Source organism: Oncorhynchus masou, chromosome 23 (genome assembly GCF_036934945.1).
Source record: "Oncorhynchus masou masou isolate Uvic2021 chromosome 23, UVic_Omas_1.1, whole genome shotgun sequence".
In the NCBI taxonomy this organism is placed as follows: Eukaryota; Metazoa; Chordata; class Actinopteri; order Salmoniformes; family Salmonidae; genus Oncorhynchus; species Oncorhynchus masou.
Genome location: NC_088234.1, coordinates 47,725,466 through 47,779,960, shown reverse-complemented (window position 1 = coordinate 47,779,960; position 54,495 = coordinate 47,725,466). Strand labels below are relative to the sequence as shown.

The window sequence follows — 54,495 nt, the reverse complement described above, 5'->3', positions numbered from 1 at the left end:
TGAGTGTTCTGCCAAGAATTTAATCAATAGTGCTCAATATGTCCAAAGATGATATACTACCTTGTCTCTTTGACAACCAAGCTGACAAGCCAAGCATGACTCAGGAACATTTACACTTGGTGAAACGTCCCGTTGTACTCTTTATCACAGACCCTACCTTTCAGAAAGTGAGGATGATGCCTTCATCAACATCAAGCTCAGTGCGATCCGTCAAGCATTTGAAGTAAGCAATCCCCTGACTAGTCATTTGTCAGCCAGAGACACATACAGCTGAACAGAGCGTCGCTCATCCATGTCTGTTTCCTGTACCAAAGCTCATTCTCAGAGACCCGGAGGCCAAACACTTCCTGAAGGAGACAGGAAAGAGCCTGATAGGAGGGCTACTATCTTTAGCAGGGAAGGTATGTAGCTTGTAATATATCCACCACACCCTCTGGAAATTTACTGAACAAAAATATAAATGCAACAATTTCAACGAGTTACAGTTCATTTAAGGAAATCAGTTAATTGAAATAAATTCAATGGGCCCTAATCTCTGGATTTCACATGACTGGGCAGGGGCGCAGCTATGGGTGGGCCTGGGAGGGCATAGGCCCACCCACTTTGGAGCCAGGCCTAACCAGTCAGAATAAGTTTTTCCCCACAAACAGGCTTTATTACAGACAGAAGTACTCCTCGGTTTCATCAGCTGGCCAAGTGGCTGGTCTCAGACGATCCCGCTGGTGAAGAAGCCGGATGTGGAGGTCCTGGGCTGGTGTGGTTACACATGGTCTGTGGTTTTGAGGCCTGTTGGACGTACTGCCAAATTCTCTAAAATGACGTTGGAGGCGGTTTATGATAGAGAAATTAACATTAAATTATCTGGCAACAGCTCTGGTGGACATTCCTGCAGTCAGCATGCCAATTGTGCGCTACCTCAAAACTTAACCCATCTGTGTCATTGTGTTGTGTGACAAAACAGCACATTTTAGAGTGGCCTTTTATTGTCCCTAGCACAAGGGGCACCTATGTAATGATCATGCTGTTTAATCAGCTTCTTGATATGCCACACCTGTCAGGTGGATGGATTATCTTGGCAAAGGAGAAATGTTCACCAATAGGGATATAAACTAATTTGTGCACAATCGTTTAGAGAGAAGCTTTTTGTGAATATCTAAAAATTTATGGGATATTTTATTTCAGCTCATGAAACAAACACTTGTTGTGTTTACATGTGGAGTTTATATTTTTGTTCAGTATAGATGTTCCGCGAGAATAAATGCTTCAGTAGGTATTCAATACTTGCATCCATTATATTAGCTGCCTTCTACTGTAAGAGCTTGGCATTTATCGAGACAAGCCCTGCAGTGTTTGAACAGTAGTTGTAACTCTCCCTGCTATGTGACCTTGTGGGTTTAATAGGCCTGTATGTCTCTCAGTGGGTTTGTTCATAATTCTCTATGCATCGCACATTTGTTCCAGAATTCTTCTGGAGGTGGACATTGGAAAACAGCCTATTTTCCTCAGAAACCCCACACAGTGAATATCAGATCTGTCCCATGTTGGAATCGTGCCATTAGAAGCCTCTGAATGTTTGTTTGTTTGGTTGTGTGTTGATCTCTGTAGAGCTCGGAGGGCTTTGGTCTGGTATGGGAAAAGCTCATGGCATTCACTGAAAATCCAACAAACTGGCCAGACATCGTTGACGAGTGCCAGGAGGCAGGGGTGAGCTGCTGCCATGGAGACGCATTATATTAGTACCACCCAAGCTCTCACTTCTATAGGACCATATGCTATTTTAATCATGTTATAACATGAATACCCACTTTCAATTCTTCTCTTTTTAATATTACTGTTAAGTTCTATTTTGTTGTCCATCCCCCACATAGCAATACATCTGGCTGTATATGTCTGTTAAATATTGTTCATCACAGCACCATGTGAACTAATACTAAAGTTATTAGACCTACTTGTACTGTTGAGTCTGTGGAAACCTGATTTAGACGTGAAGGGAACAGTACGGTTTTCCCTGCTGTACATCATCCATACCAGAGAAAATGTCCCTCCATATTTCACTGTACAATGGCTCTGCTCCCTGCTTGCTATCTCTAGATGCACACCGTTGGTTTTTATGACATATTTTACGAGTCCATTGTGCTGAAGGTGCTGGAATGCCAGGAGTACATTCCAGCCATCTTAAAGCCAACTCTATGCACCCCGTGGATCTCAGAGGGCACTAAGAAAACAGTACGCTTTTTTTATTCTCATAATCAATAGCATATAAATGTTGTAAATGATACGTGCACTCAGCATTGATTTATAATGAGATTACTAAAGACAATTTAACATCCTATCACAATGATATACCGTATGTGTGAAGGTGAAACCTTTATGTTCACGTTCAACATGCAATAAGGTGAACCCACCCCTACAGTCACTGTCTGTTTTAAAATGTCTTCACAGACTGTGATGTTCTATGCCTGGTCACAAATTAAGAAGAAGAGGGAGTGTTTAATGGTAGGATGGGGAAAAAAACTGTTGCATGGCTGTTGTCTGTATTTTTATTATCAACACCGGAAAGGTGTGGGCAAAAATACATTCAAGTAGTATTAATATTTTTCATTTATCGTACATGCATTACCACATATTACCAGGAGATGTCATCTTGGTTCTGATGTAATGTATCCATGTGTGTCTGTAGAGGCCTGATGCGCTGTACCACCATCTGTATGAGGTGTTTGACTACACAGACCCAGTGATCCTGTGGGCAGCCTATGGACCACAGAGCAAGACCAAAGAATTCTACATCCTTCTTAGGGTATGTGACTTGTCATTTGGTATTTTATTAGGATCCCCATTAGCTATTGCGAAAGCAGCAGCTACTATGGAGTCCACACAGAACAAGACATAATACAGGACAGTAACAGATCAGAACAGCTCAAGGACAGAACGACATACATTTAAAATAAGAATATAGAAATAAAAAAAGGTCCTGTACTGACAAAATACTGAGAAAACCGAGAGATCCTATTGGACAGTGGTTCCCAAACTTGTTATAGTCCCGTACCCCTTCAAACATTCAACCTCCAGCTGCATACCCCCTCTAGCACCAGGGTCAGCGCAATCTCAAATGTTGTTTTTTTGCCATCATTGTAAGCTTGCGACACACACACTAGGCAATACATGTATTAAACATAAGAATGAGTGTGAGTTTTTGTCACAACCCTGCTAATCTGAAGTGACAAAGAGCTCTTATAGGACCAGGGCACAAATAATAATATAATAACAATCAATCATTTTGCTTTTTTATTTAACCATCTTACATGTAAAACCTTATATGTTCATCGAAAATTGTGATTAACTTACCGCAGGTTAATTAGAAGGGTGTGCTTGAAAGGATGCACATACCTTTGCAATGTTGGGTTGTATTGGAAAGAGTCTCAGTCTTAAATTATTTTCCACATAGTCTGTGCCTGTATTTAGTTTTCATGCTAGTGATGGCCGAGAATCCACTCTCACATAGATACGTGGTTGCAAAGGGCATCAGTGTCTTAACAGCGTGATTTTCCAAGGCAGATACTCTGAGCGCAGCCCAATCCAGAAATCTGGCAGTGGCTTCTGATTCAGTAAAATTTTCACAAAACCGCGAGTTGCAACTTCGATGAGGCTCTCTTGTTCAGATATCGGTAAGTGGACTGGAGGCAGGGCGTGAAAGGGATAACAAATCCCGTTGTTTGTGTCATCTGTTTCGGGAAAGTACCTGTGTAATTGTGTACCCAACTCACTCAAGTGCTTCGCTATGTCTCACTTTTTCCATTGTTCGTAAGCTTGAGTTCATTTGCACACACAAAATCATACAATGATGGAAAGACCTGTGTGTTGTCCTTGTTATTGCAGACAGAGAAGAGCTCCAACTTCTTAATCATAGCCTCAATATTGTCACGCACATTGAGTATAGTTGCGGAGAGTCCCTGTAATCCTAGATTCAGACATTCAGGCGAGAAAAAACATCACCCAGATAGGCCAGTCGTGTGAGAAACTCGTCATCATGCAAGCAGTCAGACAAGTCAAAATTATGGTCAGTAAAGAAATCTTTAAGCTCGTCTCTCAATTTAAAAAACATGTAAATACTTTGCCCCTTGATAACCAGCGCACTGGTTATGTGTGCTGGTTATCAAGGGGCAAATGTTGTAAAAGCGTTACATGGTCGATGTCCATATCATTGCATAGTGCAGAAAATACACGAGCGTTCAGGGGCCTTGCTTTAACCATTTTCACTGTAGTTTCCAAAACGTCCAAGCTACGTTTCACTGTAGTTTCCAAAACGTCCAAAATGTCTTTCTTGCGTTCAGGCGCATGCTCCTCCACCTTTCTGTGGATACTGCAGTTTACCCAAGTGGCATCATGAGCAACTGCTTGCATGTTCGTTACCACTCCACTATGTCTCCCTGTCATGGCTTTCGCGCCATCAGTACAGAGGCCAACATGAGCAGCAGCTACGTTTGGCTACATACTGACCATCAGTGGAATTCTCGTGAGACAGTAACGCTTAATGTGATTGGATGTTAATTATTTGACTAGACTATCTGTATTTCACATTTGTGTTGTTATTTCGCTGAACACGAGATGGTTTAATTTTATTTTTGTCAGTGAAACGAGGCTCCTTGGGCGGGGAAAAAAACCTCACCCAAATGTAAAGCCCCGTGAAAATGTGAAGGAATTTTTATTAACAAAAATGTGAATCACATTTTTATTTGGCGTACCCCAGTTTGGGAATACCTGGTATAGGCCTGTTTGTTGTTGTCCTTCTCTCAGCTGTGAGCGAGTGAGCTTGTTTTGCTCTGTATGTTGTAGTCATTTAATATTGTACAGTATCCTTTGATACAGACCTGCTTTACCATGATGTGGCGATCAATGAGTTTCCCTTCATCTTCCCTATAGTGACAGATACCCTTTTGTGTTTCCAGGGTCAGATTCTGTCTTTTATCCAACAAATGTTCAGCCTGGACAGAAAGAAGTATGAATCTCCTGAGTCACTGGCTGTGAAGGTCTTCTCTAATTGGAAAAGGCTGGTCCGCTTCCTGCAGTTCTTCCTGGATGAGAATAAGTATTCATTACTTATTAGTATGAATCATAAAGAGAGGGGAATCTCTGTCTAAGCACACACAGTTGAGTGTATCTTTCCACTTATTTGCAAGATCAGCTAGTTTCTACTGAGGTAGTGCTCTTTACATCCTTCTCTCTATAAGAAACATGATTTGCTTCATATCCTGTGAGGGGTCAGTGAGGGATTTAAAATGAACTAAAAGCACAGAAGCACAGCATACATTTCATGTCTTAGGAAATGTCAACTTTATTTTGAAAAATAACTTTGAATAATGATGCAATATGCATATTGAGATTTTTCATCCATTGCAGTAAATTGTACAATATACAATATACAGATATCACTATATTTTGTCTTTAGTTACCAGCCCGACAAATGTATTATACATATTGACAGCCTTTACTGCCTCTCAGTTGCAACACATTTATATTCTACTTGATTAGAGTATTTAGAGGTACATGAATTCAGTATGATACAGTTAGAGAATGAGTACATTATTATTTTAATAGGACTACATGATGACGTTATGTAGAACTCATTAGTGTTGTACTACACTCTAGTTCACGTTGCTGAAGTGCATACTGGATAACTAACTATTGTTTGCGTTCGTTCTGTGGGATTAGTGTCTTGTCAAATTGGATTAACTCCATTCCTGTCATTTACACAATGGACAGTTTTGAGCAGTTGAAATTAGCTGCTGCTGTTTTTCAGGTAGGTGTCAAGGCTTTAAAGCCAATTTAATAATCCTTTCCAAAGTTTTTGTGTGAAACTTACCTTCTCTAGTTGCCCAGTGAGATTTCCAAAGCACTGTGGCACTTGTTTCGCCTGTCTGTTATCAAATAACCTCATAGTGGTGTAACAGTGGTGTAGAAAAGCTAAATCACTGTTAGCTAGTCAAACCAGACTTGCATGTCCCGACCAAAAACAATATATATCTTCAAGATGAACAAGAGCAACAGCAGACTCTGGTAAATCACATCTTGTAGTCATATCAATTGATATTAAAAAAATGGACTGTTTTTTTAACAAGTGTTTGACAGGAACATTAAAATACCTTAGGGCAATGCATCACAAATGTCATTGTAACATCTGACAGCAGTTTTTTATATATTTTTTATCTTTAGGGATCTTGAACCTCTCTCCAATAATGATAACTTTCCATCATATAGACATAGGAATTTACAGACTCCCTTCCTGTACAATCATACTGACTGTACACACACTACATGAACATGTGTTATGTACAGCACAATCACACAACATATAAACCACAATCTGTCATCCATGTATGGTCCATATTGCAAACACCTAGCCTATATAGGCCTACACTCAAAACAAGAAGATAAATCACACTAAATATGTTGTATAGATTCTGAAAGTACAATTCTGAAATATGTACGATATGTGTACGATATGTGTATGTTTCACATTTGTTCATGGGAGCATGACTTGTCTTACTGTAGACTTCTCTCTCACATAATGGATCACGAGACATTTGTAAATAATGTTATTATGCAGCAGCCATGTTCAATTGGGAGCAGACTTTACCATAGACGAAAGCAAGATACAACAAGCAGCCTTTTCCAATGTACTCTATCTAATCATTGTCAATGATAATCCAAGTCTTTATTTCCACCCCCAGAATATTGTCTATTTCTTCGATGAAACTACCATATCAAAGAGTTATTGTTTGCTCCATCAACACACAGTATTGAAATGTCAGCCTGAATGAATAACATACATTTAGAGAAGACATTAAGCTACCATATGAATTGTATAGAAAACGAGTATAGTACAAGATTAAATCATTTATATCGTTTTCATGTACGTTGTGGAGTAAATGCATCTCTATTCTCATATACATACCAATGTTCCCTTATTTGAAACATTAAAATCCCTTATTTTAGAATTGTGTCGCAAGAGAGAGAGATGTCTATGACCATCCCATGTTTTTCTTTCCTTTTCACTCCTCACTCAAATTTTGTCATCCATCACAAGTGTTCTTTCTCTCATCCCTCCTTTCACACTCATCATATCCCAGTCCAGTCAAGAATCTGTTCAACTTCACTTTGTCCTCCTCTTCAGGGTTGTCTCTTCCCACTTTGGGCCATCTGTTTCGTATCTAGGTAGAAAACAAAGACGTTCAGTGTTTAAAAAGTGTTGCCTCTTCACCTCTATGGATAGCTTTAAGATACGCTGGCCATTAATCATATGATAGCTGCTAAATTAGTTGTGCTTGTACATTCACAGCATGCTTCCAACATGTTTCACTACACGTTAGCAATATTTTGATTGTTTCAGAACTTTGTGTACCTTCTTTGTTATTGGGGCCACTGGAAGTCCAGTTTGTTCTAATGGCCCAAGGCGACCATGGAGTTCCTGTTTCTTCCTGGCAGTTCCACTGGTCCCAGGTCAGGGCTGTATGGAAATTGGGCATTGTTATTGGTGTGCACCAATGCTGTTACAATGAGCTATGCACAATGCTTGAGACCAGGATGTTTTTTTCCACATGCATTTATTTCCAAGAGAGGGTCTCCCTTTAGATAAATTATGCATTGCATCTCTATATCTCATTGGACCACTGTGAAATACATTGGGAATTCTCCAACTCCTCCCAGCATACCTCAAACCTGACACGGCAACCCCTCCGCTAATCGTCTGTGTCCATGCCAAGCTCCCACCCTCTGTCTGAGGAGTACCCCATCCAGCATGTGGAATAGGTTGAAGGGCCAAAGAAATAGCTGTTCTTTCCTCAAGCCCTGCAACTCCCACCAAATTCCTGTGTTCTACAACCTTCAAACAACAGAATACCACAATTCTTCCACTGACTCGCATTAATAAAAAATATATCTGGAATGATTTGCCAAGAACCTGTCATATAGTTTTGGTGCTTCCGACATTTTCTAACCGAAAATATCCACATCTTTTTTTAAATATCTACTCCCATTATGTTGACGTAGATTCCTGTGTGTTAAAAAAAAAAAGCTGACACATGAATTCAGTATGATACAGTTAGAGAATGAGTACATTATTATTTTAATTTATTTTTTTAACCCCTTTTTCTCCCCAATTTCATGGTATCCAATCGTTAGTAGTTACTGTCTTGTCTCACCGCTACAACTCCCGTACGGGCTCGGGAGATACGAAGGTCGAAAGTCATGCGTCCTCCGAATCACAACCCAACCAAGCCGCACTGCTTCTTAACACAGTGCGCATCCAACCCGGAAGCCAGCCGCACCAATGTGTCTTAGGAAACACCGTACACCGAGCGAGCTGGTCAGCGTGCACTGCGCCCGCCACAGGAGTCGCTAGTGCGCGATGATACAAGGATATCCCTACCGGCCAAACCCTCCCTAACCCGGATGACGATAGGCCAATTGTGCGTCGCCCCATGGACCTCCCGGTTTGCGGCTGGCTGCGACAGAGCCTGGGCTCAAACCCAGAGTAGACCACTGCGCCACATTATTATTTTAATAGGACTACATGATGACATTATGTAGAACTCATTAGTGTTGTAGTACATTGTGTTTTGTTCAACAAATGAGGTAGGTTGGAGCCACATTGGTATTTATCTGATTTAAATAGCCATATTAAAGTAATTTTATTTAAAGATGCACTATGCTGAAATCGCTCCACCATTTCCCAACCTGGTCTCAGAGCATTTTGCATTATTCTCTACGTAAATCCGAGACACTCCATTTAGTACGATATGCTAAGTTTCGTATAGTACAGTGCCTTGCGAAAGTATTCGGCCCCCTTGAACTTTGCGACCTTTTGCCACATTTCAGGCTTCAAACATAAAGATATAAAACTGTATTTTTTGTGAAGAATCAACAAGTGGGACACAATCATGAAGTGGAACGACATTTATTGGATATTTCAAACTTTTTTAACAAGTCAAAAACTGAAAAATTGGGCGTGCAAAATTATTCAGCCCCCTTAAGTTAATACTTTGTAGCGCCACCTTTTGCTGCGATTACAGCTGTAAGTCGCTTGGGGTATGTCTCTATCAGTTTTGCACATCGAGAGACTGAAATTTTTTCCCATTCCTCCTTGCAAAACAGCTCGAGCTCAGTGAGGTTGGATGGAGAGCATTTGTGAACAGCAGTTTTCAGTTCTTTCCACAGATTCTCGATTGGATTCAGGTCTGGACATTGACTTGGCCATTCTAACACCTGGATATGTTTATTTTTGAACCATTCCATTTTAGATTTTGCTTTATGTTTTGGATCATTGTCTTGTCAAATCTCCGTCCCAGTCTCAGGTCTTTTGCAGACTCCATCAGGTTTTCTTCCAGAATGGTCCTGTATTTGGCTCCATCCATCTTCCCAACAATTTTAACCATCTTCCCTGTCCCTGCTGAAGAAAAACAGGCCCAAACCATGATGCTGCCACCACCATGTTTGACAGTGGGGATGGTGTGTTCAGGGTGATGAGCTGTGTTGCTTTTACGCCAAACATAACGTTTTGCATTGTTGCCAAAAAGTTCAATTTTGGTTTCATCTGACCAGAGCACCTTCTTCCACATGTTTGGTGTGGCTCCCAGGTGGCTTGTGGAAAACTTTAAACGACACTTTTTATGGATATCTTTAAGAAATGGCTTTCTTCTTGCCACTCTTCCATAAAGGCCAGATTTGTGCAATATACGACTGATTGTTATCCTATGGACAGAGTCTCCCACCTCAGCTGTAGATCTCTGCAGTTCATCCAGAGTTATCATGGGCCTCTTGGCTGCATCTCTGATCAGTCTTCTCCTTGTATGAGTTGAAAGTTTAGAGGGACGGCCAGGTCTTGGTAGATTTGCAGTGGTCTGATACTCCTTCCATTTCAATATTATCGCTTGCACAGTGCTCCTTGGGATGTTTAAAGCTTAGGAAATCTTTTTGTATCCAAATCCGGCTTTAAACTTCTTCACAACAGTATCTCGGACCTGCCTGGTGTGTTCCTTGTTCTTCATGATGCTCTCTGCGCATTTAACGGACCTCTGAGACTATCACAGTGCAGGTGCATTTATACGGAGACTTGATTACACACAGGTGGATTGTATTTATCATCATTAGTCATTTAGGTCAACATTGGATCATTCAGAGATCCTCACTGAACTTCTAGAGAGAGTTTGCTGCACTGAAAGTAAAGGGGCTGAATAATTTTGCACGCCCAATTTTTCAGTTTTTTATTTGTTAAAAAAGTTTGAAATTTCAAATAAATGTCGTTCCACTTCATGACTGTGTCCCACTTGTTGTTGATTCTTCACAAAACAAACAGTTTTATATCTTTATGTTTGAAGCCTGAAATGTGGCAAAAGGTCGCAAAGTTCAAGGGGGCCGAATACTTTCGCAAGGCACTGTATGTATTAATTTGTGGCTGTCCATCACCCATTTAGTATGAAATATTACGAATTACAATTTCTGTTAGTTTTGCAAAATGTACAATCGGTTACGAATTTGCTAAACTTTTGATATGTTACGAAATCTACCTAGGTGGGTAGGAGTCTAACATTAGCTAGGCTAGGGGTCAGAGTTCTTTTAAAGGGTTAGGGTTATGGGAAGATATAACTAACATGCAAAGTAGCTAAAAAGTAGTAAGTAGTTGAAAAGTTTCAAATTAGCTAAAATGCTAAAGTTGTCTGAGATGAGATTTGAACTCACGATCTTTGAGTTGCAAGACATTCAAATTATACGACAACCTATCCACCCCGTAAGACCACCCTCCTTTCGTTCTTGCCTTAAGTAACCATCTGTCTTATGTAACCATACCAAACATGGATTTACTTACAGAATAATACGAAATGCTCTGAGACCAGGTTGCATTTCCTGGTTGCTAAAATTGTAATAGTTTGCCTAATTTTCATTTATGTGACAAAACAAGCAATTATAGTTTAGAGAATTGTTGTACCATCAAAACCGCGGTGAAATATATTTTCCATAAGCAAAAATATTGTATTTTGTACAGAAACGAAAGTAAAAGATGCAAAAACGAAACTTAAAAACAGGCAGCATAGGAATAGCACACACAGAACAGATATACAACTTCATAGACTTGCTTTCAATGAGAATGACAGATATACAGTACCAGTCAAAACTTTGGTGCATGCCTACTCATTCCAGGGTTTTTCTTTATTTGTACTATTTTCTACATTGTAGAATAATAGTGAAGACATCAAAACTATGAAATAACACATATGGAATCATATAGTAACCAAAAAAGTGTTAAACAAATCAAAATATATTTTATAATTTGAGTATCCACCCTCTGCCTTGATGACAGCTTTCCACACGCTTGGCATTCTCTCAACCAGCTTCACCTGGAATGCTTTCCAACAGTCTTGAAGGAGTTCCCACATATGCTGAGCACCTGTTAGGTGCTTTTCCTTCACTCTGCTGTCCAACTCATCCCAAACCATCTCAATTGGGTTGAGGTCGGGTGATTGTGGAGGCCAGGTCACGTGATGCAGCACCATCACTCTCCTTCTTGGTGAAATAGCCCATACACAGCCTGGAGGTATGTCATTGTCTTGTTGAAAAGCATATGATACTCCCACAAAGTGCAAACCAGATGGGATGGCGTATCCTGCAGAGTGCTGTGGTAGCCATGCTGGTTAAGTGTGCCTTGAATTTGGAATGGTTGGAACCAAAAATCTCAAATATGGACTCATCAGACCAAAAGACAGATTTCCACTGGTCTAAATGTCCATTGCTCGTGTTTCTTGACCCAAGCAAGTCTCTTATTCATATTGGTGTCCTTTAGTAGTGGTTTCTTTGCAGCAATTCGACCATGAAGGCCTGATTCACACAGTCTCCTCTGAACAGTTGATGTTGAGATATGTCTGTTAATTGAACTCTGTGAAGCATTTATTTGGGCTGCAATTTCTGAGGCTGGCAACTCTAATGAACTTATCCTCTGCAGGTAACTCTGGGTCTTCCTTTCCTGTGGCGGCCCTCATGAGAGCCAGTTTCATCACAGTGCTTGATGTTTTTTGCGAGGGCACTTAAAGAAACTTTCAAACTCCTTTAAATTTTCTGTATTGACTAACCTTCATGTCTTAAAGTAATGATCGACTGTCGTTTCTCTTTGCTTATTTGAGCTGTTGTTGCCATAATATGGACTTGGTCTTTTACCAAATAGGGCTATCTCCTGTATACCAACCGTCTTACCTTGTCACAACACAACTGATTGGCTCAAACGGATTAAAAAGGAAAGAAATTCCAAATTAACAAGGCACACCTGTTAGTTAAAATGCATTCCAGGTGACTACCTCATGAAGCTGGTTGAGAGAATGCCAAGAGTGTTCAAAGCTGTCATCAAGGCAAAGGGTGGCTACTTAGAAGAATCTCAAATATAAAATATATTTTGATTTATTTAGCACTTATTTTGGTTATGTATTTCATAGCTTTGATGTCTTCACTATTATTCTACAATGTAGAAAATAGTACAAATAAAGAAACCCTGGAATGAGTAAGTGTGTCTAAACTGGTACTGTATACCTCACGTTCGATGCGAATTTTGCCCAATATTGTAGCTTTAAGTAATTATCTTTAAATGGTAAGATGATATCAGTTGGTCGGACATTTTCAGTATTTTCAGTGTTTTTCTTTCTAGAAAGCAGGAGTTGAGTCATTCTATAAACACAACCTATGACCTACTGCCAATGACAGTCTGAACTCCTCTTTCTACAAAGACTAAAGGATTTAAAAGTTAGTAGGTGCACACACCCACAAAAGATGATGAAACTAAAGAGAGCTGTGATTAATTACAACTTGACCTCTCTGTTCTTGTATCATGATCAGTTCAAGATGTTCACACAACTTTGAAGGACCAACAAGCTCCAATTGTTATCTTTAGTGACCTTTTTTTAGTTTCTTCAGCTAGAACAGACAATCTCAAATGGCTGACAAGTTGAGACAACAGCCAAGTCCTGATTGTTATGTTGTGTGGACATTTCCAATGTGGTATTCATATTTTTTCTTTGTGTGTTTGTTAAGAAATACTGTACTGTAAATACTGTAGTAAGAAATACAGTATTTTTTAGAAAAGACTTTAGAGTTTAGAGTTTCTTGAGAGGTCCTCACCAGTAGAGCTGTGGACAGGATCTCTTCAGGGAGGTGGATGTCTGTCCCAGTCTGCTCTGGTTTCTCAGCTTGGTCTTCTTCACCAGATCCTTCACTCTGCCCCATGTGTAGTTCTCACTCAGCTACACAACCAAACACACATATCTCAGCATGAACAAATATGTTCTTTCCCCACTGTTTGATCAGGACAGTGTGTTTTTAAATCTACTGTAACATTGTGTTGCGCAGATGTACATATTTAGACCGCAAACAGGGGTTGAGGCTGTTGTGCACAGCCCAGTGAGTCAGAGGAGGAATGTTTGTGACTCACCCGTCTGTGTGGGGCAGAGAGACCCTCTGTACTGTCAAAGAGATAGGAGCGTGTCTCTCCCTCTGTGTAGCTCCTCCGATTCAGGCCCCTCCTACAAAGGGTCACCAGGGGCTGGTTATTACGTTGGTCACTCTCTATAGAGAGAAGGAGAGAGAGATATGATATGAATTAGTGTCATGAGGGCTGGAACCACTCACTACTCATAGTGGGGGAAAACTATTATGACACATGGTGATGTGAATCAGCTGTCCCAGAGGACCCCCTGTTTTCGCCCTGCCACCACTTCCCACTCAACCTCCCCACCCCCTCAATCTGTTATCACAGTACAGGGAGGACCATTTGCCATCCCCCTACTTCCCAGTTCCAGTTTCCAGAATCCTGCCTATTGGAGGAGCAAGAAATTCCTAAATCCATGTTACGTTAAATGTTCCTTCCATATGCAGAATGCCAGGAATTTCCCTCTCCTGCTCAAGTAATAATTTAGCGATCTCCTCTGGACCACGTTACTGTCACCTGCCCACCTGCGGGAATGTGACCTGCACGAAAACAGGAGGGTAAAAACATTTGGCGAAATGACTCTGTTGCTGGGTGACTAGCATTCCTTGGAATGTTATGTGAGATGATAAGGCGAAAACACACCTTGGGTGTCACCCGGTCACGTTTTGAAACCTAAGATTCACTCATAATGTTTTAATAAACACATTAGATCTGTTTCAGGAAAATGTTGGGGAAACGTGTATTTTAATTCGGTCTTATGTCGTTGTGTGTGACTGAATGAGGCCCGCAGGAGCAGGTTATTAACTGCTAATCTACCTGCCAATGAAATAATACACTGGTTTTCTGAGGGAAAAGGTTGCGTAGAAAACATCTGATGAAATGACTGTCAAACTGCACCAAAAACACTTTGAGAATGTATGGCATATTCATTGGATTTTGAGTGACGAGAGTTGACTGGATGTTGATTATGGGTTGTTATCATGTTATTAAGCAGTTAACTGACCTCTCATGGCTGTGAGTCCTGTGTGACGTGTGACCTCAGGGATGGTGGAGAGGTCAGAGAGGGTGCCACTCATGGATGTGGTCAGGAACTCACTCCTGGAGTGTCTTTTCTGTTCCTGAAAGGCCAGGCCGGCCGTTCCACAGCTACAGTGCTGCAGGAAGAAGTCCTGGGGGACAGACAGGAAGAGAGGGTACAGGACTGTGAGTAGGAGGGACAAACCACCACATCAAAACAATGAGAAAACACTGCATATTAAATGTATTTTGCAATCAGAATCTAGTTTGACTGTTTTTCTCGCCCGTGGGGGTCAAGGGTCCTCCGACAGTACTTACTTGACTCAGACAGCAACCACCTGTTACAAAGAGTGAAAATGTGCTTTGGCCATCACAATCTTTCATTTTTAGGCCTTCTCTGCTGCCAAAATGTTATGTGATATCTGAGTTTGTTTGACTATTTTAAACTTACTTTAATGTAATAACCTGATTTGTTGTTTTCATGCATAGAGTGTGTATTTTCCTATTTCTTTTCAAGATTGAGTTGGATTTATGACAACCTAACCTAAACAAAATGTACTTCAAAACTCTACATCCACTCATCCATAGCAGGCCTAGCTATTTTCTTCTCATAAGCCTACAACATATGCGCTATGCAGTTACATGTATGGTAGTTCATAGAAAAATCAGAGAGACTTTCCGAGTCATTGTTTAGAGTTGGAACAAGTTCCCATCCGTTTATCCCAGCTGAGGAAACTCTGGACGTCACATCCACGCTAACGTAAAATCCTGTTGAAGTTCAAACCACGCAGATGCCCAGCAGTAGCATCAATGGAATGAGATGAAAGCCTGGAGACGAGAGTGTTTTTTCCTGCTTCATTGTTAACAATCAAACTTGCAGTGTCACTTTTACAGTAGGGGGATTTTTCATCACGTGAATGTTACACACTCGCCACCTGCACAACTTCAGAACCCAGAGCTGTAACCCAAGTGACTCATTAGGTGAAGTCATTTCCTAATCTTGTGCAAAATAATTTCATTCTCCGCACTGAAGTTAACTCTATCCTGGACACATGGTGAAAACTCTACACTAAAATAACAATCTCTGGACAGTGCTCTCTCCCGGAAATCCTTATTTGAACTCTGAATGGCCTGTTATGCAACCACTAGACGTTTATACCGAAACATGGGTAAGCATGGCATGATGAATGACCACTGAAGTCCTGCTCCACTGCTTTGTTTTAGTTTTTACTGAACTTTGACCACAGTCTGATATCCCCGCTGGACCCACAACCACACTCTCCCCTCTGTGAAGACACCCTCTCTACTGAGAAGGGGTGGTCTTTGCCCTCTCCAAGGACCACCCCATCTGTGTGTACTTAGCCCTTAGAAGGAGGCAGCTCCCACCTTTGGGGACTCAGAGGGCCGCCCACACCAGGCATTTGACCTCTGACCAAAAGAAGAGGATTAAACTGTTGGAGGCATTATGTCTCTGTGCACTCAGGGGAAAAGGGAAGGTCCAGAACACTCCGGCTCTGGAATGTTCCCTTCATCACATCCCGTTTCTCAATAACCCAGGGACAGCCTTCGGATGGCTCCTTTGTCTGAGGTAGTACTTATTTTAGAATAAGGAAAAGGGGAGCTTGAGGCCTGACAAGTGAGCTCACATTCATTGCTCACATTAGAAACTTGATTAAAGTTTTCTTCCATTCTGGTATTGATTCTAGATATGTTTGTGTGTCTCAGTTCATCTGTCTGACTGATCGTAAGAAACCCCAAATCACCCTGGTCGTGGTAGGTTGGTTCTAATGCAATTGTCTGGGTCTCTGGTCTCTATAATGAGCTCAGCAATGACCCTGGTGCTGATGTGAAAGGTTGGGTAGATGGGCCTAGGCACAGGGAACCATAAGTGTCAGCACCACCATTCATGGGGCTTAGATGTGCTCCAGCTGACTTGCTCATCCTTTTGATGTGTCATCTACATGTTTCAGGTTGTGGCCTAAACATAGAAACACTCACAGCAGGGGAAATTATTACTAAACGCTTGGGAGGACAGCTGGTGTGGTCCTCAAAACCATCTGAAAATCATGTGCACATCTTTCAAGACCGGATTGGGCCCAGAGAGAATGGCATCCACATTATGTCCGTGTATCTTACATTTGAATGGAAAGTTAGAATTATCGAGGTAAAAATCATATCCGAATTTGGTGACCTTAAAGAATTGTAAGTCCTGCTAAGATTGTTGAAGAGGGTTTTTAGTTAGAGAGCATGTGGTTGTTTTTGAAAGAGCACTTTTTGGGATCCCTCTCACTGTCCCTCTCTCAATGCCCCTTTCTCACTGTCCCTCTCACTGTCCCTCTCTCACTGTCTCTCTCTCTCTCTCTCTTTGAAGACTTTGAAGTGTAGGCTCCTGCTGGGCTCACCCTTTGCTTCAGTGGAAAGCTTTTCCGGCCCCCAGGCCCAAACTGACAGAGCTAGTTTGGAACAAGCTCTCTGAAACCCCCTGAACATAGCCGCTCCGTTATTGTGCCAAAGTCTCAAAAGGAAAGCGAGACATCCACACAATGCCAAAGTACTTTTCTTTAGAAGCACAGGCAAATGTCACAAGAGAGGGGGCAAAGTTGAATACAATGCAATAAGGTGTCACCCAAATCTAGTGCCTGGGTTGTTGTTTTTCAAATCCAAGTTGAGTTTTTTTTCTTGTGTTGAGCTGATTCCGAAAGACTAACTATGAACACTTGTTGAGTTGGGTTCAACCGATACTGAAACATAAAATTGAGGTAGTGTAAGGACTCTAAACTATACATTCCTCATTTTCTATTCAATGAATGTTTTATTCATTTTCACCCATGTTCCCATGTTATTACCATACAGATTTTTTTAAACAACAGCACAACTTTTTTTTAAATTCATAAATAACCAATGGTATTTTCTCTCTCTGGCGTTGCTAAGATTACATTCAGAGCCAATTTATTCATCTTGTTTGGGAACGGAAAGCAAGAGTGAGGAGAGCTGGCCTTGGGATTTTATAGGTTATACATTGTTAACTGAGAAGATTTTTAGCTATTTTATGAGAGTTTACTGGAATGCTACTGGTGCTTGCTACAGAGAAACAAAAAACACGTAAATTGCCCTATTTTAATGCTGACGTTGGCCTTGCCTTTGTGCATTTTCATAGCCACATTTGTTTGAACCTTTACCTATATCTAATTTTGAATAGCTGTGAGACAGTGATATTACAGCTACATAATATGATTAGCTAACATGGACGTCATTTCAGATATAAACTGATTATTATTTTTATTTTTTTTCAATTCCGGTAAATCATCTTGTTTGTATGATGTTGCTGGGGTTCAGATGTTGATTTTTCAGGTAGTCTAGTTATCAACAGGAATGATGCACCATTGTCCCAGCCACAAACCCTAACTCCTCTGCTCTCTCTAAACAGGTGTCAGGAAAAGCCCCTGGTGCTTGTTATTAATTACTTTGATATAACATAAAGGTGTCTCTTTGCCATGCTATAAGGACTTTCCTAAGTGTGTGCCTCATATGTTTAAAGACTGCTGGACCAAGCTGTTCTATTTATTAAATACACTTTCATCCACGCTCATCCTACTGCCATTCTGGAAACCGCTAAATGTACACTGGGACAGCATGAGTGAGCAAGGACGTACTGAGACCAGAAATCGTCCGTGGCATGTCTAACACAGCACAATTTTTTCCCCCTTGAGGCCCCCATACCGGACCATTATTTTTGTCTCGAGGCCCCCACATCGGCCAATTCATTTTCCTTGATGCCCCCATTTATAGGCCCAATAATTATCATTCTGCACTAAAATCCCAATTTAAAGAGGCCCGCTGGGCTAAAGACGGACCAAATTTGGCCAGTCCGTCCCTGTGGGTCATAATCGCTAACTTCAAAGCATGTATAGCTATCTCTGCACCACCTGAACAGCAGTCAACTGCAAATCAAAGATCGATGTTCTTGGGTCTGTCCTACACTACCTACAGCGGCCTTTTACAACATTTTTGCAACAGTTTTAGGAGCTTCGTAAATTAGATAAATCATAATACCCTAACGTTAAGAACATTCACATTGTTAACTCATTGAGAGCGATGGTTTGGCCATAAACTAGCTTTATCTCAGTGCTTCCTCTCTTCGCCCCCTCTCTGATCTGACAAGACTGGATATGTTATGTAAAAGCAATATGGCGGAGGCTTATTTTTGATAAGAAGCAAAAAACAAAAATGTAATAAGACAATACACCCAATCCAGATGCTTTAACCTAATGTAAATTTGACTCCAAAGACAGGACTGTATGAGTATGCTGATGGTGATAGTTTATAGTACAGTCTGTACAGTATGTGACTCACCTCTTTGTTCTTGGCCATCTTTCCATCCTTCTGCAGACCACAGATCTGCTTCTGCAGCCTGAGGTTGTGCTCCTGCAGCTGACCAATCTTCTCGATGAGCTGGCAGATGTGCTCCAGGTAGCCCAGTCCGGAGCCCAGGGGGTTGGAGCTGGCCTGCTGGACCTGAGGAATCAAAGAGAGGAGGGTTTGGTGAGCTTAGTGAGGTCATAGGTCTCTGTAGGGCTGCTAATTTAACTTTTGCGGTTGAGAACTAGATGTGAAATGTACAGATTTTGTTTCAAGACACTACCACATGTTCTCTGAGGAAAGGTTTAAGAATGTGTTGTTTGTATAGTTCCTTATCTTTACAATGGGTAACCAGTAAGCAATGGGATTTACTGGGCTACTGCTTGTAGGTAATTCAACTGATTGTTTTTATGAGGGGAAGAGAGAGAGAGAGCTGTAATCTATTGTTGAGGTAAACGGTCAAATGATTTCAGTGGTTTATATCGCTCTGTCATTCCTTTGTCATGCCTAATAAAAGGCTAAACCATTGACTGGTCCCTAATCCACCAAAAAGTTAATGTGTGATTAAAAAAAAAACATTAGGTCCTCTGAAATTCTTGGGTCCAGTCATAACATCACCTTAAAGGTGCCGCATCACATGTCTAAAAGGATCCGTGGATTTAACAAAAGGGTGATGTTAGATGATGTAACCTGCTGGGGAGGGTATCCATCCTCTCTGGTATTCAACACATTTTATTTCATTACATTTTTATCTAAACAGGAATGTTCCTATGGGATATTTTACGACCTGTTACATGTTAACCATATCGGTTGAGTTTGTTTCACTACTAAATGCATTCCCCTGCTGCCGTGGGCCACTAAGTCCTTCCCTAGCTTCATGTCAACATTGACCAGGAGGAGTCGACTCTGGAAGGGATTATACGACCCATATGAATTTATGTTAGGGTCTAGCCTCATCCTGACTGTATTGCATAATCTCTCGTCATACCATAGTGGCACGGCATACGTTTGTAGTCGTTTGATTGATGGCAGTGGTGGCTGGATGTTCATCTTAAACATGGTGATGTCAACGTATTGCTTTATGAGGCCAAATGGAAAAAGGTAAGTAAAAGGCCTGGGAAAACAGACAGTGCCTTTTTTAGAGGGTCGGAGCAGAAGTTCAGTGATTGACGATTTTGTTCAAACTTATGACCGCACTGGTGTGGGAACACAAAGACATGGCTGTGTGCCATTGTTTGTATGTTTGTTTTATGGTGTGACCGTTAGCCCGAGAGGCGCAGATGTTCACATTTGCAGAAATATGAAAAGGACATTTTGAGCAAATATTTATACAATCGTCCACATTTCACACAGTGTCCCAACAAAAGCAGGAAGTAAGCTCAGTTCGAAGCCTTTCTCCCCCCCCCCCCCCCCCAGAAGGCTTTTCCGTGCAACTTCTGTGAAACCCCTGTAAGGGACCTGTCCACTAATGGAAACGCAGGCCAAATAATGGGACACAAATTCATAACAGTCAGGAGAAGTGAAATCACTCCTTTCCACTGACAGAAAAAGGAACCTTCAGCCCATTACACACAGTCTTGCCCGGCTACTCATTTCCCAGATAGTGGTTTTGAAACATTTGTCAATGACTCATGGAGATGTCCAGTACTGTCCTGGCTCTCCCCTTATCTCCCCAGACATGCAGGTGGTGTCTGACCAGGGCCTCAGCGATGATCAGTCGGGTGGACAGTGATCAGGTGCCTGTTTCTTTAGTCTAGCCTGTAGCCTGGCCATCCCAGCTCTGTTTTACGGGGGCTCGTTAAGATAAGGAGGAGATTCCTCCTCACACACAGTAAGTCATGGGCCAAGGATATGAGACCGGTAGCAGTCTTCAAATCCATTTTTATTTGTCACATGCTTTGTCAACAATAGGTGTAGAATAACAGTGAATTGCTTACTTACAGGTCCTTTTTTAACAATGCAGAGTTAAAGAAAAAAAAAAGAATTGAAATAGTGGCGTGAGGAATAAATGTACAGCGAATAATGAAAAACAATGATGAGTAAAAATAACATGGCTATATACAGGGAGTGCCAGGACCGAGTCAATGTGCAGGGTTAAGGGGTAATAACATGGCTATATACAGGGAGTACCAGGACCGAGTCAATGTGCAGGGTTACGGGGTAATAACATGGCTATATACAGGGAGAACTAGTACCAGGTCGATGTACAGGGTTACGAGGTAATAACATGGGAGCACCAGTACCAGGTCGATGTGCAGGGTTACGAGGTAATAACATGGCTATATACAGGGAGAACTAGTACCAGGTCGATGTGCAGGGTTACGAGGTAATAACATGGGAGCACCAGTACCAGGTCGATGTGCAGGGTTACGAGGTAATAACATGGCTATATACAGGGAGCACCAGTACCAGGTCGATGTGCAGGGTTACGGGGTAATAACATGGCTATATACAGGGAGAACTAGTACCAGGTCGATGTGCAGGGTTACAAGGTAATAACATGGGAGCACCAGTACCAGGTCGATGTGCAGGGTTACGAGGTAATAACATGGCTATATACAGGGAGCACCAGTACCAGGTCGATGTGCAGGGTTACGGGGTAATAACATGGCTATATACAGGGAGTACCAGTACCAGGTCGATGTGCAGGGTTACGGGGTAATAACATGGCTATATACAGGGAGCACCAGTACCAGGTCGATGTGCAGGGTTACGGGGTAATAACATGGCTATATACAGGGAGAACTAGTACCAGGTCGATGTGCAGGGTTACAAGGTAATAACATGGGAGCACCAGTACCAGGTCGATGTGCAGGGTTACGAGGTAATAACATGGCTATATACAGGGAGCACCAGTACCAGGTCGATGTGCAGGGTTACGGGGTAATAACATGGCTATATACAGGGAGTACCAGTACCAGGTCGATGTGCAGGGTTACGGGGTAATAACATGGCTATATACAGGGAGAACTAGTACCAGGTCGATGTGCAGGGTTACAAGGTAATAACATGGGAGCACCAGTACCAGGTCGATGTGCAGGGTTACGAGGTAATAACATGGGAGTACCAGTACCAGGTCGATGTGCAGGGTTACGAGGTAATAATATGGCTATATACAGGGAGCACCAGTACCAGGTCGATGTGCATGGTTACGGGGTAATAACATGGCTACATACAGGGAGTACCAGTACCAGGTCGATATGCAGGGTTACGAGGTAATAACATGGCTCTATACAGGGAGTACCAGTACCAGGTCGATGTGCAGGGTTACGAGGTAATAACATGGCTATATACAGGGAGAACTAGTACCAGGTCGATGTACAGGGTTACGAGGTAATAACATGGGAGCACCAGTACCAGGTCGATGTGCAGGGTTACGAGGTAATAACATGGCTATATACAGGGAGAACTAGTATCAGGTTCATGTGCAGGGTTACGAGGTAATAATATGGCTATATACAGGGAGCACCAGTACCAGGTCGATGTGCATGGTTACGGGGTAATAACATGGCTATATACAGGGAGTACCAGTACCAGGTCGATATGCAGGGGTACGAGGTAATAACATGGCTATATACAGGGAGTACCAGTACCAGGTCGATGTGCAGGGTTACAAGGTAATAACATGGGAGCACCAGTACCAGGTCGATGTGCAGGGGTACGAGGTAATAACATGGCTATATACAGGGAGCACCAGTACCAGGTCGATGTGCAGGGTTACGAGGTAATAACATGGGAGTACCAGTACCAGGTCGATGTGCAGGGTTACGAGGTAATAACATGGCTATATACAGGGAGAACTAGTACCAGTTTGATGTGCAGGGTTACGAGGTAATAATATGGCTATATACAGGGAGCACCAGTACCAGGTCGATGTGCATGGTTACGGGGTAATAACATGGCTACATACAGGGAGTACCAGTACCAGGTCGATATACAGGGTTACGAGGTAATAACATGGCTCTATACAGGGAGTACCAGTACCAGGTCGATGTGCAGGGTTACGAGGTAATAACATGGCTATATACAGGGAGAACTAGTACCAGGTCGATGTACAGGGTTACGAGGTAATAACATGGGAGCACCAGTACCAGGTCGATGTGCAGGGTTACGAGGTAATAACATGGCTATATACAGGGAGAACTAGTATCAGGTTCATGTGCAGGGTTACGAGGTAATAATATGGCTATATACAGGGAGCACCAGTACCAGGTCGATGTGCATGGTTACGGGGTAATAACATGGCTATATACAGGGAGTACCAGTACCAGGTCGATATGCAGGGGTACGAGGTAATAACATGGCTATATACAGGGAGTACCAGTACCAGGTCGATGTGCAGGGTTACAAGGTAATAACATGGGAGCACCAGTACCAGGTCGATGTGCAGGGGTACGAGGTAATAACATGGCTATATACAGGGAGTACCAGTACCGAGCCAATGTGCAGGGTTACGAGGTGATAACATGGCTATATACAGGGAGTACCAGTACCAGGTCGATGTGCAGGGGTACGAGGTAATAACATGGCTATATACAGGGAGTACCAGTACCGAGCCAATGTGCAGGGTTACAAGGTAATAACATGGCTATATACAGGGAGTACCAGTACCAGGTCGATGTGCAGGGGTACGAGGTAATAACATGGCTATATACAGGGAGTACCAGTACCGAGCCAATGTGCAGGGTTACAAGGTAATAACATGGCTATATACAGGGAGTGCCAGTACCAGGTCGATGTGCAGGGTTACAAGGTAATAACATGGCTATATACAGGGAGTACCAGTACCAGGTCGATGTGCAGGGTTACGAGGTAATTGAGGTAGCTATGTGTATATATAGGTAGGGTTAAAGTGACTAGGCAACAGGATATATAATAGACAGTAGCACCAGTGGGTAGAGATTTGATTAGCTATTTAGGAGTCTTGTTTAGCAGTCTTATGGCTTGGGGGTAGAATCTGTTCAGGGTCCTGTTGGTTCCAGACTAGGTCCATGGCTTCGGTGGCTGGAGTCTTTGACAATTTTGTGGGCCTTCCTCTGACACTGCCTGGTAGAAGTCCTGGATGGCAGGGAGCTGTACTCACTACCCTCTATAGTGCCTTGCCGTCTGATGCCAAGCAGTTGTCATACTAAGCAGCAACGCAGCCAGTCAAGGTGCTCTCAATGGTGCAGCCGTAGAACTTTTGGAGGATCTGAGGGCCCATGCCAAATCTTTTCAGCCTCCTGAGGGGGAGGAGGCGCTGCCGTGCCCTCTTTACAACTGTGTGGGTGTGTGTGGACCATGTTAATTCCTTAGTGATGTGGACATGAGCACACACCCCTGAGGGGCCCCGGTGTTGATGGTAAGCATGGCAGATGGATTGTTGTCTATGCTCCGCCCGGGGGCGGACCGTCAGGAAGTCCAGGATCCAGTTGCAGATGGAGATATTAAGTCCCAGGTTCCCCAGCTTGGTAATGAGCTTGGAGGGGACTATGGTGTTGAATGCTGTGCTGTAGTCAATGAACAGCATTCCAACATATTCCGTCCAGGTGGATGAGGGCAGTGTGGAGTGCAATAGGGATTGCGTCATCTGTGGATCTGTTGGGGGGGTATGTGAATTGGAGTGAGTTCAGGGTGTCTGGGAAGATGGTGTAAATGTGAGCCTTTCAAAGCATTTCATGGCTATAGATATAAGTGCTACGGGCGATAGTAATTTAGGCAGGTTACCTTGGCATTCTTGGGCACGGGTAATATGATGATCTGCTTGAAACAAGTTGGTATTGCAGACCGGGTCAGGGATAGTTTGAAAATGTCAGTGAAGACACTTGCCAGCTGGTCAACGCATGCTCTGAGTAAGCGTCCTGGTATTCCATCTGGCCCCGTAGCCTTTTTTGAAGGTCTTACTCAGATCGGCTACGGCGGTGATGGACGCAGGGTGGGACTGATTTTATCACCGCTCAGGGTCCCGGGAATGCCCCCACCCTTTTTCAGAGCTTCTTCTGGCCCCATAGGTTGTGAGGGGGTAACAATGTTTCAAAAGTGGGAATCGCTGGCTAGCAGATAAAATGCCAGGCTTTGGCCTAGTGAGAGAATGAGTTCTCACTTGGTTCTTTCCTTCAAAGTTTTGAAAGTGTGAAATAGAGATATAGGAGAGGTGCATTTGTTAAAATGAGACCTATGGGGAGGTCTTTTCCGAAGCCAATACACAAGACCAACCGTTGCCTTGACAATGACAACAATTTGAGTTTGAGGATTTGAATATTATTCTAGCTAAACATAGAAAATGTGAGCATGATATGCTGATATCAAAGACTGTGTTGAAGAACTGAGGCTCTCCTCAGGCCTTGGATCTGGAGATTTCCACTGTGTCTGCCGCATCAAAAAATACTTTCCTTAACATGACGGTGTTGGAAAGGAATGTGGTGCCAGATGTGAGGTGCACACAGAGATAGGGAGAAAGATGCATGCTGTACACGTATACTGCTTTTCTGTCCAGAAGACCCATTTGTTTTCAGCACACACAATCTAGGGAGAGAGTTGTATATCTCCATTGGCACTCTATGGGGAACGCACTGTGTGTCTGTGCTGACAGGAAAAGGGGGTCTTGAGGATTTACAGAGACAGGATGTATGGCATTGTGCCATTATGGGTCAGTGGTGAGATTAACTACCCCAATGATGCTAGCTACCTCTCTCTGTTAGCCACCAACAACAACTCACTAAGACTCTGGTCTACCTAAGTTTATCTTACTACCTGCCAACAATAACCCATGGAAGTACTTGGGTGTCTACCATAAATTCAGCAGCTACATTAGTCATGTATGGCTCATTGCAATCCCTGACATTGGACTTAAATATTATTTACAGCACCTATCACATACTCTACAGATGTCTTGATGAGCACCACGATCAACAAGGGTCAGTTCATCATAAATAGATGAATCAGTGGAATGAATATGAAACCCCTTGAACGTGTGTTTAGTACTGTACATCATGTGCATGCTTATGGGCTGCAGCTGTGGAATTCGACAAGACCACCATTTCAATTAGCAGGGCTTGCTATCTTTCCCCTCGTCTTCATTCTTTTATGACATCATATTTCACAGTGTTCCACACATCCTTCAACGGAGGAGGGAAATGTAGCCTGACGACTCAAACAAAATTATTTCCGCTGCTCTGTTGTTCGCAACATAACGCCTGGCTGTTCTGCCACCCCTAGGGGAGAGGGAGAAATTTTCTGCCCTCGTATTCCCCACATATCTAGAATATTCACAGTAAGCTAAATGTTGTTGAAGAGACGTCTGAAACAAGTATTTTCCAGACATTTAGGTTCTGAATGAAAGGTGAAAATACATATTTTCCGGACGTTTAAAATATTAATTTTCCGGGTGTTGAAATCGGGTTCATTTTCAGTTCTGAATGAAAGTTGAAGGACGTCATTTATAGACGTCTATTTTTGGACCAAATCAAGGCCTGTCCAGACCGGACCAAATCTGAGCCAAACATCGATGTCTATGATTGGTTAAGATTAGGTCCAGACCGGTACAGAAATCACAGTCCGTGGACGTTTAAGTCAAGTCTGGTCTGACCACACCAAATCCGAACCAAACATGGACGTCTATAATTGGTTCGAGGCTGGTCCTGAACGCACATAAAAAAAGACGTCCGGACAGGATTAAATAAAAAGACATCCAAAAGACGTTGGCATCTGTCTGTGCTTACTGGGGTGTACCCTACAGTGTCAGCCCATATTGGAATTGTATGAATGTCCATCCATGTAGTTGCCTACCATTTTGTAAACCAGGCAGTTGCATTGGCTTTATTATTCCTGATTTGCAGCGATGCAACTCTCCAACAGCACCCTGGAGAGACACGCTGGGAATGGACAAGCCAAAACATTTATGCCCCTGCCTGTGACAAAGTAGGCACTGCTTATCACAGGGCGGCATCAGCGCTCTTCAAAAAACCCATATGGCACATGTTGAGAGAAATTGTCATTGTTTTGGGGCAGAATTATGTGAGGTTTTATGTGTTGTTGAAGGTGCGTCTTGGTCAGTTTAGCTCGGAAAATGCCGCCCCCCGTCAATCTGCCGCCATAGACGGCTGCCTACTGGGCAGGCCGGCCCTGGTCTGAGACTGCCATCATTGAAGTCATTTGTGGTGACGAGGGGCACTAGGGGGGTTGTACAAAATAAAGTCATCAGCTGTGGATCGTCTCTAACCAATCATAGTATCAAAGCCAATAATGAATTTCAAAACCTCCGTGTTCTGGCTCTGGTCCAACCCATCAGTTTGTGGACCAATCAGACAGCCCTGAATGTGTTCGCATTCGGTGAAGGGTCAGAGAGGTACTCCGATCCAGACTCAGTGCGGAGAAGAAATGGAGAATAAACTAACGTCCATGGGCGTGGCATAGAGTTTGGCCGGAGGAAGGAATCTGGGTAGCCAAGCAGCTCAGTGCGGAGAAGAAATGGAGAATAAACGAACGTCCATGGGCGTGGCATAGAGTTTGGCCGGAGGAAGGAATCTGGGTAGCCAAGCAGCTCAGTGCGGAGAAGAAATGGAGAATAAACGAATGTCCATGGGCGTGGCATAGAGTTTGGTCCAAGGAAGGAGTCTGGGTAGCCAAGCAAGGGGAAATATGCTTTGAATGCCATGTGGTTACCCCTAAGGATAGAGGCCTGCACACATGAGATCAGACGGATAGCTAAACACATCCATATGATAAACGTTTTCTCTTTATGGTGAAATACAGTCAGTTCCAAAATGATTGGCACCGTTGATAAAGTTGTAAATATTACAAATACTGCACTATATTCTATGCACAAAAAAAGTATTATATTGTGTTATACAAATACAGTTGTTCAGAGAAAGATTTTGTTCAATACAATTCAATACCTCACATTGCAAGGATAACGGCACTGAGCCTTTCTATAAGACGTTTTATGAGATTGGAGAGCATATATAGGGAGGAATCTTAGACCATTCCACAGAATCTTTAGAGATCCTTGATATCCTTTGTCTGCACTTATGGACGGCCCTCTCAATTTCATAATGACAGGTTTTCAATAAGGTTCAAGTCCAGAGACGGTTGATTTTATGGTCAATTAACCATTTCTTTGTGGATGTTGATGTGTGCTTGGAGTTTCAGCCTCCTGTCAGAGACAACCAGGCTTTTGGCTAAAATCCCCTGGTACTTGCTAAGGTTCATGATGCTGTTGACCTTAACAAGGGCTCCAGGACCAGTGGACGCAAAATAGCCCCATAACATCAAAGATCCATCATCATATTTTACAGTAGGCACGGAGTTATTTCCTCATATGCCTTCCTCCTTCCAAGCGAAACCCATTGGTGTGCCTGGCCAAAGAGTTATACTTTCATATAATCTTACCATAGCACTGGTTCCAATCCAAGTGCCAATGGCATTTAACAAATTCCATGATGATGAATAGTTTAACCACCGGACTGCCTGTCAGCAATGCACCCCTAAAGTAGAGCACTGAGGGGGCCCCCAAAATAATCGCCACCCGCCAGCCAGTCGACTGGTCCGTTAAAGGGGCCCTGATAGCTATCAAATGGTTTTATCTGGGTAAATATGTGAGTAATTGGAGCAATTTGACACCTGTGTGATGCGTCTCGGTAGGACGTCCGGCCCTGGTTCCAGGGAGCAGCAGGAACCAGATGAGAGAGAAAGGGGGGGAGCTGGCTGGTTATCCAGGACAATATCCCCACAGCCAGATGAACAGGTGCTGTGTGACATGCGGCAGCATGAATAAAGCCCCCGCACTGTAACACATGCTCTCTCCACCTTTTCCTTTCTGCCAGTATGCAACCGGGCCCTGTGTGTTTCGATTCCCCTACTGTATGCCATAATACAACCTTGTCTTGACTGGGTCTTTTGAACGTGACATTGTTGTGAAAGGTCTTTGAGGGAGAGATGGGGAAGTATCTGTTAAGAGATGTGGGGTTTGAAGTCGGGCCTAGTTTTTCTAGTTTGGCCACCTCAAATTGTGTAACTGATTAGTTGGCTCATTAATTAATATTGGATTGTTGAAAATGGTATGTTTCATGTAAAGGATTTGAGATCAACTACCAGCTCTGGTGTCATCCAAGATATGATGTGAAGAGAGAGCCATCTATGTCCTGGGAAATTGTCAAAAGGTCATAGATGTCATGGGCATCACTTTCACCTTGGCTTGCTTGAGACGGCACACCAAACTGTCCCAGGCTTACTTAAGCCAACAAAAATGTTAACTTTTGTTGCACATAGTATAACTTATTGCCTCATTAAATCCATGACTGGCCTTCTTACAGTAATATAAATGTTATGCAAACATTCAAAAATGAATAACCCTTTTTTTTGGAACAACATCAAAGTGTTTCAGTCAGATTAACCGTTTCACTATCATGATTCTCATTTCCACTCAAAACCAAAATCAGCAAGACATTCGGATGAAGGTGCCTGTTGACGCCGTATGAAAGACGGTGCTGAGAGCTGATAGTGAGTTGAGCAACACATCAAACAGGTTAGTATTGGTTGGCAAAGCTCCACAGCTGTCGGGTGCAGCACCGCAAGAGGACACTGTTTTCTCATTTGAAACATGAAAAATAAGACTTTTTTTTCTCTCCCCCAGACATGAATGAAAACACCGCTCTCATTGGCAAGCTTTCGTTATGGGAACGTGCCTCTACTGGCCATTATGAATGGGTAAAGTAGCGTTTTGTTGCTCAGCTATCTCACTAAGGAAGTCATAGCCTCATGGAGGTTCAGTATGAGAATACTGTATTTCTTTTATTTTACCCATAAAGAGGGGTTTAAGATGAGCTATTGTTCCCTTTTAATCTTAGAACAGTATGACAATTTTCATATTGCAATAATGTGACGTGGTCTACACCTTGATTGCCTAATTTAGTGTCTTTTAGAGGTTTGATTCACCTTAGTTTTAATCTAGCACGCTCTTGAAATCTCAAAGACAATGTTGATCATTTCTCTCAAAATACACACAATTTCCCCCAATTTCCTGCCCATAGAGAGAGCTTCCTGGAGACTTGTTGTCGTTAGAGGTTCTGTGATTAGCTGGTGACATAGAGGCTGGGAAGGGTTGGTAATTAGGGATAATGACAGGGAGTGTAAAGATGTTTGTTGTCCACCACCCAAAAGGGGCCTTTCCTCAAGTCCCTGTCGATTTGGAGGAAGTCAAAACAAGCCCTGCTAATTGCCGTCGCTCACTGACTTTGTAAGCACAAAGACAGCAGGAAATGTGTTAAATATAAATAAAAGGAAGCACAAGGTACCTGCTTCTCTTCAACAGACCTAATGTTGCAGATGAAAGTACACAGATGGCATAGCTACAACAGCACTAAGGCATCGCTCTGTGTCAGGAATAGTTTCCCCATAAATAACACTTTATGGTTACTATATAAAACAGAATATAAAACATTAGAAATATCTGTGGGCTTACATGCAGCCCTGGGAGAAGTCAAGAGGTTGTGAGTAAATAACAAGTGGGCAGGGAATATCTTTACCTCACTCAGTCTGCAGCATTCCTCCATATACTCCTCCAGGCTGTCACTCGTCGTGCCTTTCCTCAGAGGCCGCTGCTCAAAGTCAACCCCTGTCATATCGTCACAGGCCCCTGTAGAGCACTGTCTCCTGGGCTTTGTGTTCTCTGAGTTGACCCCCTCAGTTACAGCCTTGTTTTCACCCAGCTGCTCTGAACCCCCTTTACTGTCCTCAGTGGGGTCCCTCAAGGCTGTGTGCTGGGCCCTCTCCATGTCTATGTCCTTCTCAGTTATATGAAGGTCTACCCTCTCAACTTCTGTGTTGAGTTCAGCCCCCGACTCCACCATATCACACTCCTGCACAGCACTGTCTGCAGTCATACATGGTGTGTCTCTCATATCCTCTGTTTGTTTGGTGTCAGAGCACTGGTCAAATGTGAGGAGTGGTTCTGGGGTAGGGACAGGAGTGTTGAGGTTACAGGAGTCATAGGAGGGTTCCCGGCTGTGGACCACAAAGCTCTGCTCCGAGCCGGTGGGTGTGGAGGGAGAGTTGGTTCCACTGGGCAGTTCCACCCCAGAGTCCTCTGACTCAAACTTGTACAGCCTGGAAAGCTGAGAGTTTGAGAAAATGTTTGACAGGTAGTCTGAGCTTGACTCCATCAGGGACTGTCCAGGCATGTTATCCAAGTCAGCATTCCCCTCCAAGCCTTTGACAGGCTCTGAGATGTCCTGCTCAGAAACTGACATGGCGATAGTGGATGAAGAATCAACAGCGTTGTTGAGGAGCTTCTCATGGAAGTTGTTGAAGAGCTTCATCTTGGTCAGGATAACCTCATTTTCCAGCACATTGTCCCCCTTTCCTGTGAATGATGAGAAGCATTATTAGTAAAACAGCCTTTTTTGTGCATTAGCAGAGTTGCCTATTTCGAATGTTCCCACAAGTCACTTGAATTTCACTCAGTTATCCCCAATGAAATGAAATAAAATGCTAAATAAATACTTGAGTGAATGCCAGTGTTCAAGTGTTGCATAGCAGTACCCTAAGGGCTTCGAAAATACCATTGTCAGAATGCAAACTCTATTCAAAGTTAACTCTTTCTGATTAAATGTTTTTACTTTTATTGACAACAGACTGTGAACATCCCTAACACCTAATTACAATATCTCTTTCCTAAGGAGAGTGGATGCCAAAGAGTAAAATGTAAGACACAGAAGTTGAGAGGGTAGACTCAAGCATTTGAAAAAAGTCTCTCTTCTTGTGTATGCGGGATGATGGTGTTTTTATTCCAAAAGACTCGCAGTTGCATGTCCAATTCCTGTGACCATGAATGACACAGATGTACTGTCAAAACTTTAGATCCAAGAGATGTTTGAGGATCTTCCTGTGAAACCTGAGGACTGGTTTTATACCATCCAGCATTCTTCAACTTGGAGGTACACAAATACCCTAGGGCACATTATTTGCCAGTGCCCCACACTGGGCTGTCCAGCTTTGATCTTAAGGCCCAGTTAATACCATTATGGGGCACTCGTATGTGACATCTCCGCTTTATCGACACGTGCAATCTGATACTCATCGCTGTCAATCAAACTTTCTTTTTTTTTCTACTTACCTTGAATTCCAGAACAACAAACGTACATACCACCATATCCTTGAGCAGCGAAGAGGTTTTAATGAAATATTAGTATAACTCAATTAAAAAGGTTTAATCCTCTGCTGCAAATCTAACCCATAAACCTTTCTGGTATAACATAATAGTAGATTGTTAGATCAAACTTCAACAATAAAGAAGGTTTGGGGAAGAGCTGCTGTTTAAATTGAATATCTGGCCCATAGAAATTTGAGATAAAAATGTTATAAATCCAGTGATTTCATCCACTTTAGAGGGAACTTTATTAAGGAGGTGGGGGTTGGAGGACACGTTTGTGAAAACTAAAAGACTAGTAAAACTAAAGTATTTTGAGTATCAATATAAGTTGAATCCCAGTACCGCTCACAGAAACAAAACAAAACGTTCTAACATAATGCCTACTTAAGGAGTTGTGGTGGGACATTTAAGTATAAACACTAATAGGGTAATTGCATCTCTGGTTGTTAGGAAATGAGGCAGGCGGACATTGTGATTGGAGGGGAAGAGACATGGGTAGGATGATAAATAATGACATTCACAGGAGCTCAGGCTACATTATATACCCGAAACCTATTTGGCAGGAAATGAGTCATTGAGCTGAGTACACAAAACTGATTGGAAGTAGGTGTAACCACCACGATTTATTAAAACATCAACTGCCAAACTATTTGGAAACGGTGATGTGTCAGATTTATAGGCAGCCAGTCCACTGCATTGTAATAAATCATGACAGTGATACGGTTTCCCTCCTTTTGAAGTTAAATGAATGAGTTATTGCTTTATTTAATGATTTTAGTATGGAATTAAGTTTGAATTTCAGAGGGGTATATGAGGTGGAGATACCTCTACCATGTTTGTTTGCAGCTTTTTCTCACAAAACAAAGCCCATAGTTTTTTTTTATTTCAATGTGAATAACATCCACAAAAATCAAAGTGCACCCATGTTTTTCATGAGAAAAAAAATCTGTTGTGATAATATTGTTTTGGGAATGGATAGTGGCTCTGCCAAAACAATGATAGCATTTCAATCTTATTTGGTCCTATCAGACATGGTTCTAGCTCAGGTCTCTTCCCATTCAAAATGTCTGTGTTTTCCCAATTATTTTACATGTACCGAAGTTGGCCAAAGCTAGTGGATCAAGGTATTGTGGAAAAGTTAGGTGGGGGGTTTTCCAGATCACAAAGTTAGCCTCTTGAAAAGATTCATAAATGATACTGTTGCTCAGTGCTGTCAAGGTGGGCATTAACTTTAACATTAGTAGTAGAAGACAATACTTGCATATACAGTAAAGCGTAAGCCTACATGTGTCGTCTCATTCAAATCCCCAGTTTTATGTGTTCAACTAAAGTACATTCAGTCAAAATCCCAATGTTTATTTAGCTACATATCATGAATTCCTATTAATCCACATAATTGCATGTGTTGTACATGCGTCATTTGGTATGTCTCACTTGATTAGAATGAGATGTGTATTTTCTTCATGCCACTCCCATAGTGCTACTGTTACATGTGGAAAGAATTGCACTAGCTCAACTCAAGACATCGTATTCCCAAAACAAATTCTTGCAGAGGAGGCAAGGAAACGTATTTCCTCTTTCCGTCAAATGTAGCACATGACTTTTTCCACCGTGGTCAGAGAAAAAGTACAACTACTTAGACACTGTTCAGGCCCTATTGTGCCCAAGAAGATCAAACAACATCAGATAAAAGACTAGTATCAGTGTGGGTTATTTCTGAGGTAAGTTGTTCTTGAACATGTCCCTGGAGTATACAGCCTTTGATCCAGCATGTACACTTAGTCCCAAACCAAGCTCATATAGGATCATATGGTGCTTCCCTGAATAAAATAAATAAAGTAATAACACATTTAAAAACAAACTGAAAGACACATTTAACCAAGCCCTGTCGCTCCCAGAGGAACACACAGCATGGACACTCCTGAAACATCAGCAGTCCAATCAGAAGTATGTAAATGGTTGTCTAGGATGGTCCTCAAGGTATGACTGTACTGTAAAACAACTAAGAAATATCACATGAATACCCGTTTACAGCAGCTCCCTAAGCCTTGATAAGGCGGTGGTCCCTTGGGGGAGATACGAGAGACTGCAGTCCATGTGTAACTCCAGCAGCACAGCCCTGACTATCTCTTAATTGGCTTTATCAAGTCAGTCTACAGTCAGTCGTGTTATCAACAGGAGTGTAATGGGAACTGGTGTATCTCACACAGTGGTAACTGATAAGAAGGAGTAGATAGTTAAAGAGCAACACTAATGATCTCCTGCATAACGACTACTGTGCTGCACTTCATCTTATATACTCTCAGAGAAAAAGGTGCTGTGTAGAACCTTAAAGGGTTCTCCAGCTGTCCCAGTAGGAGAATCCTTTGAAGAACCCTTTTTGGTTCCAGGTAGAACCCTCTTGAGTTCCATGTAACATGGAAAGCAAAAGAGTTCTACCTGGAACCGAAAAGGGGTTTTTCTATGGGGACAGCCGGAGAACCCTTTCGGAACCCTTTTTTTCTAAGAGTGTAGACAGACATACTGCACAATATGTAGGCTGTTGAATTTTGGGTTGAAAGTTACAACATTTTTGTATTTACTATACTGTAAACTAAAGCTCCCCAACTGCCCCCCCCCCCCCCCAAAAAAAAAAACTCATCCGAGCTTGCTTTAACATGCAATAAAATGGTAAACCACATTGCCTTAATGTTTAGCAGCTAATATATTACTCCCACAAGCAGTCATTTACTCAATACTTCAAAGTTCCCTGACCTCCTAGGTGGGGCGTTCCATGAAATACGTGCCTTTTTCATATTTTATGTAGAAGTTGTGCACAAATATTACATTTTAAAAGCCTGTTCTATTAAATGAAGTGCCCTTTAATATAGACCACATGGAAAATTCAATAAATCAGATTTTGAATATGAATTAAGACTTGCTAACGTGCCAAAATTCTGCATTTTGATATGTCCCTCTGTACATCCTACTGTATGTGAATTCTAGGAGGACATTTCTCCAGGTGTTCACCGCCATTGTAAAGCCCTAGGTATTTTGTTGTGAGTTAAAGCAGGTGAGCTGGTTCTACTCTTTTTGGCCATTTTCTGGTATTTTGTCGAGCATAACACATTAACCCTGTTACGAATAAAACGACAGGCTAGAAATGTTGTTGTGAAGTTTGCATTCAATTGCCTCTCCCTGTTACACACAAAGAGCTTCCATTCTCCCTGTCACAAGGGGATTTATGGCTGATTTAAGATAAAGTCGTCAACCCTGTTACTTTGTTTGGCACTTATTATAGTCATTTTTTAAATGTAACTTCTTCTTATTAAGTGAACATATGCTCTTTATGATAGTATATTAAATGTAGGTGAAATAAAACCTCAAAAGGCACCTAATTGGTGGAACAACCCAGGTATTGATATCCACTCGTCTTTACACATTGCTGGGCTTGTAATTGAGCACATGGGTTTCTGAAGAAGGGACATGTTTGCTGTTGACCATGAGGAGAAAACAATCTGCATCCAAATCCCCCTGGATTTTCAATTAACGACCGAGAGACCTGGCTCTCTGTTCAGAGAGATCAAACAGCACCTCGCCCAGCTCCAGGCAGCTTGGAATGTGAATAATGCAATATATTGTAAGTAACCAGGAGTATGAACATAGTGGAGTTATGTGTTTTGTCAAATACAAACAAGATACTGTTGTGTAGAGACCCTATTTTCCATTCCGTTTTCTTCCATAACCTCGACCACAAACTCTTTATTCAAGAACTTATCTTTCAGAAGAAGTATTGGAATGACTGAGTTGGAGAAGTTTACCAGGTTTTGGTCAACTGGTTTTGGCTATACGTTTTCGCTCAATAGCCAACCGAAGTGGTAGTGTAGTGGTTAAGAGCGATGGGCCAGTAACGGAAAGGTTGCTGGTCTGAATTGCTCCTGTAAGTCGCTCTGGATAAGGGCGTCTGCTAAATGACTGAAATGTAACATCAATCATGTAAAGGTTGCTATGTTTCAGGTTGCCTACACAGAATAAGCTTAGAGTAAACCATTTGCCAAGTCCCTTTATCCAAGCCATCTTTTCTCAATCAACAACATTAAGAGAAAATGGATCCATTTTTCTGTGCCTGAACACACCAGGAATTTATTTTCAAAACCAAGAATGTGGAAATTAATAAAAGCTGGAGATGAATAAAAAAACATTCTGTAATGGATTAAAGTAAATGGAGAATTTTGTTCAAGAAATGAGAATAACAATCTTTTTTTGAGAATAAACTTGTTTCTGTTTTCTGCTCGGTCTATGCTGTCTTATCATACATGTTTTATAAATGCAGTAATTGCCAGTTCCTCTGAATTAGCAGCAGACAAAAACATGGGACCAGAGTGACTTTAATTACACACTGAAGTCACCTTGCTTATTCAACCACTTAATCCTACTACTGCCATTGTGACACAATCTGCTTGGTTTGATCCCACAAATCACCAGGTCTTACACCCAAGCAGGTGTCAACATCTCCCAGGTGTCATCATAGGAAAGACAAAACAGATGTGAAATCCTACACTGTAATTGAACAGGCTCAGTGGAAACCAGCCCGTTTCCAGCAAGGCTGAGTAACTCCACACATGTAATTAGGCTACACACTGTCCGCCCCTCTCGACTCGTATTTAGCCTCCTTTCTGTCAGAAATGACAGAGTCAGACGTTTTGCCGCAACATTAATTTAACATTCCAGACGTGTAGTATAATATTGTCGTTCAGGTTGGTCAACCAAAAAAAGTAATTTGAAAATCAACTTTACAATGATCTCACTAAAGGAGAGTTTCGATAAAGCAGATGGATTGCCCTGCTGCCCTCCAAAAATGCCTGGAGCCTCCACTCTGCTGTGAGAACAAAGGTTTAAGCTCCTGGGTGGCTGTCACTCCCTCACAGAGGGAAAACACATCCAGCCAGCACCAGTGTGTTGCCAGAGGCTGGTGGGATTGGGAGTGGCTAAAATATGTGCTGTAAGGAGAGGTGACATCCGTCCCTCTTCTCTGTGGTGTGGGTGTGCGTGTGTGATTGTTTCCTCCATTAGATATCACGGCTCCTCCCTGAGGTGTGTTGACCTGTGTACGTGCAGACTCAACATTCCACTACTGCTCTCTCCCTCAAGGGTAGAAGCTGGAATCCCAACAAACAGATGATTTATAACTAGAGCATGACAGATTGTTGTTAGGCTGAGCATATACATTTGAACTGAAATTCTCCCATTGCTTCAACTAGGCCAAGAAGAGCAACAACTGAAGTTTTTTTTTCCACTCACTGAAAAGTGCATATTCCTCAATAACTTTATCTACCCAAGCAAGTGTGCTGTTCATAATGGAATGGCAGGGCACATGAGCTCCCCACTGGCAACACACTGGTTGAATCAACGTTTCATCCACCACATTTCAATGAAATTACGTTAAACCAACGTGGAATAGACGTTGAATTAACCCAGTGGGTCAGGCTCTGGGCGATGGCATGTGTAAGCCCTGGGCTAAACTGTTCATTCCGTAAGTTTCTTGGATTCTAAGTGGAAAGGTCATAAACAGGCTGTGACAAGCCTGCAATTTTTACAGCCGGGGGATTTAGCAGAATGTCCATTCTCTGTTAGCACTTTGGGTGGTCACAAGCCTGCTGATAGACCTTCATGCCCACTACTAGTCAGTAAGTCACTATCATCATTTTATTTTTTTGCAAGTTTCACCCTTAAGTTGTTTATGAAGTAATGGTAACTGGAGGTGAATCCTCAAGAGCCACATTTATAATTCTAGGACAACACAATAATAATTAAATTGACCCATGGAAAACAACATTTTCCAACATAATTTCCACTGCAGTTCAGGTGACAGAAACCATATGTCCTATCTGGTGAGGTGTGAAATACCGCCACACAACTTCCATCTCACTCCTTCCCCCCATCTCTTGCCCATCCTAAACCCAAGGAAGCCAACCAGGTCTCTTCTCAGCTGCATGTCTCTCAACACACAGGCCTGGTATCTTTTCTCCCTTTCCACCTCTTCCTTGGACGTGGCGTCGACCCTGAGGAGGGATCCCAGACTCCCTTTATCAACGTGAGCTAGGAGGTGCAGGGGCCCCGCTCCCCACTCCCCACTATCGGACGCCCTTAGGATAAGACAAGAATGTGCAGGAGAGCTAACGCAAGTAAAGTCTCCTTGGGGCCAGTTTCTTCCGGCAGGAGGTCTGGAGTTTGAATCCTCCCACAATCCCCCTCATCAACCAACTCAGTTTACCTCTTAATTGAACGCAAATCAACATGAATATGTTTTAATAGGTAATTCCCAATTGTGTTGGATGTTGGATGAATGAATCCTATACTGACACAGCCATTGGATTTTTAACCTCTTGAAAAAGAAAAGGATGATTTTGCTGACCATTACATCCTCAAAAGTAATCCACAAAATGCAGATTTTTATGACTGATAACCCTATGAAATGGCATTTCATCCAACCACTAACAGGCATAGGTGTGTTGGCATTGTTGTGATCATAATTCATTATTGTGGGAGGATCACACTGGAAAAAATAGGGCATCAAGACACAGTTCATACATAGTTGAAGAAAATGTGTAGAGTACTCTCTCACTCCCTTCAGGTTCTCAAATACCTCAGGATCTGAATCATTCCTGTCACCCTTTCCAAACAGGATGATTCCATATAGCAGTGAATTCCACTACGTGCCGTTCTGCCTGGCTCTGAGCCAGGGTGATGAATTTGGGGAGAGGAAGAAGGGACAATTCATTTGTGGAATGCTACAATGTTAAAATAAAATGTCAAACATTACTAAGTATTTGCTCAGGGAAACTATGCACAAAGATAGAGCCAAGGACGTTTTCTCAATGTTAGCTCCTTTTTCCAGAGAAGAATTACAATGTCATTGTAATTCACAATCAGTTTTTGAGACAATCCTCTTGCTGTGAACTAAACAGTGATCAAATGACAACAATAGGACATCACAAGAATAGACCAATAAATGCCTTGTCTTTATGTACTGTTCACAATGTGAGCGTTATCTTTACAATGGGCCTTTTCTTCCAATCCAAGGATCATGACAAACAACGTGATTCCTGCCAAGGAGGGTCTAAGCTCTTTCACATCTACAACAATGCTGGGAATTTTCTGTCTCAGGACAAAACAAATTGAGGATCTGGGGGGGGAACGATCCTTCCCAACAGGTGTGGAGGACATACTGTACATAAGCTGAGATCGTTATCTGATAGAGGCGGATTCTTGGAATGCAGAGAAATGAGAAGTGGAAGAAAAATGAGGAGATACACTGTATCACAAGGGCCCCATAGATTCTGTGACTATCAACAGATCCTAAAAACAACATCACTTTGCTTTTGTGTCAGTGTATTTGAAACTTTTTCTCCTGAAACACACAACATAAAGCTTTTAGTCTGCTGATTACCATATGTAATCTAATATTCTCCAGACATGAGGATGAGGATTGAATGTGTCCTGTCACAGTCCTGTTTAGAACAGATCCACAGCACAGACTTTTAATGTTCCTTTTCCTTTACGTTTTGTTATTTCATGACACTGCTCGGTTTTTAAAAGTCAATCTACTTGTTCATGGCCCGTCTGTACAAGATGCCTCGCTTTAGCTTGGGGCGTATATAACAAACAGATGGTACACAAATTAGGATTTTTTTTTTATGTCACTCCCCAATGGTAGCAATTACATTTATTGACATTGGAAAGCAAAGTAATTGTTTTGTCTGGGCTTCAAAATAGAACCATGCTAGGCTGTGTAATAAAAGAGCATTCTCTGGCTTATTCTAATCAAGAGACCATTTATACTGTATCAAGTCCAGTTCTCTTCCGTCAGTAAAGTTCTGAATTTAGCACCTGCAGATTCACAGCAAAGCAAATGTGTTGTCTTGCCCTTGCAACCTTTTAAGTCTACCACAAAATGTATCCGTAGTCCTTAATAGAACTACCAAAGAGGTGACACGGCCACTTTACTCTCCTCAGTTTACTGAGAAAAGTCCATGTGGATGTGAGACAATATATGTTTGCTTTTGGATATAAGGAGTTGTTCATGTGATGAGACAATTAGTCTCCTAAAATCCAGACACCATAAAAGCCCACTGCTGTTAACTAAAGACACCCTCTACCTTCAGGCTGAAATTACACCTCTGTCTCCAACCACAAAAACACATCCAGCAGACACTCAAATTACAATTTGTGCTAGCAAATCCAGCTGCTATAGACAGCTGGTAGGATGAGACATCATGATGGCATAAGAGATATAGACAGGTTACATGAAGTGTACTATACCTTTCCTCCAGGGGGTCAGAATGGCAAAGGACTTCTGCCAGCTGAATACCATGCTGGCTTTAGTCCTCTGGCTCATGAATGGAATTCCACAGGTTCAGAAAGTGCAGAAAAAGTTAGTAAAATACTCCCTCCTCCTCAGCCTAAAAAACAGCAGTCAAGCACTCCTCGTCTTGTTATTTGTCTTATTTTCTGCTTACTCCAGCTCCCCTGAGACTCTCAAAGTAAACTTCAGTGTTCAGTTCTGTGGTTGGCATCCGTTGTCGCAGGTCACAGAGCTGAGGCTGTTCCCTGTTTGGGTCATGTTGCCTGACTGCTGCCTACCTGTCTGCCAGTCTGTCTGGTAGCCTGCCTGTGGCGTGTTGCGTCTGTGAGTGTGTGTCAGAGAGCTTCACTCCTCCATCAGAGGAGAGAGAGGGGGCCGGCCTCAACAGACAACACGCACAGAGTCGCTGGGGGGAGTGGCAGCCAGCCAGAGGGAGGAGGGAGGGAGGGAAGAGAGGGAGGAGGGAGGAAGAAAGAGAGGAGGACGGGGGAAGGGAGGGAAGATGGGAGAAGGAAGAGGATGGGAAAAGACTATGGAGAAGCCAGGGACTCCAATTCATCCTGAGGGTGAGGGGATAGAGGGGATCGATTGGCAGATGTAGTATTATTCACTGAAATATATAGAAGGATGGAGATTTTCTTAAATGTCCAATGCAGCCATTTTTTTTTTTTTTTTGTCCAATGCACATCTCAATATCAAATAATTTCTGAGTAACAATTAAGTAACTTACGGTGATTGTTTTCAATTAAAATTGTCAACACTTTGTCATAGGAAAAGTGAGGGGGGGGGGGAGATCTTCATCATGTGTCAATTATGCTTATCATAAAACAGGTCTGTTTCACTTTTGTCTCTCGGTATAGAGACAGAATGGAGAATGTGCTTTTCTGTCTTTCATTATTAACTCTCACATGGTCCAGGAAATACCAAAGCAAATTAATATGGATTGGATGATCCAGTCTGCCTCACAGTAGAGTTCCTAATCTTCTTTGACAGCAAAATAAGTTTCCATCCAATTGGCGACAGACTTGTTGCGGATAAAAGGCTGTGCGTGATGACATAATGCAGATAAAAGTACATTTTGTGGTTAAATTCCCATGTACCGAATGAACAACACAAGTTAAATGGGTTTCCATCACATTTTCAACTTTACTGATGGTTTTCTCACAAAAAAATGTTTGCATTATATAGAGAGTGTGCCCACTCTGGTATTGGCATGTGTGCTTTAGAAAACAGCTCGCAGATACAGTGCAGATATAGCCTACATGATGTGATTAGTATGGACAAAAGAACAAGCTCATTTTTATTTGTCAAATGGCAGCCAAGCATCGATGATCATGTCACCAGAAAAATACCCTCGATAATTATTGGTAATAAAATAAAATCCAATTGTATTTGTCACATGAGCCGAATACAACCAACCTTACCACGAAATTGTCACATCCTGATCTGTTTCACCTGTCCTTGTGATTGTATCCACCCCCCTCCAGGTGTCGCCCATCTTCCCCATTATCCCTTGTGTATTTATACCTGTGTTCTCTGTTTGTCCGTCGTGCTTGTCTTGTCAACCAGCGTTTTTGTGTCTTAGCTCCTGCTTTTCCCAGTCTCTTTTTTTCTCGCTCTCCTGGTTTTGAGCCTTGTCTGTCCTGACTCTGATCACAACTGCCTGACCACTCTGCCTGACCCTGAGCCTGCCTGCAGACCTGCACCTTTGCCCCACCTCTGGAATGTTGACCTTTGCCTACCCTGACCTTGAGCCTGCCTACTGTCTGGTACCATTGCCCCACCTCTGGTTTACTGACCCCTGCCTGCCTTGATCTGTCTATTGCCTGCCCCTGTTGGAGTATTAAACCATTGTCAATTCGACATGTCTGCATCTGGGTCTTACCTTGATTCCTGATAGAAATGCTTACTTACAAGCCCTTAACCAACAATGCAGTTTTAAGAAAATAGAGTTAAGAAAATATTTACTAAGTAAACTGAAGTAATAAATATAAAAAATATAACAATTAACACAATAAAATAACAATAATGAGGCTATATACAGGAGGTACCGGTACCGAGTCAATGGGCGGGGGTAAGGGTTAGTCGAAGTAATTTGTGCATGAACTGTAGGCAGGGGTAAAGTGACTATGCATAAATAATAAACAGCGAGTAGCAGCAGTGTAAAAACAAATGGGGGTGGGGGGTGTCACTACAAATAGTCCAGGTGGCCATTTGATTCATTGTTCAGCAGTCTTATGGCTTGGGGGTAGAAGCTGTTAAGGGGCCTGTTGGACCTAGACTTGACAGTCCGGCACCGCTTGCTGTGCAGTAGCAGAGAGAACAGTCTATGACTTGGGTGTATGGAGTCTTTGACAATTTTTTGTGGGCCTTTCTCTGACACTGCCTAGTATATAAGTCCTGGATGGCAGGAACCTTGGTTCTAGTTATGTACTGGGCTGTACGCACTACCCTCTGTAGCGCCTTACGGTCAGATGGAGAGAAGTTGCCATACCTGCGTGAATGCAACCGGTCAGGATGCTCTCAATTATGCAGCTGTATAAGTTTTTGAGGATCTGGGGACCCATGCCAAATCTTTTCAGTCTCCTGAGGGGGAGAAGGCGTTGTTGTGCCCTTTTCACAACTTTATTGGTGTGTTTGGAACACGATCATTTGTTGGAGATGTGGACACCAAGGAACTTGAAACTATTGACACGCTCCACTACAGCCTCATTGATGTGAATGGGGGCGTGTTCGGCCCTCCTTTTCCTGTAGTCCACGATCATCTCCTTTGTCTTGCTCACGTTGAGGGAGAGGTTCTTGTCATGGCACCATACTGAGAGGTCTCTGACCTCCTCCCTGTAGACTGTAGACTCCCTGTCTCATCGTTGTTGGTGATCAGGCCTACCACCGTTGTGTCGCCAGCAAACTTAATGATGGTGTTGGAGTTGTGCTTGGCCACACAATCGTGGGTGAACAGGGAGTACAGGAGGCGAGTAAGCATGCACCCCAGAGGAGCCCCCGTGTTGAGGATCAGCGTGGCAGATGTGTTGTTTCCTATCATTACCACCTGGGGCGGCACGTCAGGAAGTCCAGGATCCAGTTGCAGAAGGAAGTGTTTAGTCCCAGGGTCCTAGGTTTAGTGATAAGCTTTGTGGGCACTATGGTGTTGAACACTGAGCTGTAGTCAATGAACAGTATTCTCATGTTCCTTTTGTCTCATGTTCATTTTGTCCAGGCAGTGTTGAGTGCAATTGAGATTGAGTCATCTGTGGATCTGTTGGCGTGGTATGTGAATTGGAGTGGGTCTGGGGTTTCCGGGATAATGGTGTTGATGTGAGCCATGACCAGCCTTTCAAAGCATTTCATGGCTACCGATGTGAGCCATACGGGGCAGTAGTCATTTAAGCAGGTTACCTTCACTTTCTTGGGCACATGGACTATGGTGGTCTGCTTGAAACATTGAAACATCTAGGTATTACAGATTCGGTCAGTTCTTGTGAATGTTGACCTGTTTAAAGGTCTTGCTCACATCAGAGGAGAGCGTGATCACACAGTTGTCTGGAACAACTGGTGCTCTCATGCATGCTTCAGTGTTGCTTGCATTGATGCGAGCATAAAAGGCATTTAGCCCGTCTGGTAGGCTTGCCTCACTGGGCAGCTCACGGCTTTGTTTCCCTTTGTAGTCTATAATAGTTTGCAAGCCCTGCCACATCCGACGAGCTTCAAAGCCGGTGAAGTAGGATTCGATCTTAGTCCTGTATTGATGCTTTGCCTGTTTGATGGTTCATCTGAGAGCAAAGCAGGATTTCGTATAAGCATTGGGATTAGTGTCCTGCTCCTTGAAAGCGGCAGCTGTAAGCTTTAGCTCGGTGCGGATGTTGCCTGTAACCTATGGCTTCTGTTTGGGATATGTACGTATGGTAACTACGTGGACGATGTCACTGATGCACTTATTGATGAAGCAGGTGACTGAGGTGCCATTGGATGAATTCCGGAACATATTCCTGTCTGTGTCAGAAAAACAGTCCTGTAGCGTAGCATCCGCGTCATCTGACCACTTCTGTATTGAGCGAGTCACGGGTACTTCCTGCTTTAGTTTTTGCTTGTAAGCAGGAATCAGGAGGATAGAATGATGGTCAGATATTTCAAATAGAGGGTGAGTGAGAGCATTGTACAGTACATGTCTCTGTGTGTGGAGTAAAGGTGGCCTTTAAAGCGTTGGTTTGTGGTGGTAAATAGAGGGCTATGAAAAAGGATCTTGGTAGATAGTGTGGTCTACAACTTATCATAACGTATTGCTCGCCGTCCTCAAGACTACCTTAATGTTAGACATTGCGCACTAGCTGTTATTGACAAATAGGAACACACCCCCACCCCAAATCTTATCGGACGTAGCTATTCTGTCTTGTCAATGCACGAAAAACCCAGCCAACTGTATATTATCTGTGTCGTCGTTCAGCCACGACTCGGTGAAACAAGATATTCCAGTTTTTAATGTCCGGTTGGTAGGATAGTCTCGAACGTAGCTCATCCAGATTATTTTCCAGTGATTGCTCGTTGACCAATAGAACAGATGGTAGAGGTGGGCTTCCCACTCGCTGAAAAATTCCTTCTTTTCTTCATGCGAATAACGGGGATTTGGTCCTTGTCCGGGAGCAACATTATATCCTTCGCGTCAGACTCATTAAAGAAAAGATCTTCGTCCAGTTCAAGATGAGTAATCACTGTTCTGTTATCCAGAAGCTCTTTTTGGTCATAAGAGACGGTAGCATCAACATTATGTACAAAAGAAGTTAGAAACAATTTGAAAAAAACACCCAAAATAGCACAATGGTGGCCATTCTTGAAAGGAGCATCACCTTGCACGTTCACCTACCTGTGAAGTTCATCATAATTTATTTTATCTGTAGCCTATTAACCCAATGTCTATCCCACGTTGGTTCGATGTACTTTCGTTGAAATTACGTGGAAACAACGTTGATTCAAGCAGTGTGTGCCCAATGGGAAACTGCATGCTTTCCCGACGAGTCATAGTGGGAGGACCACACACATCTCATCATGTGACTCCAAGTTTACTTTGATATGACTGTTATTATATCAATATTTGCGCATAAAAGCATTTCCACTGACATTTATTGCATAATTAATTTTAAAGACACAAAAAGACCCCCCCCCCCTCCCCCTTGTCTGTCCTATTTTGTTTAATCAACATTTGGAAGGTTTACCGACAAGTTTTCTGTTTCCATCAGGTCTGTCATGACATTTTTTATCCAACATGTACTTTACTCACATACGAAGGTTGAATGGAAAGCTGGTTAATGTTAAAGCCAGGCTGTATTAACATCCGCTAACATATAACATCTCAACAAAACAATGGATCTGTAAATATTTTACTACACTTCAGGCCTGCTACTGTACTATTGTTAATCAATGATAGCCGAAGTGAGACATTTCAAAACATTCCAGAAATATATGGATGGATTTCTTGTTGTTTGTTGCTCCTTTCCTGATGTTATTAGATGATCATATTACTTAGAAATATTATTGACACATAATTGGATACCATCCAGTCTCCCCTTATTAAAACAAGTCTTATCCTGTCTTTCTTCTATCGGGAAAACTAAACAAGGTGATGGAATTCAGACACACCCATACACTTGCTGCAGTCAGCTCGGCCACAATACAAGACTTATCCTTTAAACCTTTCTCTCTCTTTCACTCTCTGCAGAGGGATGAGGGGGTGGATTAGCTTTTTGTCTGTTGAGACACTAATGATACTTACCATGAAGCTTTTCTTTGTTCTGGGTTGAACAAACTAAAGCCTTGTAGTTGTTGGGATAAATAAGCCAAGCGTTTGAGTGATTGTTGGGAGGGAAATGTTGAGTAGATTCTAAATATACCAAATTCCTTTTTGAGACAGATTAGGCCTTTGTGTTTTGACATTTTTGCTCCAGTGCTGGCCATTAACAGTGTTTTGGTAAGGGACAGGTGGAGAGGTTAGAGGAGAGACAACACAGGGGTGAAATCCCTCCAGGGTGTGGATGGAAATGAGTGGGTGAGTACTGATAAAGCTTGTATTACTGGATAAGGATAGCCCATCCTTTTCCACCTTTTACCATACCTTTTCAGAAGCTGTGATTTGCATCCGATTTTAAGGAAGGGGGTGCAATGCAATCTATATCCTATAATAGGCTAAGTACTCATTGACCTTATAGCATTTACACACTGGGGTCACCTACATAACTTCTGAAGTCACACTGTCATCAGTATAAACCATGTAATTGCTGGGCTGATTTCTTATGATGATGTAATTGATGACTTTGCATCAAGGAAGGCAGAAAGGTCAGGGTTTAGATGGCAGTTGTGCAATTTAGTTTGTGTGTTTCTTGTTTGAAGTGCAATAGTGTAATAATTAGGTTCTCTTCTTTATAAGTGTGTTATTCTATTTGTGTATTTGTGTGATATAGGATTTGTGCAATTTAGCTGTATTTGTGTGTTTTTTGTTAGCAACAAGGTAATAGTGTAATTGGTAGCGCCGAAACAGGAATACTTTCCCACATACATTATTGTGATGGGAAATACCCATCTTTCCCATGTCCTCATCTATCCTCTGTGATATTTTTTAACACGTGGAAAAACAAAAGCGCTCCACTCACTGTTGGGGACATTGTCACAAGTGAGATAATGAGATGTACAAGCGAGTGTTGAAGCCAATACAAATAAGATTTTGTTCATGGTGTCCACAAGATAAAACTATTTATGCATACTGATGCGGAGTTAGCAAAAAAAATGTTTGCTTGGGATTTTTTCGACTGGGCTTTTGCGAACGGTCTTGTTGGTCTTGGATCTGAATGGGAATTTTCTCTGCAGGCTCGATACTGATCCTTTCCTTGTGTTATATAATATAGACTTTTAAGAATTTGCACAGGCTCACCGCATGCTGTTTTGGACAATCTTATGCATTATTTTTAAAATATCATAACAGGGGTTCCTTTTCAGTCAGCAGATAAAGAAAAATACAAACAACATCAATCTGGGGCCTCATTAACACCTCAGAGCCAAGTACAGACCAAGGGCCATGTTCAGTCCACCGACAGTAGATTATACATAGTTTTTTTATTTCACCACTGTTGATACGTGTGCTACTACAGATGTAGGATCTTAATTTGATCACCCTGTTGCAGGAGAACTTGCAGTGTATTTGAGATTTCAAAAGGTTTCTGAAGTTTGTAATTTCCACTTTGACATTTCAGACTTAATTTCCCCGTACGAAAAATGTATCAACCCCTACAAAAATGTTAATCAATTATAATACACATAATAACTTCCTGATGCTGCGGGATCATTTTTCTGCTGTAGCAAACCGGCTCAAATTAAGATTTTCCATCTGTAGGCAATCACATGGCATGTTATTGTTTTGATAGCCTACAGTTACTATATTAGTCACGTGTCAAATTCTGATGGCACATGGTAAAGGAAATGAAGACTAATTCTCCAAAGCAGAGGTTAATAATCTTCAGGTTTCAGCAGTGACACATTCAACTGTTGTTTCTTCCTGCCAGTTTCATTCCAAACATGACATCACACGGATCAGGTTGACTCAAGCATTAAAACATATAACTCACTCCATTCCCTCAGACTGTTCTATCCTGAAGAGCTCAGACAGGTCTCTCTGTTACTTTTGGCAAAATGTTGTACCATGTGGGTTTGGTTATCACCGTTACTGTTATGTAAAGTTCAAGACACTCGCTTTACGGTATGAAATGGCCTGCTTAAAAAATGTAAGGGGGAAGAATTGTCATATTCACACTTCCAAATTATTCCTGGTGCTGTTTTTAAAACAATAACATGAGAGAGTAAGGAATAATAATATACAATTAGAATACAAACACATGTTTCCCATATTGGGCAGACTCAGTTGTAGCCATTGAGCACGCCACTCTCCAGACATGACTTATCTGAAGGGCTTGTCAGAGCTACAATGTGGACCACTGATAAACTACACTAACGGTCAATGGAAGTTGGGGTAACATTGTAGATACTGAGAATCTATTGAAGAAAGACCTGCTATAAGGAAGTTGACTTTACAGGAGAAAATCTGTTCCTTCACTATTTTGGCACAGGGAATTGATGGGCAACAAGGTACAAAGGTGAAGACAACATTCTACTTTCGAATTACATGAGCTTGTCTGGCCAGGTATTATATAATTAGGTGTTGATCCCCGGGAACTGAAGATGTCTGAGGGGATGTGAAATGTCTGAGAGGATGCCAGATATCTGAGGGGTTCCAACAGAGATGGGATTCCAGGAAAGAGGATCTAAATGAAAGAGGAGAAGAGCGCAGCCCCAAAATGTAGGGTTTTGACGAATCACATTCTCAGAAATGTTGCCATTGTGCTGATCTTCATAATGAGCCACCAAAAATGGTGACATCTCTAAACTGTCCTTCTCTATCCTTATTTTGCTGTTTTCCTCCAACCTAGTCAGCTTTAACAGTCTGTCCTCTGGTAACACTAGCCAAAGAAAAAATTGTTTTCATTAAGGTTGGCGTGAGAGGACGACAGGGCAAAGGTTCTGTAATATCGGTAGTACAAGTTCTGTAATATAAGTTAATCCGTACTTCTGAGAATCCTACTTCTGAGAAAACGCTAGAGACACTGAGGTTTAGAAATGACTTGGAAGCTGTATATCTTGGCGTTTCTATAAAATGATTACAGTCGGAGAAGATTCTTGGATAAATAAAACCACATGGGTCTCTAAATGTGCCCTGTTCTTTTGAATTAATACTTCTTTAGCTGATGAAATAATACAGGCCCATCTGGGTCGGATCAAAAAGGATGATTTATTAAATTAGACCTGTCTCCCCCTTTTTTCCAATCTTTCTGTTTCTGTGTTATCCCTGAGTTTGGTGTAGGACTCTGAAGCACACACCATGAAGAGGATACGGAGTATTCACAGGTGGCATGGTTGAAACGTGTACACATTTAGTCCCAAAAGACCCTGCCATTGTTTCACTGTGTTGCTCTTATTGTATAATTTCCCTTCTTCCTCAGATCTTTCCTACATGAGGTCAGAGCGACAGCTACCACGGAAACGTATGGTGGACAGCACGTTCACTGTTCCAGACCCCTGGCTGCCCTTTTCATCACGAGCAGAGAGCCGTCCTCCCACCTGATCCACAGCTTTTGTCTATATTTCCTTTGATTGAGAGACTTTGACAAAGACATCAATGGGACAGACACTAAGTGAAAGCATAAGGGCACACTCATCCACCTCCACTCCTGCAGTATGCCAATGACATGGTCTTCACCACACACATCTAAGCCTTTCGCTTTGTCACTAACATTTTGTTTTTCCCCACCCTCGTGTTTGGAGGACGAGGGAGAGACATCATCTGTGATCATATCTGCTTGTTAGAGTCAGACTGATTTTCTTGGGAGAGGTTTTGGACAATTACTGGATGGACATAAAAGGATCTGAATGCTGACTAACCTAAGAATGACCCATTTTAGGGTAATTTGCTTCTGGTGGTCAGAGGATCAAAGAGAAGTGCCATTGAGTTGTTTTAACGAGCCCCCACCCCATCAACATTTCCACATAAACTCTGTTTATTTGAATTTACTGTCAATCCCTGATTACCTTCTTGGATGTCCTTTTTTTGGGGTGTTGACTTAACTTACTATGTTTGGCAGACACTTACCGGAACTGGGTCAAAGGGGGGGGGGGTTGGGGGAGAGGGAGGGTTGGTTTTATTCCAGATCACGCTCTCTTGAGTAGGGGGATGACCTCAGTAATCTGATTATTGTCTCTGTTATCATAAGGCATTCCAACTACTTTTAATAACTCTGACTGCGTGCCTGCAATGGCTTTGCAGCTAAACAAACGTATTAGGTGTGCCTGAACTCACGTAAAGTCAGAGGCTAAAAGCACTGGGGTGCATTGTTGGACAGTGACGCACCTTTAACCTGAAGCAATAGGATAGTCTAATATGTGACAATTCAATGTGAGGGCAATGGTATTGGTAAATCATCACTAAAGTGGTATGACTCATATGTCAATCAAGGCAACAACCTTAATCAGATAATATACTGTGTGTTGTTTGATTCATGATTTTATGTGAACAAAATGAGAAATGGTCATAATAGCGCCCACATATTCTTTAGTGGAAATGAAATACGTCTCTCTTTTTGACAGCACACTTGGAATTGGACACAGTTTTGTATTTAATACCCGCTGATAAAAGTGTGTGTTGATTTGGAATTATAGACGCTTCCGCCCAAATACCAGTTCAAGTTCTGATCCAGCCCTGTTTTCTCTTGAACTTTACACAGCATTTTGAACTGCATGTGGCCTTTATGAGATTAGGTTATGCACACATGATAAAGATTACAAATGTCAACAAAAAAATGTCTGTACTTGTTAAGGCGTGTTGTGACTTGTGCTGTGTCTTTCAAAGTACTTAGAGTGCAGTGTTTTCCACATGTAGTATGTGGACAGTTGGAACTCATCATTGTCACTACCATTATCATTATCACTGGGAAGTAATTGGTGGTCTGACACTCAAAAAAAACAAACGTCCTCAGCTTTATCAATGAATGATAGGGCAACATTTTGATCTCTGGCCGTCTGTGACCAAGAGAACGTGGTCTTAGTTCAATTCTATGAAATGTAGTATTAGTATTTTGTCATGTTGAGAGCTCTAGAATATGACAGCGAGATGAAACTAGTATCGCTGCATCCGTTACATACTGCCATTTCATCAGCTTCGCAGACACAGGAAATTGTTCCTTTGTCTAGATAAGCCAGAAAATGTGACCTGTAATTCCCTATGCAAATGTGGGGTCTGAAACTTGACACTTCAAGTCAGCCCAGCTGGGAGAGTGGGAGTGGAGAGGAGCGAGATGGGGCTTTCTTGTGCTATAAGACACGGGACCCTACGATGTTCACAGAGCGCTTTGTACCAGAACGTCAGTTGGTACCGGTCCAGAACCGCTCAATGTCTCCCATACAGGGAACATAACATCTAAGAGGTTTTAAAGTCTTTATAAGCATAAATAATTGGATGCTTTTAATGCTTTAACAGCTAGCAATGTCTTCGATACATCTATTGTTTTATTCAGATTTTGTGAGACATTAACGATATGACCTGAGAAATCCATCAACATGACATATTTCAGGAGATATCCCATCCGAGAAACAAACATTGACTGAGGAAGCAATTGTAATAATTCGCCAGGGTTCACCAAGGTCAACCCCCATGATTCACACAGTGAGACACTGGCAAGGAGTCCTATGTAATACTGTCATGTATAGATTACAGCCTATTTACTCCTCACACCTTGAATACCACATCGCCACATGAACACTCTCCCCTGTAATTTGAGCCTGCTCGACTCTCAGACAGTGTGTAAGTCCATACTTACTGTGGTTGACGTGATGGAGGAGGCTTGGTTCTTAGCCTCTAGATTTATGATGAGGAGGGATGGCCTTGATGTGTCCACAACAAAGACCCAGACAAGTCGTTTCTTGCATGTTGCTCTCTTGGTTGAGTGTACAGCGAGAAAAACAATGTCAAAATGAATGCACAATGAACCTTTGATGAAAGTCATTGCAACATGGCGGGTTGTAGGAAACTTGGTGTTCACGACATTTGGTTATATTTTTAACAGTACAGCGGAGAAACAGTAGCTCTATAAAGTCTCAAAGTGTATAGGAACATGTACAGGCCTTTTCTTTAAAAAGCACAAAACTTCCCACACTAAGGATCAAAAAGAAAACATAGTTGAGGAGCCTTTTGCTAAACTAGCAGATGGGGAGATGAAATGGAGGAAATGGGTTAATGGGTAGTTTCCATATGTTTACAGCTAGCAGAGTCTCATTGATAACCTCACAGATAACCCAGGCATATTTGTGTGGGCCTGAAGCCTACACGTGCTGACCCAAGGTCTGCTCTTTAGCTCGGGGATTGTAGTCTAAAGCTGCCAAGTCATCCTGGGGTTATAGTATTGTTTCACAGTTGATTTCTTATCCGTAACCCACACTGGCATAACTCTTTGTGGCAGAGCCGGTGCCACACAAGGCTATTGGCCAGAAGGCTGGGGGTTCATTGACCACCACTTGACTGTTTCGTTAGTTCACTGATCAAAGCCGGTTGAAGACAATGATCAGTTCGGGGGAAATCAGATTTTCAACATTTTAATGCCATATTTATAATGTTTGTCACGTCCTGACCATAGAAAGCCTGTAGTTTCTATGGTAGAGTAGGTCAGGGCGTGACTCGGGGTTTTAGTCTAGTTTATTATTTCTATGTGGGGTTCTAGGTTTAATTTTCTATGTTGGTGTTTGTGTATGATTCCCAATTAGAGGCAGCTGGTAATCGTTGTCTCTAATTGGGGATCATAATTAACTTGCATTTTTCCACCTGTGGGTTATGGGATATTGTTTGAATGTATGTGTTTTGAGTTAGTGCACATAGCATCTCTGTTAGTCACGGTTTGTTGTTAGTTTATTGTTTATTTGTTTTTGGTCATTGCTAAGTTTCACTTTATTCATTAAAATTATGTGGAACTCAACATACGCTGCGCCTTGGTCCGATATTCATTCCAAAGGACATGACAATGACATAAAATATATGCAGAGTTTTTCCACCAACAGGTATCTGTGCCAATGCACCACACAACTAATAAACAAAACATACCGACATGGTTTGCGTTTTTAACACCACAATAAATAGACTATCAATCTCGACAAACAGAAAATACATACCTCCCTACCTTGTAGACTTACCCAGTATTGAAGGCTTGGCTTGACATTCTCTGAATGTCATGAAACTGGTGTTTTGTAACAGATGTCTCTTTCCATTCATCAAATGTGCCACTGCACTGTTTTGCTTGATTGATTTTATTTGTCAGTTAAGAAAATACTATACACATAATTTTTAAAGTGAACGGGATTGCACAATAAAGTCGGTATCAGGTATGAAGGTAAGACCCAGATGCAGACAAACGTTAAATTAACAATGGTTTAATAATCCAAAAGGGGCAGGCAAAAGACAGGACAAGGCAGGCAGGGGTCAGTAAACCAGAGGTGGGGCAACAGTACCGGATGGCAGGCAGGCTCAGGGTCAGGCAGAGTGGTCAGGCTGGCCGGCTCAGTCAGGACAGGCAAGGGTCAAAACCAGGAGGGCGAGAAAAAGAGAGACTGGGAAAAGCAGAAGCTGAGACAAAAACGCTGGTTGACTTGACAAACAAGACAAACTGGCAACAGACAAACAGAGAACACAGGTATGAATACACAGGTGATAATGGCGAAGATGGGCGACACCTGGAGGGGGGTAGAGACAATCACAAAGGCAGGTGATTAGGGTGTGACAGTCGGGGGACTTTTTGGTCCCTACATTTGCTGCAGCATATGCTACAGTAATGTAAGGACTGAATGCACATCTAATTTACACATCTCCATCTGGTTTCGGGGGTTACCTTATTTTTGAACATAGCTACATTTTGAACATCTATGGGCTTTTATGTTTTTCTGTTGTGCATAATGTGCTGTAGCCTATATCATAGGCTATGCATTGAATAACTGCACAATCATTTGGGCTTTTTTGGGCTTGGGCTCATAAAATGTCTTTGATGTAGGGCTCATCAGGCTCAGGTAGCATCAGACTTGAATTTTCATGCCGTTCAAAGCTCTAATCAAATCCAGACATTAATATGTTTTTTTATACTGTCTGAGTCAGTTGGAGCACTGGGGCACACTACCTTCATATCATAGGCTAAAGCCACACCAAACCTTCACAAAGGTTTCTAAACTTTATTAGGGTAATATCAGAAGTAAGTTGTTTATAGTGAAAATAGGAGCAGACTATTATATTGTGGCAAACGCAACATTACATTTGGAACTTAACATGGCCAAAGAAAAATGTCTCAACAGAATTAAACAAAACAACTAGCGAACTGGTTCAAACCTTCACAAAGGTTTTGAACAGCCTATATTACAGAAATTGCCTACCATTCCAAACAAATGACAGAAGTAGGATAATGTTATTTATTTTATAACAGACCTACTTATATATGTATATAAATAAGTAGCACACAAATACATTTTGCCAATGGAAATGCCTTAACAGAATTAAACAAAACAGGTTTGGCATATTTAAAGAACTGGTTTTGACTAATAAGTAGGCTTACAATAATAACAATG

General features: G+C 42.1%; 1 protein-coding gene across 1 annotated transcript; it reads right to left on the bottom strand.

Annotated features, from left to right (window-relative positions):
• Positions 1-5,316: 5,316 nt before the first annotated feature.
• Positions 5,317-40,666, bottom strand: LOC135510957 (uncharacterized). Its single transcript, XM_064932315.1, has 8 exons — positions 40,269-40,666; positions 30,343-31,178; positions 18,833-18,994; positions 14,466-14,631; positions 13,466-13,599; positions 13,156-13,277; positions 7,400-7,504; positions 5,317-7,208 (listed from the first exon to the last, which is right to left on the bottom strand). The coding sequence occupies exons 1-7, from the start codon at positions 40,342-40,344 to the stop codon at positions 7,438-7,440; spliced, it is 1,563 nt and encodes a 520-aa protein (XP_064788387.1). The 5' UTR covers positions 40,345-40,666; the 3' UTR covers positions 5,317-7,208; positions 7,400-7,437.
• Between the last annotated feature and the right edge of the window lie 13,829 nt (positions 40,667-54,495).

Coding starts and splice junctions, on each gene's coding strand:
- LOC135510957 (XM_064932315.1), bottom strand. CDS start 40,344: ATGAGCCAGAGGACTAAAGCCAGCATGGTATTCAGCTGGCAGAAGTCC. Junction 31,179..40,268: donor TCTGACCCCCTGGAGGAAAG/GTATAGTACACT, acceptor CATCATTCACAG/GAAAGGGGGACAATGTGCTG. Junction 7,505..13,155: donor TCCTGTCCACAGCTCTACTG/GTGAGGACCTCT, acceptor ATTTCCATACAG/CCCTGACCTGGGACCAGTGG.